The following is a 72,089-nucleotide window of genomic DNA, read 5'->3' on the forward strand; positions in this document are numbered from 1 at the left end:
GTTTCCTTTCTTTTATTTTTATAGACAGTGCTAGTGGTGCTGCCTCTAGTTAAGGTTGTCTGATACTTCCCATTGGAAGACGCTGTTTAAACTTGTGCAAAACTTTATCTACCTTTAATTATTTGGGCTATTTTCCCTGCCAGGTGTTGGAGTCTGGAGTCTCAATGTTTTTCAAAAGTTTCAGCAAAAGCGTTTTAGCCATTTCTGAGAATGAGATTAGGAAATAATACACTGTTTTGCCCAAGTAAAAATAAATAAATAAATGAAAATCGTATAGTCATTTTCTTGAGAAAGTCTAGCACTCCCATCCTTTGGACCAGACACTGTAAATTTGGCTGGGGAGGCTGCCCTAGTGTCAGGGATATATGCTTTGCCATCCCTGTAGAAGAAAAAAAAACATATTTGGCTAAATTAGAAACATTTGGAAAATCTCAGCAGAGGGGTGCAGGGAGAAGGGAGAAGAGACAGAAAGAGTAGGCCGGAACAAGAAGGGAGTAGATCGGCATAAAGACCTGAGGAAGAAGACTGGAACTGGGGAAGACTGAAATCAAATGAGGACCTAAGCCTTGCCAGTCCTCTACTGTCAGCAAATTGCTGTGAAACTCCCTAGCAAAGTTCGTGTTCCATCGCTGTCTAGTGGCTGGTCCACACAAAGGATGGTGACCTACAACTCCTATGACTTATTTCATTAGCACAAGCAGCAGAGGTCTGTGCTGTGGCTCTAAAGATTCCAGCCCTGCTGATGAGCCATGTGTGTGTCAATATGATGCTGGGTGATGGAATTTCCATTTTTTTCAGTTTGCTTTTTTAAAACCAAGAAAATTAGATTTAAAAGAAAAAATACTCTATATTAGAAGAACATTAATGTTGCCAAGTTAATCATTTAAAAGTTAGGAACTGTCACAATTAAAGTTGCCTGAGCAAACTTAATTCATCCCCCTGTTTGTATGCGTTATGCTACAGTCCTTAATTACCTGCCATGGAGGGCTGGGACTTGCAGGATCCTTACTTCATTCAGTGTACAAGATGCACTGTGCTCTGTGGATGATTCAGTATTATGTAGAGAAGGAGCCTTTTGGTTCCAGGACCCCTTTCTTATTTGTTGAAGAAGTTGGAAGTAATGTCGCCAGTACGACAGGAGCTTGAAGGAAGGAATAAAGGTGGTGTCCGGATTAAGGTAGTTGAGTGTAGCCCTGGAGAAATGGGTTCTGTCTCTGCCTCTGCCACAGAGGTCTCATGTAATATTAGGTAAATCTCTTATCCCAGATTTTCACAGGTAGCCACCAAGTGTGTGATGTTCATGTTCTGGATGACCATATTGTGTTCCTGGGGTCTGATTTGCAGAAGTGCTAAGCACTCGCAGGTGCAACTGAAGTGAATGGGGACTGTGGTTTGAACATATTAAGTTCTATAAAATGCTTACTACGCTGAAAAATCATGTCCTAGGCATCTCAAATTGGGCAACCCAAATTAATGGACACTTTTTTACCTTAATCTTTCTCTCTCTCCATTTCCATAAAAGGGGAATACTACCTCCTCTCATCAAAAGAGCATTGTAAACATAAATTTAGTTATGTTTGAGAAGCATCAGTAATGTGTAATGATGAGCACCACAGAAAAGCCCATGAGGAAATGAATAATTCTGTCTCCAGAGCAGGACTTGAACGGTTTGCTGCACACAAGGCATGGGGGCCAAAGAGTGAAGAAAATATTGACTAGCCTCTCATTCAGTGAGCACTGCGCTCCCTTTGCACTGAATGAAGCAGCAGTTCAGTGGGAAAAAAATAGCATGTAATTAAAGATGGTGTTATAAAGCATATGTAAAAAGGTTCCTAAATTTTAATGCTCAACTTTGCAACTCAAAAGTTCTTTTTACATAGTTTTGTTTGCTATTTTTATAACACATGAGAAATATTGAGAATTCCTTTAAAGATTTGCATTGTACTTTGTGGTAGTCCTTAACAGTTCTGCAGCCATAGTTCTGCAGCCATATTAGAAAATTACATATTTAGCCAACCAACAGCCATTTCATGTATGTAGCACTTTTGATTGGAGTTAGTATAGTGCATGTACAATAGCCACCATTTAAAGCACCTGGTCCTCAGTGGATGTAAATTGATGATGTCACTGAACTCAGTAGAGCTATTCTGATTTGCAGCAGCTGAGGATCTGGCCCAAAGTATGGTCCATCAGAAAATAGTGACTACTTGCATGGCCCACAGAAATATTTCATAAATCTTGCATGGGGTTCAAATTAAAATAATTGAAAAGCTCACATGCGATTTTACTCAAGCCCCATCAGAGCCCAATATTCCATGTTCTGCTATCATTTTCCCACCCTTTTATAATTTGCATTCTCTTGTGATGATTGTAAGTCATTGGCGTTAGAAGAATAGGTTGAACTTATAACAACTGCAAAGGAGAGAATACATTTGCTAGTGAAAGGTGTGTCTTTTTCAGGGGGTGACCAGTTTCTGAGTATCCAAAGCTGTCTCATGTAGCATATGTATCTGATGCAGAAAACTCTTTCTCAGGTAGCCACCAAGACATCTATGATCAAATGCATTGCTCTGCTAAACAGAGCATACTAGAGATCAGCGGTTCTCAAATTGTGGGTTGGGACCCCAAAGTGGGTGGCAACCCTGTTTTAATGGGGTTGCCAGGGCTAGTGTTAGACTGCTGACTCCAAGGGCTGAAGCCCAAGCCCAATTGTTTGGGACCAAAGCCAAAGCCCGAGCCCCACTGCCTGCAGCTGAAGCCCAAAAGCTTCAGCCCTGGGTGGTGGGGCTTAGCCTTCAGCTTCAGCCTTGGGCAGCAGGCCTGAGGCTACAGACTCTCACCCCAGGACTGAAGCCCTTGGGTTTCAGCTTTGGCCCCCGCACCCAGGGCAGCAGGGCTCAAGTAGACTCAGGCTTCAGTCCCCCCGCCTGGGATTATGTCTTAATTTTTGTTTTCAGAAGGTGGTCACGGTGCAATGAAGTTTGAGAACCCCTGCTATAGAGGTTTACCAGATTTCCTTTTTATTGGAAGGAATTACATTGTATCTAGAAACAAAATGATTCAGTTCTTGTCTACTTTATCAAAAATAATATCTACATGCTCTGTGTATAAACTTTTCTTAGTTTCAGGCAAATAAAAAAATACTAAATTGGGGAGCCTTCCTGTGAGATGCACAAGAACTGAACCTAGGAAGACTTAGATACTCGGTTTTAATGGAAATTCACTGAGAAGTTAGTGCTACTAGCAAAAGAAATGGCTTGGCTATGTGCTTCTAAATGAAAGGTGTTGTGTATTTGCTTATCGTACTAATAGAATCTTGCTGTTGCTATGGCAACTGAGTTAGATTATTAGAGATACTCCCGCCGGTTTTGGCTGATCTTTGGTTAGTTCAGTGTGTGGCAATAAATGGCTGCTTTTCAAGGTTTACAGCTTTTTGCATCTCAAGTGATTTCTTCTGAAAACTGTTGCCCCCAAGGATACAACAAAAGGAATCTGATATTCAAACATCATTGGAGGCTGGTGCATGAAGTAAGTGATGGGGCTGTTCTGCTGTCTCTTCCTAGCTCCATCCTGCAGATTGATCAGGTTTTCAAAGTGATAAATTGGAATGCTGGGGGTGTTTGGGAGTGGTGCATGTTACGGGGAGAGGTGGGCTGGGTGATAGGTGAGGTTGATGGAGAAGTGGAGGCAAAGGAGTGCCCACTTTGGTTTCTCCTTAGTGCGATTTTGAAACACAATACAATACAGAGCAAAGTGGGACAAATGATATTTAACCATCTACAACACTTTTACTGTTTTCTCATCATCATGGTGTTTTTTGCCTTTCATATCCTCCAACTCTGTCTCCTCTTCTGTCTCCCACTACTTTCTTCCTGCCACCCACATGTTGGTTTCATGCAAAATAGCAATTCACATGGACTCACACCCTCATTTAGTAATTCATCCCATTCCCACCATACTCACACAACTATTCACTCACACTCAGCTCTGTCAACCTCACCCTACCGTCTCCTGGCTTGGAACTTTCAAGGCATCTCAACTGACCTGCAGTCAACATTCACTGCTCAGAAATCCCCTTCTACCAGTTCCTTCTTTTACAAACTCAAAACTTCTCTGACTGAAAATGTCCTCAGTGTATGAGAAGAAAGTTTTTGAGCTAAAAGAGAATTCTTGCTACTCATTTCCACCCTCTACTTTTCAGACACAGAAATTTCTCCTGTCCTCCAGGGTCAGAAGACGTTTCCTCAAGCTCAGAAATAGAACTGTTCAAAACATTTTCCCTCTCTACACCTCCCCCATTCTCCCCGCCAACATAATGACTTAAAAATATGTAAAAATGTGTTGTATTCAAAATGTTTCAGTTTTCCACTGTAAACTGAAACAGGAAAAAGTTTTGTTTAAAAAAAACAGAATAAAAAAGTGTTTTCACTAACATACAAAATATTCAGCTGGAAATTTTTAAATAGGATTTTTCCCCTTTCTTTCAAAGATTTGTCCATGAAAAATACAATTTTCTGCCAAATCTACAGAGAACCTTTCCCTTTTCCATGCTATCTCCTGGCCCTCATCTCAAAAACACCCCTTATTTGTTGCTTGATTTGGAGAATAAAGATCAGCAAGCAGCAAAAAGCATGTACAGGAAATGCCACAGCTTGCCTCTGTGGCTACATCTACACTTTGAGCTAGGTGTGTGATTCCCAGCTCTCACACACACACATATATATGGAATTCAGACACAATTTTTACCACTAAAAGAATAAAACAAATCTTGCTTAAACCCTGTACAAATACTTTAACTCCTGTTATAATAGACATCAAATCTATTTCTATCCCTCACTTAAATATAAGTAGGAAAAATATTTATTTAAAAAATAAAAATAAAAACTTGCTTTACATTGCTGAAATTCTATTTATGACAAACTAATGCGATGTGTATATCATGTGGAATGTCAAAACAAATTGCACCACAATTTTGCCTTAAAAGATGCAGATTTTTTTCATGGTTATAAAAAGTAAGTTATTTAAAAAAAAACCTGGATTTTTTAAATTGCTTAAGCACTCTTTTTAGAACTTTAAAACATACCATTCAAGTTATTTACATGTCAGGATTCTTATTGATTTCTGAAAAACATTTAATGGAAAAGCTGCTCATTGCACTAGTTTTTTGATAGAAATAAATCTTAAAAAGAATTTCAAACTAAGTGATTAATAATTGTAGGTGAAGCTAAACTTGCATCTTGTTGTCCCACAAATTACCAGAGTCTTTTATTTAATTTATTGATTGATTGCCTACCCAGTCCTGTCTGTAACAAAGTACATTTTACCACCTCACACTATTACAGCAGCAGGTCCTGCGGGACCCATGGGATCCCAGTCCCACTGCAGGGCTCTATTCTAGACTCTACAGTGTGATAAAAGATAAAAACACCATATCACCTGTGGGTGAACAGTTTTCATAAAGCAATCACTCTATATCTGATCTTGCAGTCCTCATCCTCAAAGGAGACCTTTAAAAGATGACCCAAGAAAGCTTAAATTCACTACTCTGCTAGATACCAAAAATCATGGACTGAACAGAGACACTGAATTTATGGCTTATTGCAACAATCTGTAACCCACTAATGAACCCTCACCCCCAGCTGCTTTCCCCCACCACTTTCCTTTCCTCCCTGTGACTGGAAGGGTGCTATCAGGCCACTTCACCTTAAATGGTCCCTTGAAATGAGTTAACTACTTATGCTAAACAATCTATTCCACCTTGTATTTAGCAGTGACATTCTGAATTAGTTTCCCAGACCTGAAGGGCTCTGTGTAAGCTTGAAAACTTGTCTGTCTCACCAATAGAAGTTGCTCCAATAAAAGATATTACCTCACCCACCTTGTCTCTGTAGTGTGACTGACCTCTGAAGAGCTATTAATCAGACTTAGGCCCTGATAACCCAGGTTGTCCTTATGGAGCAAAGAGAACACAAACCCAGATTGCCTTTACAGTTCCATTCTTAACAAATGAATATCTTAGCTCTCAACATTTATTTTTTTAAATTATGTTTTCTACATAAATTAGAATCATGGGACTAGAAAGAAAACAATACAAAAGTTTCCAAGGTCAGAAGCAATTGTCATGAACAGAGAAAATTTCATATTAAAGTAAAATTAACATTTCTGACCATCTTTCTGCTGTGGCATTTTTAGTGCTACGAGATGTGTAGCAAGCTGTCCATTTATTGTAGATTGCAAGGACTTATATTTGCCTGCTTTAATACAATTCAGCCAAATAATAGCTTATTGTTTGTTATATATCTGAATCTTGCTTCTCATTTAAACCTCTGCATTGCTCTAGAAATGAGGCCCTTTCCTCTACTCCATTTTTTCTATTTCTGCGTGTACTTGCTTGCGTTGTTTGTTTGAAAAGCCTGTTTAAATTATTAAGATTTTCAAGGAGACAATGTTTTTTTTTTGTTTTATTACTAGTTATTTATCTAGTGCTATTAGCATGCACTGCACTTTACAACAGACAAGATACTCCATAAAACAGGTAGATGCCAATAGGCTTGCACTCTGACTCAAAAGAGGGTACAATATACTACAATACAAAATAAAACAAAATGCAGGCTGGTCCCAAAGTGGCAAGGTGTTATCATGTGCAGTGCATTAAAATAGAGCCAAAGTACTACTTCAAAAATATTATCAGAATTAAAGGTGCCTTATCAAGGGAATTGTATGCAGTTAAATATATCAAAGTGTTGTGGGACTAAAATCCACATTCAATAAAATTTGCCTAGCTTTTGCAAGGTGCTATTAGGAATATTGTGCATTCTGAGAACCAGTGCTTTTGAAATTTTCAGGACAGAACAGTACCAGCGAATTTTACAGCTTATCTAACTATTAGAAAGAAATGGTGTGTGAAGGTTCTGATGTGTTCATCATCCACAGGAGGGAGATTCAGTTTTAAAATTCAATACAATTGAATCAGATCCCATTCCAGTGCCAATACTTTGCATAATTCTTGTGCCTATATCTTCCTAGAATGATAGAAAAACAAAGCCATAAATTGCACCAGAATCTCCTAATCCTAGATCTCCAAAACCTTTTGACCATCTGACTTTTTTTTCCTCTTTCATGTTATTGACTTCCATTGAAATAAAAGTTCTTTGGATCAGATGCTACTTGAACTTTTCTTGTATGCCAATGAGCATATTGCAGTGTTGGTATGGTCCCAGGATATTAGAGAGACAAAGCCAGTGAAGTAATATCTGTTATTGGCCCAACTTCTGTTGGTGAAAGAGACAAGCTACACAGAGCTCTTGTTCAGGTCTGGGAAAGGTGAGTACCATATCCTAGACCAGTGGCTCCCCTCCCCACTGACCTTCCTGAATCAAAAAGCTCAAGTTTAATCTGAAAATGGATATTTTGACAAAATTTCATTGACAAAAAAGTTTTAAAGGTCTTGTTTCATTCCAGATTGGAATCAAACCAAATCTGAAAACCTTGGAAGTAGCCACAAAACATAAGTCATCCTTTAACCAGCTCCAGTGGCTGTACTCATCTATGATTCAGGAAAGTGTGATGAAGAGGTAGGGCACTGGCTGGGATATGGAAGATCACAGTTTAAATCTCTGTGCTGAGTGGTTCAGGGCAAAGTTTTTAAATACCAAATCATTCTCAGTCAGGCAGAATAGGGATGTGAAAGAAGGTTTCAGACATGCTAGGCCAGCCTCAGTCTCTCACCCTAAAAAAAACCCCTTCAGATGAAAACAGTCAACTTTTTCACTGAAACCACAAAATGTTTAGGCTTGGATACAATTTTTGTTTTATCCAAAACATTCCTATCAACCTTAGTATCCACTTTCTGACCCTGATCTGGCCAGGGACTCAAATGGCCACTCGCTGATTTAGAGCAGCTTTAGGTCTATATGCTCTATACCCAGATATTATGCCAACTGAGGAACTGCAGAGCACTATGAGCTTCACTCCATTCCACCCCAACTGCTAGCTTGTGGTACGTTCCCCTCATACTTTTCCCTGAACTTAAACTTGTCAATGGGTGCATAGGCATGATGTTCAAACGGCTGGCCTAAAACTGGGTATGCCAGGTACTGAATGCTTTCTTTTAAGCCAATAGACTCAATGGCATACATGAAAAGTTCAAGTAGTGTCTGATCCAAAGAACTTTGAAGTCATTATTCTGAGAGAGAAAAGAAAGTCAAATGAACATATGCTTTTGGAGATAGAGGATTAGCAGATTCTGCTACAATTTATGGTTTTGTTTTATTTTTCTACCGTAAGAAGATACATGAACAAGAATAAAGCAGATTACTGGGACTGAAATGGCATCTGATCCAACTGTGTTTAATTTTAAACCTGAATCTCCCTCCTGTGGACGATAAACACATCAGAAGCATCATACACCATTTCATTCTAATAGTTAGATATGTTAGAATCATAGAACTGTAGGGCTGGAAGGGACCTTGAGAAGTCATCAGTCCAGGCACCCTGCGCTATGGTAGGATCAAGTAAACCTAGACCATCCCTGACAGGTGTTAGTCCAGCTGGTTTTTAAATGCTTCCAATGATGGGGACTACACAACCTCCCTTGGAAGCCTAGTTCAGAGCTTAACTACCCTTAGAGTTAGAAAGTTTTTCCTAATAGCTAATTTAAATCTCCCTTGCATCTTCCTGATTTATGGTACATCGTGTATGCTGTAAAGTGCAGTGCATGCTGACAGCACTATACAAATAACTCGAACAAAAACCATTGTGTCCTTGACAACAGCCAAAATTAGACTAAAATTTTACAGCCCTCAGGAGACTAAATTACTATGTGCCACAAGCAGAGAATATGAGGAGCCAAAATGCACCAGTGCCCAAGGCCCCTGCAATGGCAAGGCATTGATTAAGTATGATTTAGAAGGACTGCTAAACAGAAATGGGGTCCACCTCTCAAGGAAGGGGAAGAGCATATTTGGCTAGATACTGGCTAATCTAGTGAGGAGGGGTTTAAACGAGGTTCGAAGGGGGGCAGGTGACCAAAGCCCACAGGTAAGTCAAAAACATGGAGACTTGGGAGAATGGTCAGAATCTGGGGGGAGCATAGGCTGTTATAGAAGAAATAAGAAAGAGACAAGACAGAACCGTGGGGGGGGGAGGAATCAAATCAGTATCTTAGATGTCTGTATACTAATGCGAGAAGTATGGGGAATAAGCAGGAATAACTCAAAATGCTAGTAAATAAAAACAACTATGACATAGTTGGCATCATGGAGACTTGGTGGGGTAATATGCATGACTGGAATATTGGTATAGAAGGATACAGCTTTCTCAGGAAGGACAGGCAGGGGAAAAAGGGAGAAGGTGTTGCTTTATATATCAAAGATATATACACTTGCACTGAGGTTGAGGTAAAAATAAGAGACAGACTTGTTGAAAGTCTCTGGGTAAGGATAAAAGGGGTAAAAACAAGGGTGATCTCATGGCTGGAGTCTACTACAGACCACCAAACCAGGAATAAGGGTGGATGAGGCTTTTTTTAAACAACTAATGAAATCATCCAAAGCACAGGACTTGGTAGTGATCAGGGACTTCCACTACCCAGACATCTGTTGGGAAAATAACTCAGCAATGCACAGATTATCCAACAAGTTCTTGGAACATATTAGAGACAGGTTTTTTTTATTTCAGAAGGTAGAGAGGCTATTCTAGATTTGATTTTGACAAATAGGGAGGAACTGGTTGAGAATTTGAAAATGGAAGGCATCTTGGGTGAAAGTGATCATGAAATGGTAGAGTTCATGATTCTAAAGAATGGTAGGAGGGAGAACAACACAATAAAGACAATGGATTTCAAGAAGCCAGACTTTAGCAAACTCAGGGAGTTGGTAGGTAAAATTCCATGGGAAGCAAGTTTAAGGGGAAAAAACAACTGAAGACAGTTGGCAGTTTTTCAAAGAGACATTATTACTACCCTGGACATGAAATCCCTAGTTATTCATTTTACTGAATGCAACCTAACCGCCTGTTTCTCTAAATCATGTTTTTGGACTATAAACTGTATTATAAACAAAGTTATAGACTTTATAGCCAGAAGGGACCATTATGATCATCTAATCTGACCTCTTGCCATAGAACTCCATCCAGTAATTTTTCCATCAAGCCCCTCATATAAGACCATGCGTACCTGATTATTTGCCATGAATATGGAATTATTTAACATAGAGCTGAGGTATGCACATGTACCATGAGTGGGCATAGGTTCCTCTATAACTGGAGGAAGAATAGTTGACTTGAAATGATAAATTTGCAAACAACTGTCTAGCTCAGGTAACGAGCTTGATAAAGAGATAAATCTATTCTTTTTTTGGTGTCAGTGGTTTTGCTGACAATGAAAAAAATGGTCCAATATTGCCAAAAAGAAGACATCCCTGAGGAAACAGATTTGTAGATGTTGACATATGATTTGAGGAATTTGATAGTGATGAGGCAGCTGGTGGACATAAGCCCACATATGGTCCTCGGTTTCAAATCAGTCCAGCCCCCGCTATAGGAATGAAAAGAAATGGAGTGGGAAGTGATAGAGATAATTCAGCGTACCATTGCTGCAAGGTCACAGTCTGCAGTTATGTGCTTAAGCAGCTGTCAGAACTGAGTGCTTCTTTTTAAGGACTCTGAAGTAATCTCCAGTGTGACACAGTCCCAGGACTTCCTTTCCAAGTTCGGTTGTATCATAATTGGTAAAGGCAGTCTTGAATCCAAAGCAGGAGTTGGGAACCGTTAGGCTGCCAGCATCATTGCTATGAGATGAGAAGAGATGCCTTTTCCACCCTGAAAAGTCTCTCCTACTATCCCTGAGCCCAAAGAATAAACAGTGTGAATGTAACTCATTCAAAGTACACTAAACACAAGTTGGGCTGATCCAACACCCATTTTGTGTGTCTGCAATACATGTTATGTAATGGCTGACAGCAACAAAGCCTGAGGAACAATTGCTTAAAAAAAAAAACACTATAAACCAAGGTGAAGACTAACCATTTAAAAAGAAATAAAAGGTAAAGGAAAATCATCCTTCAAATTGCATTCTAGCACAAGGGGAAAAAAATGATGTCTGGTTAAAGGCAAGTTGTCGAGAAATCTGCCAACAACTGGGAAAAAAATCCAAACAAACCTGAACAGAGGGAGAATGGGCCATAAGTAGAGGTGAGCTGGAGCTGGTTCCCACCGGTTTGCTAGAACCGGTTGTTAAATTTAGAAGCCCTTTTAGAACCGGTTGTTCCGCGAGGGACAACTGGTTCTAAAAGGGCTTCTAAATTTAACCGGCCAAAAGTGGCACCTTAGGCGCTGACTTTATGGGTGCTCCAGGGCTGGAGCACCCAAGGGGAAAATTTGGTGGGTGCAGAGCACCCACCGGCAGCTCCCCGCCCCACCCCACCCCCAGCTCACCTCCGCTCCGCCTCCTCCCCCGAACATGCCGCCCCGCTCTGCTTCTCCGCTCCCGCAGGCTTCCCGCAGATCAGCTGTTTGCACGGTAAGTCGGGGCAGGCTGAGAAGCAGGCGGTGGCTTCGCACTCAGGTCCAGGGAGGTGGAGGAGGGACGGGGGGCGCGAGGAGGGCCTCCCGCGCTGCAGCAGGTAACCCCGGGTGGGGGGGGGGCAGGGGAACTGCTCCTTGCCCCAGCTCATCTCCGCCACTCTCGGCCTGAGTGTGAAGCCTCCACCTGCTTCTCAGCCCTCCCAGGCTTCCCACCGAACAGCTGATTCACGGGAAGCGGGGGGTGAGGGGCGCGGAGAAGCAGAGCGGGGAGGCGCGTTCAGGGGTGGAGGTGGCGTGTTCAGTGGAGGTGAGCTGGGGCTGTGAGCGGGGCGGGGAGCTGCCAGTGGGTGCTCTGCACCCATCAAATTTTCCCCGTGGGTGCTCCAGCCCCGGAGCACCCACGGAGTCGGCGCCTAAGGTGCCACTTTTGATGTGATCAGTGGGGGGAGTGGCTGCTCCCCCTGCTTCCCCCCTAGCTATGCTACTCCACCCCTAGGAGCCAGAGGGACCTGCCAGATGCTTCCTGGGAGCTGCCCCAGGTAAGCACCGCTGGGACTCCCCACCTCGTCCCCCAGCAGGTCCCTCTGGCTCTTAGGGGTGGGGTGAGCACCCATTATGGTGGCCCATGAGACCCTCCTGCCTGGTTCTGGGGACAGTCAGGGGACAGGGGAGGGAGGTGGATGCGGCAGGGGTCCTGGGGGGGGGCATCAAGGAATGTGGGGGGTTGATGGGACAGGAGTCTCGGGGGGTGCGGGTGGGCAATGACCCCCTCGTGAAGTGAGGAGGGAACCAGTTGTTAAGATTTTGGCAGCTCATCACTGGCCATAAGCCTCTTCTTGACTCCAGTCTTCATGCCAGCATGCATGTGTGCTGAGACCCCAGTTGTAATTGCAAGACTGGTGACCTGTTGAGAGATTTTTCTGAAGGAAAACAAAAATATCTAGCAGTATTGCAAAACATAATAATAAAGAGGCTGTTTTCCCAAGTTTGGCATAAATCCAAACTTCGTACAAGTGAACACATTTTTTAGTCTCACCTTAATGCAAACGTTCACTGAGCCCTTCTAAGGAGGATAGTTCTGAAAAGTCAATTATTAATGAGTTGTAATGGATCTTATGTGCCTGAAAACTCTACATATTTAATTTAATTTTACCTTCCTAATCCATCTTGCTTCACTGGAAAAAGGATAAACTAGATGACCTACAAAGTTATTTCCATCTGTAATTTCTATAAATCTATGTTCTTCATGCTGAGGAAAACTAAAGGGATTAAGCACAAAGCAGGTCTTAAAATATACAGGACCATATGAATCAATTGAGCTAGTAGGATTATTTTTTAGAATATAAATTATTTACTTTTTTATCACGAGCTGGGAGGTCTACGAAGAAAAATAGCCACGAATTATTTTTCCTTAAGAGAAAATCATCTTTAAGATCATTTTGTAAGTTGACAAATTTACTGTTTCGAAGCAATGAAACAATTTCAGGAGGCATTCTGGGCTATGAAAATATATAAAGATCATTTGAAAGTCTTTCCAGCCTTACCCAATAAAAATACTCAAGTCTATAATTTACAGTATCTAGCTAATGTTTTTTTTTTTTCTTCAGCAAATGTCATTCTGTGGTGAAGCACATTTTTCAGCTTAGGTGTCATGTTGACTGTAAAATTGTTTTAACAACAATAGTTTTAAATCTATGACTTAATTTCCCCCATCTACAGTGAATGTATACTCCAATATTACCCAAGCAACTTAAATATTAGTCTACATTTTCTTAGGAGTCTCACTACTTCGTGGAAGAACAATGGAATGGGAACTCTAATGTCTGTCAGTCTTAGGCCCTGACTCTGCAAAAGGTCATCCCCTCAAGGAAATATCCACCTGTGCAGAGTCCAACACACAGCCTTTGGAGAGATTCCATCTGCAGCTCTTTAAGGAGGGACACGCCCCATACAAAGTGACCCTCTTTCTGACACAGCACAGTAGCCAGTCCTCGGAAAGCCTAGATATATTCAAGACGCATTTGAGAAAGAATCTCTCTCTCTCTCTCTCTCTCTCTCCTGCTTGAGGCGACAAGTGGATGAGGTTTGGCAGGCCACTGGAAAGGGCACAGCAGCTTTTCCCAAGAGTAAAAAAAATGAGTAATGTGGAATATTTAATACTCAGAGGAAGTTGCATTATAGATTAATAGATTCTTAGATATTAAGGTCAGAAGGGACCACTATGGTCACCTAGTCTGACCTCCTGCACAATACAGGCCACGGAATCTCACCCACCCATTCCTGCGATAAACCTCTCACCTATGTCTGAGCTATTGAAGTCCTCAAATCATGGTTTAAAGACTTCAAGGAGCAGAGAATCCTCCAGCAAGTGACCTGTGCCCCATGCTACAGAGGAAGGCGAAAAACCTCCAGGGCCTCTTCCAATCTGCCCTGAAGGAAAATTCCTCCATTACTAAACTGCTAAACCCATTTAAAACCAGAATTGAAGTGCATGTGTACACTACAACCCTATGTTAGGTTGACTTACAGCCACTGCAATAGTGTCCACACTGCCCTCTTTCTGTCGGTAGTGCGCGTCCTCACCAGAAGCACTTTCACCAACTGAAAAGAGGCAGTGTGAGGGGCAGAGAGCCAGGGATCTCAGCTCTGTGCAGCTTGCCACTGGGAACCTAGCTGGCCCCAGGGCTCTCTGCTCCCCACTTCCAGCTGGGAGCGGGGAAGAGGGAACAGCTGCCTGGGTTTCTCACCTTCCTGCTCCAAGTTGAGAGCCGGGGGTCAGCCACCCAGTCTTCTCAGCTCCCTGAGCAGGAAGCTTCCGGGCAGCAGCTTGGCTAGGAGTGGGGAGCCGGGGGCAGCTGGACTCTAGCTGCCCAGCTTTCTGGTCATTTTCAGGGCTCCATAGCCATGAAATTGACAAGACAGCCAACAGCTGCTGTAAGGAAGACAGTGTCTACACAGACACTGCATCACCCTAACTACACCAACATAAGCCCTACGTCTCTTGTGGAGGTAGAGTTAATATGTCCATGTTGTAGGGCACTTACGTCGGCGGGACAAGGCTGCAGTGTGCACACTGACATAATTAGGTCGACATAAGGTACCTTATATTGACCTAACTGTGTAGTATAGACAAGGCCTAAGACAGCTCTCTCAATTCTTAAACAACAGAATCTAATTTTGAGAAATCCAGCAATGAAACAATGTTATTATAGTGAAATATTGGCTTCTATAAGCTATATATCACTGGGAATCCATAAGATCTTGTCACAGCTCTTAAAAGCCTTATAAATACAAAACAATGATATCTCAAAATATTTAATACTTGCTGAAGAGAGTACCATGAGAAGAGGGTATTACATTTTCTTTTATATGATAAATCTAGGATTTCAACCACTGCTCCTCTGTTACAGTGGAGTTAAAGAGACCAGAATCTGGAAATGAGGTGTTTAGTGAAAGAATTGGAAAAAGCTTGAAAAATGTTCAGTGACAAGCTACCATACAATGTATATATTGCTTTTCCTAGCAATTTCTTTGCTTGGCAGAAGGAATAAAGAATTAAAGTTTTAATAGATACTGATAATCCTAGCATACCTTTGTAGTTAGTCAATGAACATTCAGATTTCACCACACTTTTACAAGAACTTTAAAGACACAAGATTTGCTGTATCTGAGTTTAGGACTCTGCATGAGGAGACAGGTAAAAGAAGCATGAATCTGAAAAATCACAGATAATCATGGGGGAGGGGGAATGAAAGGTTTGTCTAGTGGGTAAAGCACAGTATTGAGAGTCAGATGATCTGGGATCCACTCCTTAACCTTAAACAAGTCACTTAACTGCTCTGTTCCCATTGTAGAACAGAAACAAAAAAACCAAAAATGCTGTAGATGACACAAAGAGAGTGAGAAACTGGTTTTATATCCCAGATTATGGATTAGCCTGGTATAGAGAGTTTATGTACCTAGAGTTTATGTACCTGGTTCCAGCTCCTACAACACCCATCTTCAGCATTGTCATAGGCATTGCTTAGGGGGTATGTCAGAGGAGAGAGGGAGCAAGGCCACAATGCAATACATTCTGGTTTGGTGCATCGTTCCTTGGAGACTATTACCAGCTGGTGAAGTTTGGAGCAGCTGCCAGGCTGTTCTTAAGTCCTCAGAGGCTGGAGAACCAGTCAAAGGATCAGGGTCCCCAACAGACCTGTTGTGGCCCTTTGGATCCGGTGTGCAGTACAGCATCTGTGCTAATATCTCTTTTTAGACACATCCAGTAATTTTTGTTATTAAAAATTATTAATACAAGTACTATCAGCACTAGTGCTCATGAACTGCCCTAGAATATTTTAAAAAAACTATTTAAATACTAAAAGCTAAAAAATGTAATAAAGAAATATATTTCACTTATAAGTTTCTAAAGGTTTATTGCAAACAAAATATAATTTATTTTTTTAATTACCCCATTATAGTAACTAATGGTATATCACAAAATATTATTCTATTACTCCATACAGTATTATTCCTAAATGTTGTGCATTTATTATTCAACTGTAAAATTCTTCCTTTTGTGTTTCTATGACATTTTAATCAGGGATGGGCCCAAGCACCAGAGTTGGACTATGGATCCAGGCTCAAACTCTCTGAAAATTCAGGGTATCTGTGTCTGGCTCCAATCTGTAATAAACTAAACCAAATCCCAGATCCAAAATTTAATCCAAACCTTCTCAAATTTGAAGGTGCTGGGATCTGAGGATTTTCTGGCTCATCTCCATTTTCAACGCAGATTTTATGTTGATGTAATATACGTGAGTTCATTTATCCCTCCCCTAGAATAGCTGTAAACCAGAGATGTTAGGTATTTGATATACATTATATGCAATGAGAATATCTACATGTTCTTATGCCCTTCAGCAGTCATTCAGAACCCCAGGATTCTGGGGGTTGACAAAATCCAAGGAACATCTTAAAAAGCCCTGTTTTATATAAATTTCTATGCCATTTGTGAATAATGACTATTACTGAGCTTGGATGTGATAAAAACACATTTTGGTAGGTACTACACATCACAGTTACTGAGCAAACTGCACCTCTGCCTCTACCTGGTCTCCTCCAGTGCAACTCCCTCAGATTTTATATCTCTAGTTGTCACCTCAGTTTTTGGGTTTGACTCACATAATTTTCCCATTCCCAAACCACGCCTTGACTGTAGTGACCTATATGTCAACACTGATTACCTTAGTAGGTCTGACTTAGGCCATGGCTACAGTACAAACTTCAATCAACACAAATTATGTAGTCGTAAAGCCACACACTTTTGTATATTGCTTGGGCATTCTTGTCTGCTTGTGTCAGCATTGTGCATGTTCCCCACGAGTGCTTGTGTAGATGAAAAATGTGCTGGACTTTGGGAGGTATCCCAGTGTGCCACGCGCCACCTTCCAGTGCAATGGTTTTTGGTACTTTTTTTATGGGATAATAACAGGTCACCCAGGTATTTTGGGAAGCTAGGGATCAAGTTCCCAGCATGCAACTTTCTCCATCCCATAATATATTTTACATCCCATAATCTTTTTTTGAAAATTTCACAAATTTGTGAGGTGCTTGTCAGTCTCTGCCATCTCTGACAACAGCATGGAGCCCGCAGAGCTCAGCACTATTCTCATGAACATTGCAAATACTGGCCGCATAATTCTCCTAGACTTGCAGAACTTTAGGAACTACTGCATCAACCAGGATCACAAAGAGGAATATGTGCATATCTTCATGGCGAGTTCAGTGATTGACATATCGGGGGGGCTAATATAGGTTAATCTAAGATGTTCACAGAGCAGCTGCAGATGGTGGAGTACCACTTCTGAGTCTGAGAAGTAAGCACCAATTGGTGGGATCAAATCAGATGCAAGATTGGGATGATGAGCAATGGCTTCAGAACTTTTGGATGCAAAAGTCCACTTCCCTGGATCTGTGTTCCAAGCTTGCCCCAGCCCTACAGGGGAAAACTGAGTGGCAATCACACTGTGGAAGTTTGCAATACCAGACTGCTATGAATCCATGGAAAATTATTTTGGAATTGGAAAATCCACATTTGAGGCCATTCTCATGCAGTTAATCATCTCCTGCTACACAGGATCTGACCCTGACTCTGACTCACAGCAATATGCAAGAAATAGTGGATGGCTTTGCAGCAGTGGGGTTCCCAAACTGTGGTGGGGTGATAGAGGGCAAACATATCCTTATTTTGGCACCACCTGCCTTGATACTGAGTACAACAACTAAAAGGTTATGGTTATAGAAGTGCTAGTGGCTCACTGGGGATGTTTCATTGATATCAATGTGGGTTGGTCAGGAAAGGCGCATGATACTTGCATTTTGAAGAATACAGAACTGTTCAGAAAGTTGCAAGCAGAGATATTCTTTCCCAAACAGAGGATTACCATTGGTGAGGGGCAATGCCAGCAGTAGTTCTCAGGGACCTAGCTAACTCCTTGCTCATAAAACTGTACACTGGCCATATTGACAGCATTAAGGAAAGATTCGACTCGTGGCTCAGTAGGTGCAGAATGACTGTTGAATGTGCTTTTGGTAGATTGATTGCTGGCAGTGTTTACTCATTAGACTGGAGCTCAGTGAGAAAAACATTCCATGCTATAGCTGAATTTTGTGTACTTCACAACAGTCTGTCTGTCTGCTGAATTAACATCCAGACTTCAGGGCTATTACAAGAGCACAATGTGGACCTATATGTTTGAGGTGTTCATTTTCACAGTCAGCCACAACAGTGTTCTGGCTTGGTGTCTTGAAATAATGCTTGTCTTGTGGGGTTTTTTTTGTTGTTTTTTGCTGCTGGTTTCCATTTTGTCATGCCTGCTGCACATTATAAATACAGCTGGGCCTGACGCTATGAATTCTGTGGTGCTTGCTGTACATTTATAAATATGGCTGGATGTTTTCCTAAGGCAATGAATTCTGTGGTACTCGGCATGCATTTATAAATATTCTTTGATTTCTTGACTGTCACTCTGCATTCTGTAATATTTATTGTGAACTGATAAAGATACTTTGATTCTCTTTGCGTTTAAAAATGCAAAGTGTACAGAATCAAAATGCAAATAAACACATACAATGCCATACAAACTTCAAACATAACTTAACACGGTTAAACTTTTAAAATTCCTATTGAAAAAAGAATTCAACATTTATCTCCTATCTAACAAACAGACAGCTCAGTGTCTATTGTGGCTACACATATACAAATCTGTGGTTTTCCTTGTTGTCCCCAGCATGGTCAGTGTATGTAAATCTAGGCTTTCCTTGTTGTCCCCAGCATGGTGTGGTAGGTATAAGGATTGAGTCTGCAATGCCATGTGATATGCTGAGGGGTATAGGGAGCAGCAATCATAGAGTTCTCCAAGGAGTGCAAAGGCCAATGAGTCTGGGATTTTTGGACCTGTACCTCAACCAGGGTCTGCAACATTTTGGTTTGATGCCTCAGAAAACACCCTGGTGCATTTCCCACTCCTTGTCCTGCTGGGATTATCAGGCCTTTTACCTGATCTTTCTGTTTTTTTCCATGCTGTCAGTCATCATGGCCCTCCAAGCCTGTTGTTCACAGTCCGATGCAGCACTGGCTTGTATGCTCTTGGAAAACATGTGCTCCCTCATCCTCTTCCTCCTCCTCAGCAGGGTCAGGCATTCCATGGTGTGGAGGGAGCACCCCTTAAAGCCACCATGCCAGAAGCTGATGATAAAAACAGACACATGCCCCACTAGATTTACAGTCAGAAAGGAAAAGAAAAGAAACATTTAAAAATTTCTTTCCCTTATTCCCATAAATGCTTTTAATAAGAAATGCTTATTAACACTTCAGCTTTGGAATGCCTCAGCACAGCACCCCTCTCCAACTCCAACCATTAGTGAGTATGGCCTGGCATGTGGGGATGGGGGCAGTCAATTTTCTGTTGCGTGAAGATATAAAATTCTGGCCCCCATTCCAGAGGTATGAGTATAGGGTGATGGCAGTGAATATTGGCACTATTTTTCACTGGCAGTCGTGATTTTGGCTAACATCTCACTGACTGAGGGTAACAAAGACACAGAGAACCCAGCTTCTAAGGGAGTCCCAAAGCCACACGGGCCGGTATGTAGCTCGGCTGTTTACTATGATCTCTTCAAATGCTCTACAGGTTTGTTACCTTTTTTTAAAAAATTAGCATAGTTTTCATATAAATTTAAACTAAAGCCTCTCTTGTTTCAGCCTCCCAGTCTCACACCACTTATTTACTGTTTCAGTTTACTCTACTCATGGAAAAAAATAAATGCCGTAATGAGAGGTTTGGAGAGATTTAATAAGTGTGCATGTCCATGTAAAAATAAAATCAAAACAAAATGAAATGTCATCAAGGGAACTCTACCACTGCTAGTACAAATGGTGTGGTGAGCAAATGCCTAACAAACAGCTGAAGTTATATAAATGCATTGTGCCTGCTGCTAGGTGAAGTGAGAACATTTTAACATAAAACCTTCTTAAACAGTACTGTGATCCTCCACTGCTGTAAATCAAGGTAACTCTGTTGAACTCAGTGGACCTACACTGATTTACAGCAGCTGAGGATCCAGCCTTGCTGTTTTCCAAATCATTAATGGAATATGAAGTGTGTGTGGACTAGAGCTCTGTGAAATTCAATAGTTCCACTTACTAGGAACTCATGAGAATGCTCTTACTGATTACGGTTTGAGAGTTTTCACAGCCCCTAATTTATTCTGAAGTTTGACTTTGGACAAACCCAGCAACTCAAAGTAAAATTGAGCCTAAATTGCTGACTTCCTTCTGGTTTCACAGTGAAATCACACAGAACTGAACATTTCATAAAGAGGAAACACAAAACAATAAATTAATTCGGGTCCACTCACAAACAGGCCCAAATTTGCCCCAAAGCAAACTTTTTGATTAACCTTACGTCAAATTTCATTTTATAACTAGGAACGAGGTGAACGGATGCCAGCTGGTTCCCAGTGAACAAAGGGTTAACTCCAGCTCAGCTTCCTTTGCACAGGTGTTGAGGGGAAGGTTCTAAGAGTGGTTCTCCTCTGGGACAATGGAGGGGGAATTTAGGTGGTCACAGTTAAGGTTTATTTGAACCCCCCAGCTGGAATGCTTTTTCCCTCTTAATTTATTTTTCCTTGCTTATACTCTGTGATCATAAATGATATCCCTTCTGAAAATAATCTTTTGACTGTAAGTTTTCAACTATTTAGCTAGAATTCTCTCTATCCAGTTAGTCTTGAGGTTCAATGTTAATGGGTATTTCTCCGAAGGGCTTGGAACCCTACCTCCCTTTTCAGTACTCTGAAAATCAGATAGCTTGGGGCAGAAGAGAGAAGGTTAAAAAATCAATCCTGTGTTTTCCATACTGTGAAGCTGAGCTCACTGAACTCTTTGTGTATATGTTGGTGTACATACATACATTTCTTAATCTTCTGAATTTAGATTCCCCACCACCACCACCACCCACATTCTGCTATTTTCTAGGACCTGAGCTTATCCTGAGACTGATTAGGGCAGATAATATGGTCATCAAGCAGCAAAATTCTATTTGTGGTTATTATTGCTACTATGACTATTGCCCCTCCCCGTGATAAACACAAAATATTTGACTATAATCATAATTTCACTTATTACACTTCAGAAGGGACAGCTACTATCTATATTTTAATGAGCAGAGCTGGTAACTATACTTCTGAGGTCATGTGGAGACTGGGATGGCAAGAGTTCCTTCCACCAGCAGTTTAAGTAAAATTAATCCAAAGATGGTTATGAAAAGTCATGCTGTAAAGGAGGAATGCATTAGGGTGTATGCTTCAAGACACTGAGCAAGTCTAGCATCTTCTCATGCTACTGAAATCAATAATTGTCTAGAATTGCAAGGAAAACTTTCAGCTAAAGAAATACAAATTTCTCTCATCCAACAAAGCTATAATTGATTAAATTATATTAAGGAGCCTGAATCTGCTATATTATCTGAGAGAGGGCAAAGGGAAGGGTCTGGTTTGCTTTGTCATCCCTTAAAGCAGTGGTCCCCAAACTGTGGGGCGTGTCCTCATAGTGGAGTGTGGAGGAACATTCAGGTGGGCACATAGCGGGGCCCAGGTCAGCCCCCACAGGGGGCAGGGAGGCAGCACCTTGCCCCAAGCCCCACTCTTCCCCCAACCCCAGGTCCACTCTGCCCCCTGTTCCACTCCCAACCCAGCTCTTCCACTAGCCCCAGCTCCTCCCCGCATGCCAAGTTTCACCCCCAGCTCCACCTTTAGTCCAAGCTCTGCTGCTCAGGAAGCCTTGGCTATTCAGTAATGGGAGGGAGAGAGTCGCAGACAGATTCTGTTAATGGGGGGCGGGGGCGATTGGAAAAGTTTGTGCACTCCTGCCTTAAAAGGCTCTTTTGTTTCTGCTAGTGTTTTTCACAACTGTCATATTTGTCAGTAAAAATACAGTACAAAAAATGTTCAACCATTTTTCAAAAGTAATACCATTTCTATTAGAACAATCATTGATAATAAGTGTGCTGAGAATATCAGCTAGACACAGCATTAAACTAGTTTGGAGAGATATTAGGGAGATGTCAAAAAGAATACAGGAAAGATAAGGCTTCCAGAGCAATACAGTAATAAATCACTGAGAAGAAATAAAAGCAGGGAGAAAAAAAATCAGTCTTACAAAATGCATTTTAACAGGGGAGAAAATAAGAGGAAGAGATTGAAAACCTTTCGCAATTCAGTAAATCCTATCAAATTTGTTGCGGGTGAAATTCACCCATCAGTATAAGAAGCCCGCAAAACAGTAGAACAATCTTCATTCCTCTACACAAGGTGAGTGGATATGGTGTGGGCAAGTAAAGAGAATCCATACTTAGTTAATACTGTTGAACTGGGTTCTAACCTGTCACTCTGAAGAAGGAATTTTGTGGGAAGTACAAGTCTATGGCCAATAGGAGTGCATGAAAGCATGCCCTGAATTTCAGGCCCCAGGTGTTGAAAGAGAGTCCATGAAGGGGCTGACAGTCTTCCTGCAAATCATAGGGTAGACTCTGCACAGAGCCTCTGTATTCAGGCTTTACATGTGGATTGTATATGATGCCTCACTATGTCTAAAATCAAATTTCATATTTTTCAGTATGGAGAAATAAGATTCTTCCCTCTGTCCCCCAATGCTGAAAGATAATGGAACAGCAATGCCGAGGCTTGAAGGAAGTAACACACAGGCAATAGCCCCAGGAGAGCTGTGCATGTGTCAGCAAGTGCATATTCCATGAGTGAAATTATATTTTCTGCTACGCCAAAGTCCTAGAATTTCTGCATTGCTTGCAGGCATTTCTTGCTCTTGAGGACTGCTATGCCTGAAGTTGTTTACATTGCCTTTTCACTGGTGGGGTGGGGGGAAGAGGCGTGTTGAGCAGGAGGAATTGAGACTATTAATAAGCCATTATAAAATATGTACCTTTGTTAGTCTTTTGCCACAAATCATTCCCTGATAGGACATAAGAAGGCATCCATGCTTTAAAAAACAAAAACATAGAAATCCTTCCACACCTTTTAAAAATTAAATGTAAAAGGAATCTAAATTTACAGGAAGTTTTTCTGTCACTTTGATTAGTACTGTTTGTGCTTGCATGTACCACCACATCATTTACTGAGGTTATAGTGTCTGAGGATCATATTGTTACATACAAAAATCATTTGCTTTAAGGCATGCTGATGTTTAGAAAATATCTGTAATGATTTATTCCCCAATGACCTCTGCAGTTAACTCTTTGAGGACATCACACTAAGCATTAGAAAGTCCAGACAGATAGAACCAAAAGGAGTTTGGAAGTAACTAACATCCTCCTTCATGTAATTTTACTACATTGCTAGTACAATAACAAACCCTAGGCTATTCCAGGCTTTCCCTAGAGAAACAGATACTATTGAAACTTCAAACTTATAACCCCAAAGTATTATTTTTGTCAGCATTATTACTTCAAGATAAGGGTCCAGTTAAGAGGGCAATGTACTATATTGTATCATTTGGGGTTTTTGCACAAAGAACACAGTATTATTTGAAGAAATCTGATCTTTTAAACATGTTTTATTAATATTTTCATTGTTTGAGATCTTGTATAAAATAAGGTACAAAGGGATATACATATACAACATCAGAGTATGTACAGCCGGATTTTGCCACATTTGCTCACATTGCGTAGTAAATTATTACTCAAACAGTTGGACTGAAATCAAGAGTAATGTACTACTCAGTGTGAGTAAGGGTATCTGAACTTGGCCCTTAATGAAAAAGATCCTGGAGGAGATTGGTGTCTTCTGTCACAAGGAGATAAAACAAGTGAGGGCAAAAAACCGATTTCAAGACTGAGCTTGATAAGTTTATGGAGAGGATGGTATGATGAGATGGCCTCATGCCATTGTAGCCACATCTGTGACTATTAGTAGCAAATATCCTCAATGGCAAGAGATGGGACACTAGATGTGGAGGGCTCTGAGTTACTACAGAGAATTATTTCCCTGGCTGGTGGGTCTTGCTGATGTGTTCAGGGTCTAAATGATCACCATATTTGGGATCCGGAAGGAATTTTCCCTAGAGTCAGTTTGGCAGAGACCCTGGGTTTTTTTTTTTCACCTTTCTCTGCAACATGAGGTATGGTCACTTGCTGGTTTAAACTAGAGTAAATGGTGAATTCTCTTACTTGAAAACTTTAAATCATGATTTGAGAACTTCAGTAACTTAGCCAGAGTTTGTGGGTCTATTACAGCAGAGAGTGGGTGAGGCTCTGTGGCCTGCGATGTGCAGGAGGGCAGACTAGAGGATTATGATGGTCCCTTCAGGCCTTAAACTCTATGGGTTTGAGTCTAAAAAAGGAAAAAATACAATAATCTCAGTAAAAGGCTGTGTTAGTTCTCCTCCATGGAGTCTATCTTTACAAGAACATAAGTGAACAGGGGAATAAGCAAACCAATATCTCCAAACCCAGACACACAGGTCTTACTGAATGACCATTTAGGGAGGCCAGTAGCAAGACTAAATAGAATTTAATCTTATAAATCCAGCAAGAAAGTATTAAAACCGGACCATGCCAGGTGCTGAGCTTCTCCTGTGAGTTGCTGTGCACCTTTAGTGGTTATTGAAATCAGAGGCAATTGAGGATGCTCGTCACAGGAAGCACAATGAGCCACTGGCAGGATCAGACCTATCCTTGTATAATGTATATAGTTTCCATCTGAATGTGAACAAACTAAATAATTAGCATTTAATTTAAAAATGTTTCCAGTACTTTAAAATGAATTCTAGAATAATTTTGGTGGTGTAAAAAAATTAACAAACTAGCCAACACTGAATCCAATATTCATGAATAATACAGGATTACCCATGAGATTTCCAGTACGTTAAGACAACAGAGGAGCAGGAAATACTATGAGAATACACTTCCCCATTTTATTCCTCAGCTTCCTTTTCTATTCTGGCCATAACCCAGAAGTGACACCAAACACCCCTTCCCACTCTAATGAAAAATAATTAGAAAATTACCTGTGTTATTTTAACCTCATAAAAGATTTGGTCAAGATTTTGAGCTTGGGAAGCCGGAGTGCTATTTTTTTCTCGTTAAAATTGGTTCAATATTGAGAAAATCCATGGATTTTACAGGTTTTGGCTTGAAAGTAGGACTATTTTTTAAGGGAAATTGATATTCACTGATAACTGAAGGTCCCGTTGTGAAATATATGGAACTTATCCTTACATTGGACCTAGAAATACAAGAAGAACAATATTTTTATGTCTGCATCTGTAACTTTCACTCCATGCATCTGAAGAAGTGAGGTTTTTACCCATGAAAGCTTATGCTCAAATAAATCTGTTTGTCTTTAAGGTGCCAGCGGACTCCTTGTTGTTTTTTGTGGATACAGACTAACACGGCTGCCCCCTGATACTTGATAATATTTTTCATGTTACTTCATGACTACCTTTTCTAGTCCTGACCTGTTTACACTTATGGTCATGTTGTAAAGGAAGAACACATGCCCCCATGGATTTTTGCAATTTCTTCCTATAAATCTGATAGCTAATCCTGGTCATTAATAGTCATCATACATACTAAACATGCGTACATAGTACCCCAGCTTAAAGTATGTTTTGATCTTGAGTTTAGTTTCACTCATTATGAAAATGGAGACCATTTGAAAACAAAAATCAGATCTAGATTTGGATTTTGAGTTTGAGAGTGTTCCAGTCTGGGTTTTGGTTGAGTCCATTCTTAATCACTACCACCCATACATTTCATCTTCATCATAATTTGGGCAAGTTCAAAGTAAAATTTCATTTTATAAAGTGATGCAATAGTTATAAAAAGTTGATGTTCAATCAACCTACATATTATTTCCCCATATCACCTTGTTGACAATGTCATGATTAGAACTGGTCCAAAAGCTTCCAGCTAAACATTTGTTCATCTAAATACAGTAGAACCTCAGAGTTACGGATACCTTGGGAGTAGGTTGTCTCCAAAACTCTGAATGTTTATAACACTGAACAAAGCAAAGTTTGGGCTCCAGATCCAGCAACTGATACTCCAGGCCAGTATTCAGCAGCAGCTGAGCTCCCTACTCAGCCCTGGCATGAGTTTGCAAGCTTGTCCCTCTCTGCAGGGTGTGTGAAAACAGCACATCCCCCTCCCGGGTGGGGGGTAGGGAGGAGTGAAAGCTGTGCAGACCCCAATGCTGCTCCTGCTCAGCTGGCTCTGGCTGCCTTGGGTGGGCAGCCCCAGCGTCTTGCTGTCAGTGGCTGTCCGGCGAGTGGGCATGGGGACAGGCAGCCCAGATGTGCCTTTAAGATGCAATACAGTACTTGCTTCTTCTTTTTTGTCTCTGCTGCTGCCTGATTGGTTACTTCCAGTTTCACATGGTGTCCAGTTGATCAATCAGTCCGTAACTCTGATGTTTGTATATTTGAGGCTCTGTTGTATGCTGCTTTGTTGATGCCAAAATATTTAACAGAAATGTATCTATTTTTGAAGTTTTGAAGGCAAAGTTTCTCAGGTCCAGGGTGGATTCTCCAGTCACAGAGCAAGCAGGAGATTGAAAAATGATCTTTTGACACAATTGTATTTTACAAAAATGTTTGAAAGGTTTTGTTTTCTTTCCAGTGCACAAAGGAAACAAATTTTGAAACCTCAAAAGTTGCTGCACACTAGAATAGTCATTCTCCTGCCAGCTGTAGTCATAAAGTACTACAGGTGATAAAGAATATAATTAAACTTCTTAAAGCGCTCTTGTAACCTAAGCTTTGTTATATACTGTAAGTGGAGAAAAGAGCTGAGTGCTGCTGTGAAGGGAGTAATTAAGAATAGTTTAAATCTGCAGGGGCGCTCTTTCTAATAACCACTTAAACCTCAAGAGGTTGGAAAACTTCATTCATTATGCCTAAAAATTATTGATTGAGACCAATGATCTTTGCTATCATATTATTTATATGCTTCAGTATATGCTACACACCTCCATGTTTCTCTTTATTGTGTACCACTTTACAGATGCCCCCTATTCTACGCCTCATCTTACTATATACATAATACTTATATACCTAATACTTAGTCTTGCCATGAGTGCAGGGGACTGGACTAGCTGTCCTCTCAAGGTTCCTTCCAGTCCTATGATTCTATGATTCTACGTCATATCTATTTGATACCATAAGATACAATACTTCTACACAGAGAGATTAGCTGTACTACAGAGTAAGAATTTAATGTAATTGCTTTTATCCACATCTTAAATATCCCATCTGAGAAAAAGGTATGTGGCTTGAAAAACCCCCACCACATTACATTTTGGCAGGTATTGTTTTGGTTACACAACAAAAAAGAAGGACTTATCAAAGTATTTCTGCAAAAGGTTTCAGAGTAGCAGCCGTGTTAGTCTGTATCCGCAAAAAGAACAGGAATACTTGTGGCACCTTAGAGACTAACAAATTTATTAGAGCATAAGCTTTCGTGGGCTACAATCCACTTCATCGGATGCATAGAATGGAACATATAGTAAGAATATCTATATCTATATCTATCTATCTCTCTCTCTATATATATACACACACATACAGAGAAGGTGGAAGTTGCCATACAAACTGTAAGAGGCTAATTAATTAAGATGAGCTATTATCAGTAGGAGAAAAAAACTAGCCAATGGGAACTGGGGGGAGGGGCAGTGCTTGCAGGCCAGAGTCATGCGGAGCTGCTTGCGTGCCTCCGCCTAGGAGCTAGACCTGCTGCTGGCTGCTTCCGGGGCACAGTGCAGTCCACAGTGCACCCTGGCTGTGCCGCTGACCAGGAGCCACTAGAGGTAAATCTGCACCCTAACCCTGCACCCCAATCCCCTGCCCCAGCCCTGATCCCCCCAAACCTGGAACCCTTTCCTGCACCCCAAACCCCTCAGCCCCAGCCCCAGCCCAGAGCCCTGACCTCCTCCCACACTAGGTGTGGTCTAGTGACCTGATTAAGCGACCGGGAGCCTGGAACCCCTGAGTTCAAATCATAGCTCTGATGGAGATACCATCAGTAAGTTACAGTTTGGGCATCCAACTTGCAATATACTGAGCCTGATTTGCAGAAGCACATTAAAATGAAGTTGCAGGTACTCAGCACCTCTGCAAATCAGTCACAAGGTGTCTCAAGATAGGCAAGTAAACACAAATGCACCCAAAATAAGATGCCACCTCTGAACATTTTCCATTTGAACCTCTCTGCTTGTTTTTTCATCAGTAAGGTAAGAATAAAAATATTTATTGCACTGGAGTGTTTAGAGGATTAATTTGTTAATGCATATGATGCGCTTTGAAGATAAAAAGTACTACATAGAGATGTTATATAGTATACATTCTCAATGTTTATTATTATGATACATAATGTATATGCTGTTCCACTCTTAATCACTTATAATTTGATGCTTACTGTGAGCAAAACAATTCTAGTTACATTAAATTACTGCCTAAAGTTGAAACTCCTGGAATTTTCCTAGTTAGCAAGGTTCTCTGTTTCTAGTTCAATGGTCATATTATGGTTCTCAGAACCTCCTTAGATTTCCTTCTTAGTCGAGAACATTTTCAAAATTTCATTTGTATAAGAACTAGCAATATTTACTAGGCTAGGGTGTAAGGCATCATCAGCAGACGTCAAGGGGTTTGGAAGCTCAATTCAGAAAAGCCCCTGAAATGTGAATGCTTAAAATAATTTATCCAAGCCTTTTGAGATTTTCTCTCTACTCAGCTTCTCTGCATCCCATCCCTCTGTGCAACAGTCAAATCAAATCCTCGGGGGGCCTGGATCAGTGTTCATGTCATGCTCCCTGTCAGTACCTGGCCTAGACCGGGGAAGCTAATGATCCAACCAATGGACCAAATTCGGTGATGAATCCTGGTCACATTCCACCTGAAGCATGTTGCACATACGCTAAGAAGACCAAGACCTCCCCTCTTTTTTTTTCCTGATCCAGTCTCCAACCTAGCCTCATGAATAGGGTGACCAGTTGTCCCGATTTTATAGGGACAGTCCTGATTTTAGGAGCTTTTTCTTATATAGGCACCTATTACTCCCCATCCCCTGTCCCGATTTTTTTATGCTTGCTATCTGGTCACCCTATTCATGATTCATCTCTTCAGCCAATGCTAACTTCTTGAACCAATTATAACTCCACATCTTTCATTTTTTTCCCAGTTCATTTATCTGTAAGGATTGCAGAGTAAATAAAACATAGTAAAAAAAGAAGAAAAGAAAAACTTCTTGAACCAATTATAACTCCACATCTTTCATTTTTTTCCCAGTTCATTTATCTGTAAGGATTGCAGAGTAAATAAAACATAGTAAAAAAAGAAGAAAAGAAAAAAAAGAAAAGAAGAACCAAACAATAAGGTTGCTTTTATCATTTGAAATTAAGTTCACCTATACTTTCTTCTTTTCAAATTAAAATAATGAAAGCTATTTAGTTTCCATATTTTCTATTCCTCTGTCAATGATAAATGCTCCTGCTGGATGCATTGCTGGGTCCTTGACCTTGTTTTAATTGGTAAAGTACAAGATCATCTATCCTGCTAACTTGCCACTGGCACTGCATGTTATTTTTGAACTTTAGCAATTTCCAGTAGTCCTATTTCATTATTAACACCAATGCATGTCATCCAACAGAACCCTATAGTCTTTACAAGCATGTTTATATTTTTTAGACCTAGTTAAGAAAAAAAAACTTGTCGTGTACTGAGCAGGACTTGAAATGTAAACATTTGATACCTTCCTATAGTTATTAAAATGTGTTTTCTATTACCTCCTCTCTTTTAGCCCATGCTCTGAGATACATATACTGTAATCAGGACATCTTTTGTAAGCAGTTTTGACTTCAGATTATAATAGCACAAAGGAAGCTGAAGAGCTGTCTGAACTGTGCATGAGGCTAATTCCCACAGAGGTGAGCAGGAGTTTATAAGTACATTATGAAGGATATTGCATTCACGGTACAAGCACAGAATGAGTAGTAGCAGAGCAAATTCACCCAAGTTCTCCCCATTTAGTGTGGATCAGACCTGGCCTTGTTGGACCCTCTAATATGGACAGAATAATTCAGTTTCCCTTCTGACTCTGTAACTGGCAGCATCTGAAGCCACAAGAGTGCCAGTGAGTGATAAGTGTGATTGTGTTTTTTGTGACGTGTGTACCCTTTTACTAGCTGAGACTTGATCTTTCTCCACGTATGACTTTTTTCTCAAATGCTGATCATCAGAGGCATGGAAACAGTAGCAATTGGCCTCAGTAGATTGACATTTGCCATGTGACAGTAATATAGCTATTTGTAACCCTGATGGGGGTCAGAATAAAAGACCTGTCTCTTAGCAGCCCTCCTGCGCATCATTCCCTTGCTGCAGGTATACTGGTAATATTTAGGCCACTGGCAACTTCTCAAAAGCAACCAACTGCTGAGATAATAATGATTTTTCAGTTGCTGTCAACCTAGGCCACATTTGATCTAATGGGTGAAAAATGAAAACTTTTTAATCTCATTACCTGAAAGCCATTCACTTCCCTACCACATACTTTTTTTCTTATTTATTAGAGAGTTAATCATACAAAACAGTGACTTTATGGGCTGACCACTATTTGGTGCTTTATAATTAAAATAACTGAAAAGCTAAACCAGGCATCCTTTTTTCTTTCAGTTTAGCATTTAGTTGTACTGCACCATTAACATGTTTCAGTCCTATTGCTAACGAAAGACTGGAAGTGGAAGCTGAAAGTTAATTTTAAAGATGCCTTTTTTGGGGGGTAAGGAGAACACTCCATTCCCTCACATTACAGAGATGTTTCACTTATTCATTCATCTTCTCCCTATTCTATCCTCATTGTCTCTGCAGGTGAAATCTAGCCAGCTCTGACAAGATACTGAAATGTGGTGAAGGCAGGAGCAAGGAGCACATACAGGCATCTGTGACTGAGTTAAATGCTACATTAATAGTAATTTGGAAGTAACACAGATGTAGTATTATTTGTATTGGGGTATTACCTAGGAGGCCTAGTCATAGACTGGTGCCCCATTATGCTAGGCACTGTACAATCACAAAACAAAAAGATGGTCACTGCCTCAGAGACAGTTGGCACTACTTCTAGATATAGCAAGACTGGAAGTATTAGGTTTAAGTGACTTCAAGGACCAAGCAGGCCCTGTGATGCCAGTCTCAAATTTGTAGAGCCCTGCGCGGATATAAAATTTATATCCACGGATGGGGATATCCGCGGATATAAATCAGTATCCGTGGAGCTGCAGGGCTCTACCGGGAACCACAGTGGTGAAAGCAGCCGCTCCCAGGAGCCAGTGCCCCATGCCAGCAGCTCCTCTGGCATGGCTGTACCACCCCCAGTCCCAATCACTGCACTACCATAACCAGGGACAGCTGCTGGTGAGCCTGGTGCCCACCCCAGTGGGTGGGGCTGGGGGTGGAACAGTGACACCAGGGGAGCTGATTGTGCGGGGCATTGGCTCCTGGGAGCTGCAGCTGCTGCTTTCACCACTGTTCCCGGTAGAGTCCTGCAGCTCCGCTGACACTGATTTATATCCATCCACATCCGCAGATATAAATTTTGTATCTGTGCAGGGCTCTACAAATTTTCTATTTACTAATCCAAAAACTTGCTTATGACAAAATCTACAAAAGAATCTCTCCCTCCATTTTCATAGAATATCAGGATTGGAAGGGACCTCAGGAGGTCATCTAGTCCAACCCCCTGCTCAAAAGCAGGACCAATTGCCAATTTTTGCCCCAAATGGCCCCCTCAGGGATTGAGCTCACAACCCTGGGTTTAGCAGGCTAATGCTCAAACCACTAAGCTATCCCTTCCCCCAGGGAAACTAGATTTTCACTAGTTTCATTTTACTTGCATGCTACTGGGTAGCCATGTTTTTGTACCTTTCTGTATAATGAAGTTAGTTATTATTAAAGTCCCATTATCACAGAGATTTGACTTTACTGCTAGTATTTCCAGCTTAGCGGAACAAACTGGAAAGACATGTTAGAAGATAACTTCTGAGAAAGCAGCTTGAAGAGTTCAATCTTTGAACCAACACAGAATCATTTTGTAATTTGTTACCTCTTCATCAGACAGAAAATGGCTTTTTGGGAAAACATATTTAAGCTACATTTTCTTTTCAGAATGAATTAAATCCCTTTAACTACTTCAATATTATTCTATTGGGGTATGCTGAGAATCTGCCTACAAAGGTACAATCCATTGTGAACATGGAATATTAAAGATATTGACCAGAGCATATTGTGTTCATAGAAAGTAAGCTCTATATGATGCCTTCTCTCCAATCAACCTGACTCCCGAGTCACAAAGTTATACCAGTAACCAGACTTCTCAGGTTCAGGGGAATCCAGATCTAGAGTTTTGGATCTGAGAAAAATGGGTAGTACACACATATTTTGCACCTCTCTATGTTTAAAGTTACCCATCTCTCAAATGGGGTTAATTCCTTACATGCCACAGAGGAATATTGTGAGGATTAATAGATACTGTTTTGTACTGTGATTTGAAGATGCAACATGGTGACATAAATGCTTAGTAATATTAGTTAATATTATTTTGCAGCGCTATATGGCTGAAGTTAGGAGCAGGTAAAAATGGATGGGGGACACTATGAATTTAGGGCCAGATTCTGATTGGCCTCTGCATGGGTTAATGAGACATAAGGGGCCACTTTTCCCTTTATATGCGCCACACAAGGGACTATCACAGTTGCAGTCCCAGAACTTAGGGGTAGCATGAAGACTGCTTTCTCCATCTGCCCATGGGCTACATGTTACCCCAAAGGAGGGATAGGAGAGAGTGAAGGCTATGGCCTTACCCCTCCCTCTATATTAGTCCATGAAGAGACCCTCTGAGGCAAAATCCCTCACTTATTTCCCTTGAGGCAGTGCCCTTATGCTGAGGACTAAATGGCACAAGTTAACCCCTAAGATATATCCATTAAGAAGCAGAAGATCTATTTTCCCCTCAGTAGTATTATTTGCCTACATGTACTCTCTATATTCACTTGATCAAGGATCAGGAACCGCATCTTTTAGTGTGTAACATTTAAAAAAAGTATATTTGGAGAGTTGTTAGCATCTGTTCTCCCTAATTTATTACTCTGGGTGGCGAACATTTTAAAAGACCACAGGCAACCCCAAGGCTATGTTTCCACTGGTAATTCTGCATATTTTTTTTCTTATCAGTGTGTAATAATGTCCAGGTTTAAAGCAAATGGAACTTTGATTTTTTTACTATTTCAAATATAAACCAATTATGCCAGTAAAAATGTTAGCTGTGCAATTATAATTTATTTCAAAAAGTATATGTGAGAAAGATAGAGTCATGAAATGCCCCATGAAATCCAAATGTACATGCACACAAGACACATCTGAATTTTAAACCCTGGCCTATGTCTGGATGTAACTCTGATTCCTATAATAAACTGTCAGTACTATCATACATGTTTAACCTTGAACAACCATCAATGAGTTTAACAAACTTAGGGTCCAAGCCCTATAACCAACATTATAAAATAGGGTTTATTATTTTATGAAACTATGGGCTTTCTAAAGGGCCCTGCTTCCTCAAAAGATGTCTTGTATTTGAGTTTCTATTTTTCTCCCAATGAATGTGTGTTAGTATAGGGCTTAAAAGAAATGAGAGGTAGTAATTTTCTTCTAAGTGAAATATATTGCTGCATTCATTGAAATCCAAGCCTGTGTATTGTGCCTACACTACACAGTCACAGAAAAGTATTTGTGGGTACTTTGTGAAACCACAACCTCAGTGGTATACGGTAATTGTTTCCACATGAATAATCTGTGTGGAAAGTGCTTTAATGAACAAATTTAGGTTAGATTTTTAAAAAAATCTACATAAAATGTTGTAAGCTTGAAAAACAGATTATCCTGTTTCAGAATACCAAATCTTTAGCTACAGATAGTACTTGTATATAGGACAAATGGATGGTCTGCATTGCCAATTTGATTTGGCCACAGAGGAAGATAAGGGCTCTGGTATATAGTGTCACAGATAATGAAGTGGTTCCAAGGTTGTGGAAGGTCTAATATGTTGCTTAGCTAAAATGGACTTCTGGGATCTTGGGCAGGGTCTCTGCTGCTCTAAATCCATGGAGCTACGCTGATTTACCACAGCTGATCATCTGAGCCCTTGTCTTTCTACTTGTTTGGTTGCATTAGCATTATTTTAAGCTAGGGGACTGTTGTGCTAATTAAAGTGGGAGGAAAGGCTCAAAGTGTTAAAAATGTTAACATGACCCTATCGCTGTCTAACATTAAACAAGGTTTGTTATACAGAGAACTCAGGCTGCTTAGTGTTGTGGTAAACATAGTTAAAAATTCCTTTTATTAAAGGTATAGACAAGGAAAAACACTTTACATTTGAAATTGTTTAAGTAAGGCTTTCATTCTAAAAAAAAAACACCCCTTGTTCCCTTCTCTCCACCTAGAGACAGTTTTTATAAAAAGGAAAAACAAATTGTCTGACAGGTTTTTTGATGGTATTAAAGATGGTAATAACTGTCCTTTTGGGGAACAGTTGAGATGGGCAGGATCTGTTCAAGTTGGATCCCATTTTCTAGAAGACACAAACACAAAAAGGGAAAGAAAAGAACGGCAGAGATAGAAAATGCAGCTTCTGTCTTTACTGTTGACTCTGACTTGCAATCTCATTGCAGGAGAAACTCAGGCACAGCATATAGTCCTATCAGCCTGTAGGGGCAAGGTTGCGGAAGATTGGTGAGGAGCTAAGTGGTGTACTGAGTACATGACCGGATGTAAGCGCGGGACGCAGGCAATTTCAATGAACTTTGTCCGACAGACCCTGCCAAAAGATATTGTAGCATAGCTCAGCATATTTTTGCCTGTAAACAAGTTAGTTTATTTAATAAGCATAAATCATACATATAAGAATGTAACCAGCTATTGACCCCATGTAACTCCAAGATAAGCACAGAGAATATAGCGCTGCAGAGGACTCCCCCCCGGCGGAGTCCTGCCTGGTTAGCTGTCCCGAATGACCAGAGTCCCCTGCAGCCCCTCCGCGCGTCCTAGGGGCTTCCTGTGCAGATTGGAGAGTAAGTCCTTCCTTCCTTCCTTCTTCCTTCCTTCCTTCCTTCAATAAAGCATAGTTTACTATTCTTAGGCCTGAAAGTCCTCCTTTCACTGGTATCTCCCCCCCAGCCCTTGTGGGCTGGGGAAAAATAAAACGTTTTGGCTGGCTAACCCAGATTCTTAGTAGACCAAAGGAAATAGGAAGAGGACACACTGGGAATGAGGAAACAGGGGAAGGAGAGACAGTCTCACATCCCAGGTGGTGTTCAGGATCTAGCCAATGGAGGTGTCATCTGATTCTCTCTCTCTGGCCCCATCTGGTCAGGACATCTCTCAGGATTATGACAAAGAAGGTCCGGGGTCCCAAGAGATGATGGGGGTAGCATGACGGTGAAGCTCATTTCTTCTCCTTCTTTAAGGGAGCCATGTCATGGTAGCCAAAGTCTTTCTTTTAAGGACCCCAAAAGGGAGTGATGGGCAGAATATCCCATCCCTTCATTATTTTGTCCAATAATTAGGCCTAATTTCTGATGAACTAATTCTGATACATTGATTTCCAGTCCCACAATTTTCTTGTTCATGATCTTAACACAGTCCTTGAATTATATCATTAGGTCTTTTTGTTTGTATTAATTCAGTCGTTTCCCAAATCAACATTTGTGACACTTAATGAACTTTCATTCACTTTTCACAGTTGAGCTCACAATGATGGTAAATGTATAGGCCCAGTTGTCATAATAGGAGCTACTGTTTTGGTCTGGTCTCCTTGTTTCCAAAGCAAGGCTCAGTACTGAGATTCCCAAAACGAAAGCTGCACAGTCCTTCCAATACTTGTAGTTTATTATTTGTAGTGACACTGATCTTGATCTACTAGTTTACTTGATTCACTGCTTCCAGCATCATCTTCTCTGCACAAAATTTAAGTTAAAGGTTACTGTATGAGACTTCTAGATTCACATTAATAAGAATAAAATAATCAGTATTATATGGATATGAAAGGAGTAATACTCTTTTTGGACACACTGTCCCTCAGCAGCACTCAATAGCATGAAACATACTCTGAGTACAAATCTGAAGGCAGACAATAGCCTGGTCTATAATCTACAGATTATGGTTACAGACATTCTCGCATATGCCAGTATAGTATGATGTCTTTCCTGGGACCTCTGTATGGGTTATTTGGGAAGCATTCTTCCAGCATAATGAGCTTCTCTATAAGCTTTTGTCAAAATCCACATGCTGTCATCCATATGCTCTATACTGCCCATAAAAATGTGGATTGTACACTAATGGGTTCCTGGAAGAATTATCAGAGTAGCAGCCATGTTAGTCTGTATCCGCAAAAAGAAAAGGAGTACTTGTGGCACCTTAGAGACTAACAAATTTATTTGAGCATAAGCTTTCCTGAGCTACAGCTCACTTCATCAGATGCATTCAGTGGAAAATAGAGTGGGGAGATTTATATACACAGAGAACATGAAACAATGGGTGTTACCATACACACTGTAACCAGAGTGATCACTTAAGTTAAGCTATTACCAGCAGGAGAGTGGGGGGGTGGGGGGGAGGGATCCTTTTGTAGTGATAATCAAGGTGGTCCATTTCCAGCAGTTGACAAGAATGTCTGAGGAACAGTGTGGGGTAGGGGGGATAAACATGGGGAAATAGTTTTACTTTGTGTAATGACCCATCCATTCCCAGTCTCTATTCAAGCCTAAATTAATTGTATCCAGTTTGCAAATTAATTCCAATTCAGCAGTCTTTTGTTGGAGTCTGTTTTTGAAGTTTTTTTGTTGAAGTATTGCCACTTTTAGGTCTGTAATTGAGTGACCAGAGAGATTGAAGTGTTCTCCAACTGGTTTTTGAATGTTATAATTCTTGACGTCTGATTTGTGTCCATTTATTCTTTTACATAGAGACGGTCCAGTTTGACCAATGTACATGGCAGAGGGGCATTGCTGGCACATGATGGCATATATCACATTAGTAGATGTGCAGGTGAACAAGCCTCTCATATTGTGGCTGAGTTATGTTTTGGGTTTTATGCTTATTACTTGTGATGTACTATTTGGCCTGGATACAGAATTTTCGGAAGAAGAGAAGGAAGTAAAGGAGAATCCAAGGATTAAATTCTACTTCCATTTACGCACATGTATATCCAGAGTAACTCAATTGACTTCAGTTGGGTTATTATAGATTTATACAGGTAGAAGAGAAGAATGTCACCCTTAACAGTTACAACTGAAAAAATAATTGCTAAATCATTTAATCCATTCCATTGCTAATGCAGGACTCACTCCTAGGGTGAAATACTGACCAACCCCTTTCAAGTCAATGGAAATTTTACCATTTACTATAATGGGGCTAGAACGTCATTTCTAAGATACCATGATTACTGATCTAGTCTTAAGAGTCCAAAGCAGTGGAGCTTAACACTGCTGCTCTTGAGAGCTAAATTCCCTAGCCTGAAAAATCTCATTATCAGAAAGATTTTTCTGATATTCAGATCCTATTTTCCTTTTCTTGATATTATTCCTTTACTCCTATCCCCTTGTTTGTCCCTAAACAATGTTTTCCCTTTTAGGTTGTTTACACCTTATTCAGAGATTTGTAGACTTTTATCTTGTCCTCCTGTAATCATTACTCAGCCTAGCTACACCTATTTTACTCTATTAATCTTTCCTAATACCTTCCTCCAAGTTAACAATATCTTTACAGTAACAAGATATCCAGGATGAAAGATAATACTACACTGTTTTTGAACTAGACCTATATTACCACCATGTTCTATGATATGGTGCAGTCCAAGATTGCACTGGCTTTTTTTGCTGTCAAATCACATTGCAAAGTCAATTTTTTTATCAGCTTATTTGCCCTACATTTCTTGCAACATTACTGCTTTCCCCTGCTTTCCACTGGATAATTCTATTTTGGATTATCTTTCCTCAGCTAGCATAGCTTCCATTTTTCAAGGTGAATCTCATTACATTTCCTATCCATGTTTGCAATCACGGTTTGCATCACTTATCTGTCTTCACTAGTCTTTCTTACCTTTCCCTAACTTGGTATCATCTATGATTTTTGTTAAATGTACTACTTACTCCTTCATCTAGATAATTAATGAAGTTTCTGTAAGACCAGATCAAATCTTGATCCTTGTTATATATCACTAGACACTTACCCAAAATTCAGTCCATTGCCTTTTATTATCACCTTTTCTTTTTTGTCCTTCAACCAGTTTTTAATCCACATGGCAGTATTCAGATCAAAGAAAAAATTGATCTGAAATTGGGTTGCATGCACTGCAGCACTTGATCTATCCACAAATCCTTCTAATGCTGTGGCTCCAAGTCTAGTTTGAGTATTATAATGATTTTCTTGAACAATGCAATAAGTAGGATTGTAAACAATTGCTGTAGTCTTTAAAGGGTTGCTGTTCCTGAAATGTGAAAAGAGTCTGAAATCTATAACAGTTGGATTAAAGAAATAGATACTAATTTACCCACATTTACAGTTTGCTAAATTATTTGTTGAAAGTTGATTGTTGTGAATTTTGTCAGTTTTTTCTTTACAAATTATTCCCAAATGTTCCCAATGTATGTGAATATGCGCACTATTGGTAAACATTCAATTCACTGTTTACACATATGTGCATCCACTCCCAATTTGTTTCTTTGCAAATTGCTCATTATTTATTATTTGTGGTGTATAACTAATCATCTAAAATAGATGAGGTTTCTGTTCTGTGATTGGACGATAAACCTTTAAAATAGGAGAATAAAAATAGCAAGTTACTCACATATGGCACGAATCTTCATAGAAATAATTATTATTGCAAAAAATTGGGACACTTACCTAATGATTTTTCATTAACAATAAGTAATATCCAAGCTTTTTAAAAATTGATGCCTAAAGTTAAGTTCCTAAATCCTTTACCTGTTCTGAAAATATTGGCCAGGATGACCACACGAATTGCAAGCTGAACTAGTCAGCATCATTTTTTCCTGCATGAACATTAATCACTTTCTATATTAGTCAAGTTTCAGAGTAACAGCCGTGTTAGTCTGTATTCGCAAAAAGAAAAGGAGTACTTGTGGCACCTTAGAGACTAACCAATTTATTTGAGCATGAGCTTTCGTGAGCTACAGCTCACTACATCGGATGCATGCATCGGATGCATCCGATGAAGTGAGCTGTAGCTCACGAAAGCTCATGCTCAAATAAATTGGTTAGTCTCTAAGGTGCCACAAGTACTCCTTTTCTTTTTGTATTAGTCAACCAATTCCACTCGCTACAATCTAATGCTATCCTGTGAAAAACGAATGCCTTTCGCAGCAAGTCAGCAATTGTAGTGAGTATGAAATAGTATCACTTATACATGAATAATTCATCCAGCTCTAATCAATGTTTCAGAAATGTACTTAATCAGGTTGTCTTTACATAAGCATTGCCAGACTGGACCAGAACAGCAGTCTGTTTAGTCTAGTACCCTATCTGTGACAGTAGCTCGTGGCAACTGCTTTCAGATGTAAGTGTAGGAAACTCTATAGTGGACAATTATTAAATAACCTTCCCAGTGTCACTCAGTAGTTAGTTTATGCCTAGAATCTTGAGGGTTTACTGCCAGTATTAAATATATTGCCTTTGAATATCATTGAATGTCTCCTTGTTCTTGTGCTAAGAGGAAGGTTAACTAGAAGCCCCAAGTCTACCTCTCCTGTACCATTAAGTGCTTTGCATACCTTTGGTTTAGAGAGAAAATGATAAACTATCCCCCAGTCTTTTCAATTGCACAGGGGTTGCCATTCTCTCCAGCCTTTTTTTTTTAATTATAAAGATTATGGTTTAAATCCTCAAGTTCAGTGTAAAAGGTTCAAATGAAATGGAGATGAAATTTCCATGCCGTCAACACTCCCCATACTCACTTCGCAGTGCCTCTCACTCTGGCACTTGAGATTAGTATTTTTGCCTGTCATTTAGCTATTAGCCAGAGTCATTTAAAATACTGTGTGGTTTCCTCTAAATAAAATACACAGATGATATGCTGATTAACTGTTTATTTTTATTTCAGAAACAGAATATCCTATGATTTGAATCCATCTGAAACTTCAAGAGTCTCTTGTTAACGTGCAATTCAAATTTCAATAAGTTTTTCCTTTGCATGCACAATGTATCTTCCTGTGAAACTCAGGCCAAGAGGAATAAATTATTTAGAGGTCAAATATCCACCAGATATTGTTTCTATTAATTTGTCCAACATAGTGTTAAGCTCATGATCCTGCAACAAGTTCTGCATTGACTCAGGGATCTCCTCACACTGAGCACTTTGTAGGAGTGAGGCCTTAAAGGCAGTTGTTGAATCTAATATGATTTGTCGGAATGCATTTAAAAAGTGAAAATAATTAGCATACCTCTAATGATACTGTTCTGTCTTTGCCAAGCAGTAGCATATTTCTGAGCCTTGAAGATCAGTTTTCCATTTGAGCAGAAATCAGTAACTCGTTGAGAACATTTTCCAGAGTAACTTGTTTATGTACAGAATGGACATGAGTCGATTTCCAAGAACTGAGATATTATTGTGACATGTCTGGTGGCAGCATGTGTGGGACATATGACAGTGTGAATTGCCATAAGTGCTAACAGCACTGGAAGCTTACCAGGGGTCACCCCCAACTCCACCATAGGACGCCAGTAAGTGTCGGTCCTTCACATGCCAGAGTTGGGTTTTCCTTCTGGCTACAAGTTCATATTGCTCTTTAGATCAGGAACCAGAATGAAGGCCCCGCATCAGTTTAAGCTTGGACTATTTATCCAAAAGTCCTTTCTTTGGATGATAGTCTCTGAAGAATATAGTTTGAACCAGAATACGCAAGCCTCCCCGGGAGATGGTACATCTCTGGAGTTGTTATAACTCGAGTGATTTGCCTTAATCTTCTGCACCTGTTTTCACTATCCCTCCCTGCTGGGAAATGCATACAAACCCTGGCCCACACAGATATATAAACCAATCATATACTTAATATAAAATGGTCTCCGAAAGATATAATAGAAAGTTGCTCTATCTGTCACAGTTATCAAATACACATAGATAATTCTGTCTTTCCGAAATCTCAGCTAAAGCACCATTTACTTAATCACAAAGAAGCAGCTGCCTTTGTCTCTCCATCTATCTTGGCCTCTCACTCAAATTTAACTGTTAAAACACACTGACCCATCTTGGTTTCTCAGGCCCTGAGTTTTCTGTCGGAGAATCCCCTGTGTCCTAGCTGTTCATCTAGGATTGCATGCTTTGGAAAGATGGCCGTGCCATTAGCATTCCTTTTGTGCAGACGCAGAGAAGGTTGTACCTCTCTGAGGGTACTTTATTTCATACAGGCTGTGTCTACACTACAGACTTTAGAGCAGCACAGCTGTACCCTGCAGCCGCATCACTGTAAGATCTCCTGTGTAGTTGCTCTATGCAAACAGGAAAGAGCTCTCCCATTGGCATAATTAAACCATCCCCAATGAGCAGCGGTAGTTATATCAGCAGGAGAGCGTCTCCCACCAACATAGGGCTGTCCCCACTGGCGCTTTTGTCTTTGAAACTTATGTCAATCAGGGGGTAGTTTTTTCACACCCCTGACCAAAAAAAGTTTCACCAACAAAAGTGCTAGTGTAGACATAGCCACAATTCCCTTAACAGTTGGATGTGGTGAGAGTTTCATCCTGGCTGTTTATAAATCAATGACCTGTAATGTACCTGACAGTAACGCTTGTTGCCATAAACACCAAGCAAGCTTCAGTTCTCTTTTTATATACAATATACAGCCAAATAACTGGATTCCTGAGGCAATATTTATGGAATTACATTTTAATGATTGTTTTTCAGGGAAAAACTCCTGCTCCCAGAATGTATCAGTTGAGTTAATCTAAAATGCAATAGTAAGAAAGTTCTCATTCTTTATACTATGCGAGATATGAAATAATTTGATAACTAAAAAGGATATGCAATCCCCTTCTTGGCTGTCTATGCATTTATAGTGCATACTTACCATTGAATTGGGACACTAACTAAAATAATGATTATTTCTCCATTGTGCCTAAAGAACTATAGTCTCTGTGCCACTCTCCATGAGGGTTATATTCTCTAAATCCTTATACTTCAGGAAAAGGCAGCTTGTTAGTCTAAAGGTGGCTGTCTTTAGTATGGGAAGCCCTTTGCAAACAGACGGTCTTGCTTGGTGCGCTAGCAAAGAAAGCACATTATTTAGATTTTAAGGTCCTCAGAGCAGGGTCTTTTTGTTCTGTGTTTGTATAGTGCTTGGCATGGTGAGGTCCAAGTGTATGATTAGTTGCCAAGCTCTACCTACACACTACAAAGAATAATGAACTCATCCTTATCTGCAGTAAAAGGTCCTACAGTGAAGAGCCTTTCAGTAAGAACACACTTTTAAGCGTATATAATGCAAGCATGATATTACTTCTCTTTCCAGGCACTGGGAGTTCTGATAGAGATGCCATCACTAAAACTACTGGCAGTTTAGCTCATAATGTTTCCAAGCTATACAACCTGAGACAAATCTCACACCTAAAAATCACATGCCAGCATGCCCCAGGTACAGAATACAAATGTAATGTCTGACATTTTCCTAAAAGACGAGAGGCTCGGTCCCGCTCCCATTGAAAGCAATGGCAAAACTTCCATTGACTTTCTGGAGCAGCCTAGGAGAAGGTCTTGATTAATATGTTACAAGGATTGATCAATTTCAGCCACTCTGTCCTAAATGTAGCTGTATATCAACACAGTTGTTATCTATCAGTCAATGAATACTTTGACTAGTGGCATTTGACAAGTTATAAAGCTGGTTTAATACTAAAAGGAGGTATTAATTTATTAAAATTTTGCCCAAACCCACTAAAACTCATTTAATATTATATTTGTCAAATAGATTTCAATCAGTTCTACTCAGACCTCGTTTTTCTTCTAAAGAGTGCTGGGCACCTGCTAAATTGCACAAATCCTATGACCTTGACCCTCACCAGTGCATGCCATATTGGACAAATATAAGTGCATTTAAAAGGTATGCCCAGAATGACAAAAATTATATCAATTATGTACAGATATTCAAAATCATAATCCAGACTGAGACTTAATCTAACAGTTAGCATTTAAATCTTTAGTATTACCAAATGCTGCTGAGTGACGTATCAAAAGATTACCTGATAAACTTAACATCTGTGGAAGCCAATTATCCTTAACAGGAAGGATAATACTGAACTCATTAAAACAGCTGGACTAATCTCTATACATTGCAAAAATATGCTGAAAAGAATAATTTTAACCAAATGCATTTGTTTTAAACATTGAAAATGCTGGACTTGTCAATAAACAAAAATAAACACCTCAAATGACATTACACATTTATTCCTGATAACATATGAATAAAGTTGCTAGTTTCCAATCATAGAAAGAGACAGAGGGACAGATTCTGAACTTTCTGGCATGAAAGCAAGATACACTCCATTCATATGGTGCTATACTGGATTGATATCAGTGTAAACTGATCAGAATTTAGACCAAAAGCTTTATTTTATGACAAACGTTGACATAAAGGTTTATGTTACACATTTTTTCTTCTTGTTTCCTATCAGCTCTGTAAGTTTGCTTTTGTAAAATGTTGTTGGTTTGTGTATTTTATAGGTTATTTTGGTATTGTGTTATATTGTATACATCACGGTATTGAGCTCTAATCAGAAATATAAATACATATGATATTGAGCAGAAATGTTGGTAAGAGAAAACTACACAAAAATCCTGCCGCTTTAAAGACAGATTGAAGTTCAATACTTCAGGCAATATCAACAGAGCATTTGAAAAGTTAGGTTTCAAAACAAGGAAATTGAAACATACCTTCCCAGCTGGTCAGAATAGTAGGAGTTGTTACAGGCTATCTATTCTCAAAGAATTCATTGGCATCCATATTTAAACTACAGACAAAATAGATGTGTGTTACACCCATACTTCAAAGTACAATCTTACTAAAACTGGATATTTTTAGCTGAATGCCTTTCCACCCCCAAAACTTTAGTGGAGTGGATAAAATGGAAACCAGAGCCAGAACCTGTGAATCTGAATTTTCAAAAATCGAACCACCCTGGTTTTCCCATATTAGAGATGATTTTATACCTTAATTTTATATTGTACATACTTCTTTTGTACAGACAGCTGAGTTTTTTTGAGATAGGGTCTTGCTGATTCATTGAAGGGCTGCAGCCTAAATATAACTTTTAAAAATTGCCTACTCTGCAGCCACACATGGGAACTTTTTCTCTGGCTCACAAATATTATATCTGATGTAACACATATACAGCTTTCTTCAGATATATTCTGGTCATGCAACACGTGTTTTCAGAGAGTCATGCAGCTGTGGAATAGCACTTGTGTACAAGACCTATGGCACTGGCTTGCAGAATTTATGAATTTATAGAAGGACATTCTCAAAATTGTTAAGTAGGGTGACATACAGCCTACAGATTAATCCTCTTCTAGAAGCAGAGCTGGGTGAAAAGGGCAAACAATAAAATGAATAGTGGTTTGAATTTTTAAATTGATATAATTTGGGTGTGTTCCTATCCTTGGTTAGGAAACGTTCTTTCTGTATATGGAATCAGGTCAGCTGCCTCCTGAGTGCCCCCTTATGGCCTGGCATGGCTGTTCAGCATTAGGACTCAGTTACCCATTCTATTCAGGGCACTCAAATCACATTGTTTAAATAATAAAACATTCCCCCTTAGGGTCCAATTTATCAAAGCTTTCAGAGCCTTTAAAAATAGAGCTCAGAGTCTTCACCCCAGTCACCTGCTCTGGGCAGGTCTGTCATCCTACTCTCCTAGCAGTAACTCCTAGGACGTTTCCCCTGGAGTCTGGAACCCAAGGCCTTGTTTGTCTTCTCCACAGGGCATCCTTCATTACTGGTGTCTTCCCCCACTGAATCAGGACCTTATAGGAACCTTTTTACTCTCTACAGTGTCTGCAGGCATCTACCATAGCCCTGATTCAGCCACCTGACTCATCTGTCACATGACGTCCCTCATTATTATTCATCATTCCTACTTGAAGTGGGAGGAAGCTTGTAACAGGTGGGGCTGGGAACCATTTCCTGTTAAGGGGCCCAGCCACAGTGTGAGAGCGTAATTTAAACTTTTCATTGCAAGGTGTAGAATTTGCACGTTACAAGAAGAGATCTGTTGTTAAGGTCACACAATCAATTGGGTAGGGATCTTGTACAACCTTTTCTTAATAATATTTCACTCAAATTAATGTTTTTTGCATCACAATATATTGGCTTTCTAAAATAGCCTTCTGAAGTGATAGGGACACATTTTAATAATCACAAATTAAAGATCTGCACTTTACCTAAGTTAAAGCCAACATGACTTGCTGCTTGCTATTCATTAACATTTGAGATGGCTGTTTGGCATTTTGCATCAAGAACTAAATTTGCGAACACCTAGAATGTGTGTGACAGGAAATGATATTAACCTTTAAAAAAAAAACATACACTGTGTATCCCAGTTTCAGTGCTCATCCTTCAAAGGAGTCTGCTCCGGAATGGCAGTCACATAACTGAACACACGTTCCTGGATGCCACTTTATGCTGTAAAAACACAATATTAGCATTTAAAGGAAGCACAGTACAAATCTTTCAGCATAATAAAGTAAAACACAAAACACAGAAATAAAATAGTAGTCACTAGAAACTAGGCTCTATGGTCCAAACATTTGGTGCCTAGCACAGATGAAGAGGTCGCCTTTACGAGTCTCTGGCAGGTTCAGTCTTAACAAACAAATTAGGGTGAACCAAAGAGCAAATGTGAAAAAACGGGACGGGGGTAGGGGATAAGAGGAGCCTATATAAGAAAAAGACCCCAAAATCAGGACTGTCCCTATAAAATTGGGACATCTGGTCACCCTAAAACAAATTAGAGCAACCTTCTGGGAGCTTTAAATTCTGCTGGCTACATCAGACTCCAAGTTGCCATTCTGTTAGCCAGAGAGGCAGTAACCTGGCCATGTGCCCTTTTGCCCCGCCATATCCCCTACACCAGTGTGGTGAAAGAAGCTGGCAAGGGCTGCATCATTGTCTCTATACCTTGTGGCTATAAGGGGAAATCCCCAGACAATTGAGCCAACTCTACAGGTTCTGTAAAGAGGACTGTGATAGGAGGCTGGGTTCATGGTGGCGTTGCCTAGTAGTGAGGTAGCTGGGCCTCCACTTTCCCCCTTCTCCAGTGTTTCTCACCAGCAACTACTCTCCAGTACTGTGAAGTCCTACCTTTTGGTGGGTGATGACTTGACCCTTTGGCTGGGTCACCAATTTAGTTCACTTCCTTCCAGGATAGCAGAATTCAGAGAAATATATAGAGTTGCACTCCCTCACAACAGGAAGGGCCTTCAACCCACCTTCTATCCCCTACAGATGGCTCACTCCAAGGCTCTCAGAGTCTTTATCCTCTCCTTACTTGCAAGAGAAGTTGTGGAAGGGAGTGTTATGCCCCTGCTGCCACAAGGGTGGTTGGTGTAGTAGGAAGAGGGCCTGAAAAATAAGCCCTTGTATCAGAGGCCTGGTCTGAGGCATGAAATCTGGGCTAAAGTAGTGACGAAAACTTGCTAATAAAAAGCAAAGTTAAGTTGTGAGCAAGAGGCAGGCCCTGCTCACAGAATCTGGCAAGAACAGGGCTAATATTGCAGAAGCACACATCCTAAGTAGTGCTAGGTTTAACAATATATATGCAAATACATTCCAGAAAGGTGGTACCAAAACACCTTGCTACCAGCACATTCCCCAAAGATAACAGGAACACACTGACCCGTCCTAAAGATAAGGTCAGGATGAAAGCATGATTGATATAGATGTTTTGATCGAACCAACATGTACGAGGTAATGGGTGGCACCCAAATACGTCAGAGGGGGCACCAAAATTCGCCAGAGGGGCAATACATAACTTGTTTGTATCTGTGTATAAAGATGTATCTCAGAGGGAATATCTTTGGCTGGCCTAGGGGATAATGGAAAGTCCCGCCATTAACAGGGATACATAAGTTAGTGTACCTGTAACCATAGAGTCAGGACATTATGAACTGAGTCTGTGGATTTATTGGGCAGTTTGATTGGAGCCTTCTGTACGGGCTATTGGGCCAGAGTCAGTACAGCATGCAGAAAGAACACACACATGCAGCCAAACATCTGACCACAGTTGGTAGGGGAGCCCATTCCACCTCGGGGCCCTATGAGAGGCAACAATATTGAGTGCCCCTAAACTGCATCCGTGGGCCATTTCATGCGATTTGCCTTCCCCCAAAGTCTCAGAGCATAGCATAAACTAGCAAACAAGACCAAAAAACAATAAAATCCTACACACAAACCACCACCACCACCAAAAAAAAAAAAATCCATATACCCATCACCCCCCTGAAACTTCAGCTCATCCAGGATCAGCTGATAGGCTTTCTGTGAGGGCTTCCATGAAACCCCTGTTCAGGATCTCTTTGTGTAGGGGTATCCTCCTGCCCCATCTGCCCCCTTCTGAGCTGAGAGGGGTGAGAGAGAGGGTAGGTAGAAAAGGGAGGATGGACTGACTTTGTGTTCTTATGATGGGGTGTGTAAACCCCATACTAGAATGAAGGGGTTAAGGAGCAAAGTATCAAGGTCATCTGGTGCAGGTCCTGTGCTGAACTCTCAGAATAAATTTTTGCAAGGCATATTCATGTACGTCATGACAGGAACTGTTAAACTGGACACGCTGCCAATTGTGTACCAGGAAGCAAATCGTTACCAAACCTTTCATGCTACACTGTGCATTGTGCACCAACTCTCACACACCCAAGGTTTCTCTCTCTCCTGCCTCTCGTGTGTTTCACTGTTCCACACCAGGATATCTTCCCACATCTCCTTTCTACATTCTCCAGACCTAGTGTTGCATTTTGCTGCTACATGAATTCAAGGAGAACACTTACACCACCATTGTTGTCAGTTCCTGAGGGGTCTGCATGGGAAATGTGACTGTTCAGTATTGCTTGTGTCCTGATTTCACAAGTGGAACTTCTGGTCCATCTACATCACTGAGGGAAAGCTGGCCAATGGCAAATCCTCCTGATACTCAGGTATCAGAACAGGAGAATATCACCATCCTGGAATATCACGATCAGCCCCTCCAGATGACAGCAATAGTCCCACCCTAAATATCATCATCACCTGCTTTATCAGAGGGATCAAGAATTCTCATTTTAGTCACCTTCTTATTCCCTTGCCTCATCAGTCTAGATCTGTATTTGCACTGCCCTCATCAGCATAACATCTGATCATCATCAACCCAGTCATCTAATCTGAATAAATCTATGCCAGGAGGAAAGAGATCCCCCACAAAGCCAACCAGAGCCCAGACTGTGCTTCAACACAATTCCCAACAGCCAATTCCCACTGGCACACACAAGACAAGATGCCTCTTGGTGAGTTTATGGAGAGGATGGCTCATGGAGCTTTACGGGGCCATTAGCAGTCTTCAGAGAGACTGAGAGATGATTACTCAAAGTATATTCAAGAAAATACATCATGTTCCTGGTCTTATCTGGCACTGGCTCATGCTTGGCTTGCTAAGCAGTGGGGGACCCATATTGTGACAGATAAGACAATTTCCTGCAATATCCTTGAAAACCTTATTGAATTAAATTTAATTATCTTTAGGGTCCATTATACTAAGTGCAAAGTGTAAGAATTTTTTTGGGCTAGGAGCAAATGCAAGCTTTCTAGCAGGAGGATGTGATGTGTGATCTGGAAAATCCAAGGGCTATATTGAACAATGTGCCAGACAAGAATGGACTTTTGGGACAATACGCGTCAAATGGATTTCCTAGGAAATACCTAAGGAGAGATTAATGCAACTTCCCCATCTCTGGTTCTGCAAAACCTCAGCCTTTTGAAGTTATGTGCTGAGGAGAGCGTCTTTGTCTTCTGATGACCTGTTTCTGGGGACTGGACATGAAAGGACCAATCTATATAAAAACCTGGATGAACTGCACAGCTGGTTCTGATTCTGAATCCGAGAGTTATATGAACTTGTAACCAGGGGAAAACCCAGTTGTGGGTTTTGACAGACTGACACCTATCAGAGTTAGAGGCTGGAGTTGGAGTGACCTCTGGTAAGCTTTCTAGCATGTGGATAGTTTCTTTTTTGTTTGTTTGTTTGTTTTTCATATATTGTTCTCTGTCAGGCTTTCACTTTAAGTTTAAATGTACTTGCATGGTAACTTGTGACTACTGACAATTACAGCTGTTCATATCCCTCAAAAAGAAAGCAAAGCACAGATGCTGTCCTCTTTAGGCAGTCTGGCTTGTTGGGGATATCACACTGTGTAGAAATGGAGCTGTATAATCTAAAAAAATCCCCAAACCCTGGGGTCAGGAGGGATAGAGACAAGTTTCTGCCCAACAGGGCTGACAGGTGAGGACCTGGAAGCCTATACTGGGTGCCCTTGGTGAACCAAGAGGGAGAAAAAACATGTTCAACTGCCCTGAACTGTGACATGTGACCCTACAAAGGATGTGCCATGCTCTGTTTCTCATGGTAACGCTCACAAGATAATAGAATCTACAGCATTTTTATGAAACACAGTCAAGCATTCGCTAGCACAGACAATGAAGCAATCCCTGCTTCCCATCACGTCCCTTCGCCTCCCCCCTCTCCCTCCAAAATGCTGTGGTCGTTGATATGGGGACACAAACTCATGAGTCATTTCCCCTCCCTCGCCAAGTCTTTCCTCCACCACAGCCACACAAGTGACACCAAAACTTATTTCTTCTTCTTACTCACTGCATCCCCAATAAAGTAGTCAGGAATGACCTTACTTCTGCCCCTTTTATTGACTTTCCTATTCTGTTCATAGTCGTTTAGTTAATTGGGGTGCAAAATATCCAAATTACTAATACCTGGTTTGAGCTCTTAGGTGGCTACTTAAAAATTGTTTCAGAGATTTAACATAGACATTTTTTTTATTAAATCCCAGATTAATATAAGCACAATCAGAACACTTTTAAGGCACAAAAAGTATGAAAGAATAACCTGCATTATGTATAATCACAAACTTTATGGGGTACACCTGCAATGAGGATTGAAGAGGGAGTCCATCTTCTCTAGGCTTGGTGATAAGGTTTCCACTATCCAACCATCCCAAATTCCCAATTAAGGGCTCGGTGTACACCTCTTTCCCTTATACCCACACATGTCTGGGACTATATCTGATTAAGTCTCAGACACCTGCCCATGTTTGGTATCCCAGGGGACCAGTCTTAGGGTTTCAGATGTTTGTGTGGTCAAATTGGGTCAATGAATTTCATAATGGTTTTGACACATCAGAACAGTTTCAAATATGCTATTTTACATCCAGACTGTTTATTACAAGATACATATTGCTAAATCTTATAATCACTCATGCTAACTATTCAAACCTTTTGCTAACTAGTAAGCCTCAACCTTATTATCAAACCTGTTTTAAGACAAACCTTCACTTTGTGTTCTCCTCCTTGCATTACAGCTATAATGGTGATTTATTATTGATTTCTTGAGCATCTTAACTTTTCCTAGAGGAATAGGCTATTACCTAAACCCTGATTATAAACTGCCTAATCTTAGGCCAGTTAGTAGGTTGAAGATCAGGTGAAGGATCAACAGTCCTGAAGGCTAACTTTCCTATACCAACATACTCCAGCACTTCCACCTGTGTTCTTCCCTTTTTAATGTTTTGTTGAGCTTCTGGAATCTCAGGCACATCAGCTTTTCTATCCCATCAAAGAGAAAAACAAAACGTTGTATTTATAACAGAAGGGTGAACAATAATGGCATTTATTTATTCTTATTTATTCTTATTATTATTCATGTATTTATTTAAGTGTCAGCAGTGTGCTTAGAGCTGTACAAGACCCAAAGGAAGATAGTTCCTCCCCAGAGCAGTCTTAAATCTAAAGCTCAAGTAAACAAAATTGTGATTTTTCGGGCAGGGGGAAGAGCAAGATTCTGAGCTGTCATGTTACTAGGGGCTAGTCTAACCCGGAAAGTTGTGCCATTTTAACCATATCTGTGTAGTATTCTGATATACCAGTACAGTTAAAGAAATGCAACCCCCATAATGTGGACATAGTTATATCAGGATTGGTTTTGAGCCTAAAAAACAGAGAGCTAGGACAGTGCAACATTCAGGTTTATTCCTTCCTCCACAGACACTATATGGTCTCATCAAGCAACACCTGAATGTAGAGGTCTTCAAGTCCTATAGCGTTTATAGGAATGTTTTATTACCCCCAGACTTAAAACTTAACTGAGGTTTGATCAAAATGCCCCAGACTGCCATATAACAGAAATAAAAATGAGGTCTGGGACATTCAGCCATTTCCCCTTGCTCACCAACAGATGCCAGCAGAGAGCTCCCTCCCCTATGGAGCTTCTGTCCATCTGGAGTACTCAAGCAGCTCAGGGTGCTCATCTCACTGTTCACAACCAGTATCAATAGCAAGCTCCCTACTTTCTAGGGGCTTCAGGCCACAGAGTTTCCAGGTGTTATCCACTAGTTGTGTCTTGTCATAAATCTAGATTATGAACCCTCTGAAACAGGATCTCTTATTTCTTGTTTCTGGAGACCTAGTCCAATAAACTTTGATCCTAGATTAGGGTCCCTCGGATGCTACTGCAACAACACCAACAATAATAGTCCGAAGGGGCAAAGGGATTTATGATTTCTATAAATAACTTGGAACTTTGTGAGTTGGAAATTTTTGAAAAATTTGGAACCTTCAGATAAAACTGAAACATTTTTTTTTTAAAAAGAAAATAAAAGGTTTTAGCTAATGAGTCATTTCTCTTGGGATGGAGTTGTGGAAACAAGGATCATAACAAGAAAACTGATTGTACACTAGGGGATGTGGTGCAATAGCCAAGAAACCACACAAAAGAGGCAATAAATTAACCGGGTTCGTGAGGAAACAGTAGTTCTGCCATACAAAAACTAAACCATGTTAGCATGCAAGCCAAGATACAGTGCTCTAGATATGATGACACATGGTTACCGCATCACAAACAATGATGAAAAATAGTGCAAACAGATCCAGCCGTATGTCTCTTCCCCACTCTGTGAAGCCTCAAAACTCTCCTGTCTGAGGGGTGGGTGAAGAGGAGAATCAGACAGAAGAATCTCCTCCCCCAAACTAACTTTTGTTCACTGGGAGGGGACCACTGTGGCTCTGACCCTATTAATGACCTTTTCTCCTTTCACACGGCTGCATCTTTCCAGTCTCCCCAAGCAGCAGCTATTCCACTAGACTGTTTGTATTCTTACATACTGTTAATTTCAGTCCCCCGTTTTACTCACCTACAACTTCATAGCCTGCTTTCCTTTTCAGGGCTTTATCGTTTGTGCATCCATATACTGCAAATAAGGGAGCACACAGCTATTCCATTATTTTCATCACAACATTATTTTAAAGTAGAAAACAATGTGCTCTTTCGCTCAACAACAGTACTTATTTTATTCCCCTCTCCCCATATGAGATATATAGAGAAAATAAACAAACAGGGAAGCATGGATGCCGTTTCCAGGCACAGGAGCTAGCCTTTCTGTGCTTGTTTACAGAAATACCAGATGACCTACACCCCTGCAAACAAATATAATCAGCAGTTTCAATAGAACTCACTTGTTAAAATGTTTCATATTTTTGAATAGTATAATGACTTTATTCCAATGCTTTAGTGAAGAACACAAGATAGTAAGGCAGGCTTTATCTTGAATTTTTTAAACAATGGTGTGATTTGTCAACTGAGTTTGATGATAGAAACAGCAAAGTCAGCTACAACATGACTTAACATGAACAATAAAAACTCCCAGAATGTTTCATTTGATGCCAAGAGATAACAATCATGTTTTTGAACCAAGGGATGGAGGGTTACCATCAGCTGCAGTAGTGGGCTCCAAAATACATATTTAATGCCAATCAGTCTTTGTTGGTATTTAATTAATTCCAGATAATGAATAATAAATTTGTGTAAAAAAAAAAGGTACCAGACTGATAAGTAAGAAAATGAGCTTCTCTTGGTGTGAGGAACTGGGATACCAGGTGAAGCCAAGATGTAAATTATTAAATTTGACTGGAAACTCTCCAGAAATGTTATTGTTTTTGTGTAGGAGAGGACATCAGTGTCAAAAAATAACACTATCTGATTAATTAACTATAATGATGTAAAACTGAGTTACTATTTTAAAGGCATTTAATCATGCACATTTAACCTTCTCCTGAGTTCCAGATCTTGAAATTAAATCAATTCACTACCCACAGGATTATTCAAAATGTAACAGATTCCAAGTAAAAGTAAACCAGAGTTTCTTACACATTTCTACAATTAAAAATCTCATAAAATAGCTCAATGAACAATAGCTCAACTTATTTTTCCCCTTTTTAATGTCAGTTTGTTCTTCATAAATATCGGAATATGCACTCCTGAAATTAAAAATATATCTCTCACACGAGGGGCCAGACCCACTTCCTACTGGAGTTCATGGCATAACTCCCATTGATTTTGATGGTTTTATAAAATTGTTGGACTGAACCATGATTAGCAACCTCGTTGGCAGTACTGTGGCTCCAGACTAAATGGGCCTAGAGACTGAACTGCCTTTTATCACTCAGCAGTTTGTCCCTTAGTTATAATGATAGATGATCACTAAGGAATAGGCGTGAAGTACATGGATCTGGCAAGGTAGGGAAGCGTGCAGTGCTGGCACACAGCCAATGGCTATATTTGTGGACTAATAAAGGTTTTCATGTTTTAGTATTGTCAATTTGTCACTTTTCTGAAGTACTAAATTCACTTAATACAGGGAAGAACTCAACTAAGCCCTCATTAGCCGCTCCCATATACAATTGGAAGAACAGATTCCCAGATGCACAGCAGCCATTTTGTGTTAGATCAATAGTTCTCAAACTTTTGTACTGGTGACCCCTTTCACATATCAAGCCTCTGAGTGCGACCCCATTAAAAATTAAAAACACTTTTTTATATATTTAACCCCATTATAAATTCTGGATTCAAAGCAGGGTTTGGGGTGGAGGCTGACAGCTCGTGACCCCCCATGTAATAATCTCGCAACCCCCTGAGGGGTCCTGACCCCCAGTTTGAGAACCCCTGTGTTAGATGGACACAAAAGTCTACCAATACTATCTTACCAGGATGATCAGCCCCATGTAGAGGGACTGAGATGGTGTAATCTTTCATTTGTCACACACATTTGCATTACTAGATGCAAGCTGTGAGTGGGGCAAAGAAGGATGGCTGGGCATCTCTGTGGTTACTTTCAGCCCCTTTGAGTAACTGACAGCAAGAATAATGTAGAAAAGCTTTGGGGCTGTTCTAACTTACATCAGGAGACCACCCCCAGAACTAGGAGAATTAAAAGGCAAACTTTGTGCTGCCTTTGCACCACCACCAACCTCCGTCGCCCCACTATTCCTTGGCTCTGTGCTTCTCAGCTGATGAACTGACCCAGAATATTTACTTAGGAAGAGTTGTCAAGACCCATGTTTTACTATAGAATTATATGCTTGTCAAATGCAAAAATAATCAGAGGTAGAAAGTAAGTATTTTCCCCTCAAACAGCTGAGTCACTTAGAAGTTGCTATTTGTGACTTTGCAATAGATAATGGAGGTGAATTTCTGTGTTGTGCAAGGATTTAGTAACTTTGAAAATGTACTCAAAATGATTTATAAAACACCGATGTCTCTTTTAAAAGATAAATGAACAGAAATGAAAACCCAAGCATTTCTTCTATCATTGTGTAACCATACAGATACAAAAGAACTAGAAAATGCTAACATCTTTATTCCCAAAAGACAGTCCACCTCGTGTTACTTCATTAGATATCAGTAGAAGGCCATTTACCTGTATGTTTGGAATGGATCGGATTCTTTAAACAAAATGTCAGCAGGGTGCTTTTAAATATCATCTCAATAGAGAAAAAACAGAGAATCAGAGGGGAAGAAATATCCCCAATTTTCCAAGATGGACAAGAATAACATTACTAATTTACTAGTGTATGTAACTGACTTTTAAGATAAGCCCCAGATAATAGATGCAGGGATGGTTTTAGACACACTGGAGCCCAGGGCAAAAACTAAGGAGTGGGCTCCCAGCCCGCCTCCCTTACCTGCTCACCCATTGAATTTCTGCAACGTTTCTGAAGCCGAAGCCTGAGCCCTACCGGGTGGTGCTCCCTGTGTTGTGGGGCCTTGGGCAACTTGCCCTGCTTGCCAACACCATCCCTGAATAGATGGTGCCTAAAATGGAAATATTCCCATTGTCCATGTACAGCAGCCCAGTAATGTGCAGGAAGGTTAGCTAGGAAATTTTTGATTGACATTCTAAGTGCTGGTAATTCTGTTTTGCTTTTTCTCCATTCATTATCTCCCTATCTTCATCCTACTGTGCACAATAGGGTTACCAGCAGCCACTGCCTCACTGTTTACACTGTGATTTCTAATATCATCCAGACCTAAGATAATCTTTCATCTATTTAATATTTGTTTGTTATGCTGTGGTTAGTGGTGCCCAGAATTATGTTATTACTCTTGTTAGTTTATAGATTAAAACAAGTAGCAGAGGGTTTAATTCATTCCTACTGTTACCCTTAATAATGCAGAGGTAATGGATCTTTTTAGACCATATTGTCCAATCCCTTATCAATACAAGATTTTCTCCAAGAATATATTTTCTGGTGCTTTGCCCAGTCTGGTTTTAAATGACCCAAACAGCAGGCTTCCCTTTATTTACCATTGAAGACTATCCAATGGACTAACAGAACTTAATGACAATTTATCTTGATCTTCAGGTTTTTTTCTTCTTGGTTTATATGATGCCATTATTTCTAGTTATTAAGCAAATAAAATATACAAGAGATTTCTAAGGCACGACAGTCAAATCACTGGTATATTATAATCAATTATTTAACTAAAGAGTATGTTCTGTGACAAGGAAAGTGGTAAATATTGTAGAATAAAAGCTATTAAGTATAATTAGGCTATATAGAGGTAAAATATAGATAAATATAGGTGTATATATAATTAGGCTATATAGAGGTAAGTATGTATTAATGTTGTAACACAGGGTCTACAGGCCTCATGCCTCTAAGATATTCAGCTTAGCTACAAAAGGCCTGAAACAGGTTGGCATGTTTAGCTGACCAAAAGATAACCCTGTACCAGTGAAGTGCAAGATTACAGTAAAAGTTGAATTATGTGTTGGTGTTCTGGAAATTATGCAGCAATAGACTTGAAAATATGTACAATCTTGCAGTTAATACTGCAAGATATTAGTAACTTTTGGGGGGATCCTGTAATATCCTCAGGTTACTATAGCAAGCATTGATGTAGATGTTAATGAGAATAAGGGGAACTAAGGGGATAGCCAATGAGAAATGGGGCACCCCTAAATTAGTGGGATGTGGAAGTTTGGATAAGGAAAAAGGGGTTGGAACCCTTATGCATAGGTATGAGCCTTAGTAGGCTTAAGCATAACTCAGGGTAAAAAGATGGTGCCCAGCCTGTGTGCTGTGTAGGAGGGGAAATTTGGAGGGAGATGCCAGGATGACAGCCACAGGGAAAGAGGAGGAGGAGGAGGAGGAAGAAGATAATGATTGACATTCTAGTATCTCCCAGCAGGAGATGTGAAAGGCGTCAGTCATAGGGCTAAACACTTTGCACTATCCCTTTATCTGCTATGGTATTTCAGTGCTTGTGGGATTGTTTATCTGCTTGGTGGATTTGTTAATAAAGGGACTTGTGATAAATTGCAATTGTTTCCTTGTGTTTGTAGGGTCTCTCATTCTAATGATATTGATAATATTCCTGATGCTGTAACACTCAGGAGAGTGAAACTTTAGCGATCACTGTGATCTAAGGTATTAATCAATATTAATTAATCAATCACCAATCCATCAATAGGGTTACAATGTTATGTCAGCTCAGAACAGTGGTTTAGCCACAGATTGAAACAATGAACCTCCTCCTTATACTTTTTGTTTTATAGCAACATATTTTGGAAAAACTTGCCTGCCTGCCTGCAATGTGCAATCTTTTTATCAAATCACCTAGGGTGAGATCATGCTCACATTAGTCCCCGTGGGAATTAGTCACATGAGTCATGCAAGCAAGATGTGTCCGCTGATAAAAAATTTCATGGAAAAGAGAACTGACATCAGTGAGAATTTTTCCTGTGTAGAATTACTGCAGTAGACCCAAGGGGTATATAATGCCACTGATGCATGCTCAGAGCTCCTATTACCATTAACGGAAAGACACACATGAATCAAACAGAGAATATATCTCATAAACCTTCTGTAATTCCCATACAGGAAATGTCTTGCTGGAATTTACTTTGACATTTATATGATACTATCGTATGTTATTTTGGAGGATATAAAGAAATCCTTTTACACAGTTAATGATGATGGTTTATATGCTGAATAAGTTCCAAGAAGATTGTATGTCATCCAAAGTTGTTACTTGCATCAGATCATATCTATCACACCAACAGCAGACATTTGCTTGGGGGAACACTGAATTACCACTTCTCAGAATATTTAGTACTGTTGCTTCCTTGGATCCAGTCCTGTGTATCTTCTACCAAATGTATGCATCAAACTAAGGTTTTCTGTAAGCAAGCAGGGTTGGAACATCCCTACACGTATTCTAAAATGGACCCTGGTCAAGCTGTATAGAATAGAGCTAGCTAAGATCTATTGTTGACCCTGCCACAATACCTCAGTTACTCTTTATGATTTACATGAGTTACTTCTTTAGACCAAGGTGTTTTTTTTCTTTATCATTTTTCTGTGTAAATTCACTCAAGATCATAGGTTTCAGAGTGGAAGCCATGTTAGTCTGTATCAGCAAAAACAACATGGAGTCCTTGTGGCACCTTAGAGACTAACAAATTTATTTGGGCATAAGCTTTTGTGGGCTAGAACCCACTTCATCAATGCATGGAGTGGAAAATACAGGAGCCGGTATAAATACATAAAAAGATGTGATTTGCCTTACCAAGTGTGAGGTCAGTCTAACAAGACAATTCAACTGACAGCAGGATACCAAGGGAGGAAAAATAACTTTTGAAGTAGTAATGAGAGTGGCTCATTCCAGACAGTCGACAAGAAGGTGTGAGTAACAGTAGGGGGAAATTAGTATTGGGAAAATTAGGTTTAGGTTTTGTAATGACCCAACCACTCCCAGTCTTTAGTCAGACCTAATCTGATGGTGTCCAGTTTGCAAATTAATTCCAGTTCTGCAGTTTCACGTTGGAGTCTGTTTTTGAAGATTTTTGTTGAAGAATTGCCACTTTCAGGTCTGTTATTGAGTGACCAGGGAGACTGAAGTGTTCTCCTACTGGTTTTTGAATGTTATGATGCCTGATGTCAGATTTGTGTCCATTTATTCTTTTGCGTAGAGACTGTCCAGTTTGGCCAATGTACATGGCAGAGGGACATTGCTGGAAAATGATGGCATATATCACATTGGTAGATGTGCAGGTGAATGAGCCCCTGATGATGTGGTTATGTCCTTTGATGGTGTCCCTTGAATAGATATGTGGACAGAGTTGGCACCGGGGTTTGTTGCAGGGTTTGGTTCCTGGGTTGGTGTTTTCATTGTGTGGTGTGTGGTTGCTGGTGAGTATTTGCTTCAGGTTGGGGGGCTGTCTGTAAGTGAGGACTGCCCTGTCCCCCAAGGTCTGTGAGAGTGAGGGATTGTCCTTCAGGATAGGTTGTAGATCCTTGATGATGAGCTGGAGAGGTTATAGTTGGGGGGTTGTAGGTGATGGCTAGTGGCGTTCTGTTACTTTCTTTACTGGGCCTGTCTTGTAGTAGGTGACTTCTGGGTCCCCTTCTGGCTCTGTCAACCTATTTCTTCACTTCACCAAGTGGGTATTGTAGTTTTAAGAACACTTGATAGAGATCCTGTAGGTGTTTGTCTCTGTCTGAAGGATCGGAGCAAATGCAGTTGTATCTTAGAGCTTGGCTGTAGGCAATGGATTGTGTGATGTGGTCTGGATGAAAGCTGGAGGCATGTAGGTAAGTATAGCGGTCAGTAGGTTTCCAGTATAGGGTGGTGTTTATGTTACCATGGCCCACCTTGATTATCATACACATTGTAAGGAGAGTGATCACTTTAGATAAGCTATTACCAGCAGGAGAGTGGGGTCGGGGGAGAGAAAACCTTTTGTAGTGATAAACACCCATTTTTTTCACGGTCTGTGTGTATAAAAACATCTTCTGTATTTTCCACAGTATGCATCTGATGAAGTGAGCTGTAGCTCACCAAAGCTTATGCTCAAATAAATTGGTTAGTCTCTAAGGTTCCACAAGTACTCCTTTTCTTTTTGCGAATACAGACTAACATGACTGCTACTCTGAAACCTGTCAATTATAATTGTCGCTTGAAGGAAATCTAATCCTTGAATGCTGCTGCATGATTATTAAATAGATAAATCAAATATTTCCTTGCTCTTAATTGTTTTTTTTTTCACTCCTAAAAGAGTTTAATATAATTTAAAGGAAAAAGTAAAAAATACATTGTTTCCATGTATTCATTTAAATTTCTTTTAATAATCAAAGGCAAATTAACACAAAAATTAACATCTGATCACCTTGATTTAAGTGCTGACACTAACAATGCATAACACTAGAAAATGGGGGACGGATTCTGAAGATATTTACATGCAGGAATCACTCAAATCAGTAGGAGTATCCATGTGTATAAGTGTTTGAAGGACTGGGGCACTATTATAGAAAATTGTCATGGAATTCAATAACCTCTATCTCTAACTTTGTATTCTACATTTAAGGCCATTCATTTTTCTTTTTACTGATTTTTACTGAAAAATTTCCTAGTTTCACAAAACCTATTTTTTTTAGTGATTTTCACCTGAATGTTAGACCACTAAAATACATGAAAATATTGATTACGTTAAGAAAATCCAATTCACTATATTAGGTTGATATGATTATGTTAATAATAAATTAGTTTAAGTGCAAATGTGAGGCTTTTTTTAAGATAAAGCAATGTAGTAGAAGGTATATACACACTCATGAGAATGAATATGTGTATATAATGTTAATGCATGGTTCATTAAACAAACCACAGCATTAAACTGCTTTTACTTGAATAATCTTAATTTTACTCTATTTGTTGGGTTTTTCTGTCCTCCTCATGTCCCACTATTAACATTTACCCAGAAAACTGTGATGTAAATTTTGCACCAATTTTCACCAATTTTTAAAAAATCACTAATAAATTCCTGGAAATTTTAAACAAAATAAAAAACAAAACCAAAGGGCCTTTCATATAGTATAGCAGTGACATAGTGGTAAACTTTCACATGAATGTAATCTGGATCAGTGGAGAAACTAACACTAGGTAACAGTTAAAACCTTTAATGTCCACAAGTGAGTGAAAACTATCTTATGATTTGCATAGTATTACCAAACTGTTTACCGCTGATGGAAATTATGAAGGTACAAAGGAATAGAATAAGGTGAAGAGACTTGGTGCATTATATAATTAATTTTGATTATTAGTAATCATAATTGTGTATAAACCCCCTCTAGTCCTTCCCACAAAGGTACTTTGCTACACAAACAAGTTTAAGAAAAATGTTTCATGTACGTTTTGTGATCAATAAAGGTCCCATCCTTGATTCCTGCACTGGGCATGCTGCCATGGAATAGACCATGTTGAACATTTTCTACTGAAATAAAGAATCCTGTGTGAAAATGTGATTTTTGTCAAAAGACACATTACCCAAGGGAAGCTGTCAACTTAGATGATTTATTTTATTTGCTAAATGGGAATCTTAAAACTGTATTTGGAACAAAATAGTTTTTTCAGGATGAGGGTGGGATGTAAAAAAGAGGAAAAATAAAAGGAAAAACAATCTAAAAATACCCATTCTGAAAAGGAAAACTTTTTTGTTTCCAATAACCCAAAATGACATTTTTAAAACAAAACATTTTTTGTTTCATTTTAAATTGAGGTTTTAGAACAAAAAACATCCCACAAACAAACAACTTTTTTGACAGAAATATTTTTAAAGGAGACCTTTCCTGTGGAAAATTCTGTTGGGAAAAGTCAATCAACTCTACTGTGTTGATTTAAATTCTCCGTTCAACCACAGAACATGTACAAGCTTCCCCACACTGAGCCATAAAAGGAGCACCTCCTGGTGTCTGAGGGTAATTTAAGCTGTGTTTCCATTCATTATTTTTTTCTGTTTTGACTGCCAACAAGGGTGCCAACTGAGATAGCAGCTTTAGACAGAAAACCACTGGGCACTAGAATTAGAGCAAACTCATTTCACACATGCCTCTGTACAAAAAGATAAAACACAGCATAATGAAAAGCATCCAATAAATATTGTAATATAAAAACTGAATAAGATGTAATAAAGCCAGACAAAGTGGCATCATTTAAAAGTATGTGATGTGGAAAGAGTCCTTTATTTGGGCCAGCAATGATGAAAATCAAAATAAGCCTCAGAAAAAAGTAAAGTTTTCAGAATGTTCTTAAGTGAAGAAGGATAGGCTGATGTTCATGAGAAGAGATTTCCACTGCCTTAGGGTTGCCACAGCAAAAAGTGTGATAGACCTCTGCAGGGCCGGCTCAAGGCACCAGCTAAGGAAGGAAATAGGGCCAGGTTGTGCCCTGCTGCCATGTGCAAGGAAGGAAGATGTAAATCAGTCAGGCACAGTTACAGTTTCTGTATTCTCCCAAATGCAGAGACTGTTCCTCCCTAATATCCCTGCAGGTCTTAGCTACTCCAAAGGAGACAAGGAAGGGAGAGTGTCCCTGTTTCCACCTTTCCATACAGGCCAGTAGAGTTGGCCAGATTGCATCCTCATGGGTGGAACAATACTGGGATGGAGTAGCTATGTATCTCCCATTTCTCAGAACTGTGACTCTTAGGCACAACAGAACTTATACAAAAGTGTTACTGCAGAATAAGGATTCCCATGTTGACTGCTGAATGGTGCTCTCCCTAAATGTTTTGATTTCTGTAAGTCTGCAAAAGTATTTACAGGAGATATAGTAAATGTCTACACATTCTCATTTTCTAAGGAAATAATCTTAATGAAGAGTCACATAAAAATTCACACGTATATATGTATGATCTTTTAGACAATAGAGATAGGTCTTTACAATTATTAATCTTCACATATATTTATTGATTTGTTTGCTTAAATTTATTTTAGATACACAGGCCATTCAAAGTTTGAAAATATCTGTCAAAGGAAACTGATTTTGAATGCAACTTTATTTTTAGATTGTGTCTTCCATACAAACACTATAGAAGCATAAGAATTAAAAAAAAAAAAGACTACGGTAAAGGAAAACAAAAAGGAAAGTGCCTGCAGTTCTTCTGATCTGAAACCATATTAAAATTGCAATTCTACATATTACACCTGGTATCCACAGTGGAACCACAGTCCATCTGCAATTATTTGCAATACACAGTGGTTCTATAACTGCAGATGTTCTGTGCTAAAAATTGTATTCAAGCTGAATTTATTCTGAACTCAAAATGGCTTCCAACTGTAGTTTGGTGCTGAATCCACATGTAAAGTGCAATCACTGTGAATGCAAGATTATCTGTATGTGGAGGGCTGCTGTGGTGAAGTGATGACTGGTACACATTACGTTACTGGAGGAAGTTTAAAGAAAAAAATAGTCCAACTACAGGCTTTGTGTTTTTTAAAAGTCTTTTTCTACCTTCTTTGTGCAATACAAATTTTAAAAGTGACTTTATTTTTGGAGTTACAAATGGATATTTCACACAAAAGCACTCCAGTATCAATGATGGTTGCGATGAAATGCATCCGAATGTACCAGTATGCATGTGAAATATTAAATTTTATCAAAAGTTAAAATGAAGGAACAAAATATAAAAGTTATAACTATATTTTTTCTGTATTGAAATTATGAGCCAAATTCTCTGCTAATGTAACTCCTTTGACTTGAATGGGAATGGTTGGTTGCTTATACTTTTTAAAATCAGGCAGGAGCCTAAATATGGATTTAAGAACCTAACTTTAGGCTTCTATGTTTTGAAAAAGTTGGCCTAAAAGTCTATTTGAGAATGCACAGCATCCAGATCCTGCAGTCCTTGTTTGGGTCCAAGTCTATCCCAAAAGAGGAAGAAAGATTGAGAATGGATGGTAGTAGAAGGAAAGATGGAACACAGACTGCAGTCTCAATGGAAAAAGTTTTTCCACACACAAAAATTCTAACTTTTGTTTCCATTTTTCATCACAGTTCTATTTCAATGGATATGTTTCCACCAGCTCTACAAATAGACATTAAAAGATGGAAGGAAAAACATGCAGGAAAAACATGCAAGAAAGGGAAAGAATGGGTTCAGTGAAGCAAGGGAAAGAAGGCAGAACAGAAACCCTGGAAGCAATAATTTCACTGCCAAATAAAGTTATGTTTTTATAGACAGATACCTAACACATATTACTTATTTCAATGTAAAATGATAGTGGACACAGGGTTCTGTAGTTTTCACAGTGAAACATAGGGCCTGATCTAAAGTCCATTGAAATCAATTAGAGTCTTACCATCAACTTTAAAGGGCTTTGGGTGAATTTTGTTTTAATTTAGGGAGGACCCAGGTGTCACAAGACAAAATTAAAAAAATGTTGTCTATCTGTTGTATTCACACACAATGCTATAAACCATCCGTCTTGAGGATAATCTTGGAAATACCTCTGAAGACCATTTTCCCTGTACTTTGGAATGTATCAAATAGCACACATTAAAACTCATTACCCAAATGTGACAATATATGACCAAAGGTGTCTGTATTAATTATATATTTTTATCTGTATCCAAAATGTGATTAATGTGCTTGATATTGAAGATTGTAGGTTAAATTAACAAAGAGGCTTGGGGCAGAAGAGGCCTACTTGGATAGTTTCAGTGGCTATGCTCCTGCCATGTCTAGAGGGCAGACACAGCCATCAGACCAATAATTACAATCCATTAAGAATGATTTAGTCTAACCCTTCAAACAATAGAGCAGCCATGATAGGACAGCACCCTCTTTGATAGACCCTACTGGATGCTCTAGCTGATTGGAAAAAATCAAACTGAGGTACCAAGGGAGGCCATTCATCCAATTTTAAACTTTTGGGGTGGTTTGTCCCCTGTACGGTACTGAGAAAAAAATGGATGTGGTTTTGTCCTGTATAAGGAGGGGGGGGGCGGGGGGAGGGATTCACCATTTTGAAGAACTTGCCTCTCTGGTCTCAACAGCATCACCATGCATATAATGTGCATATGAGGTCACGCTAGGGGAGACGGAGTGGTATGCTCCTCATAATGGCATCCTCCATATGGTGTGACCTCACAGATAGCCCGCTGGCAGGAGTGGGCCTATGCCACTCCCGGAAGTCCCAGAATGTCCAGTATTCTGGGAATGCATGAGTGGCTACCCTAGCACTAAGAGATTTTGCATGTTGGCCTTGAAACAAAGCAAGTGACTGCGCCATATGGCAATGGATTTAGTCTGTGTTTTATATTGAAAATTATGTTAAAATTACAAGCTATCACATCACATTTTAAGGGGTATCCTGGTCTTGCTTGCAGACTAGGGGCTCTGAAGGGAAATGTGTGATCTGGCTCTTTGTGCACTCAGTCTGCAAGCAAGGACTCGGGCCCAATGTGCAGTGAGTTGTGCCTCTCTGCCTTAGGTAGCAGCCTGCTCTCTCTCTCTCTTTTATTTGACTGTTTGTTAGAGTTCTGGATTCTTAGAAAAAAAGTAGTTTGATGGTGTAACTTTTCAGGAAGTTTTGTTGGGTTGGATGGTTGTTGTCTAGCTCTCTCTGTCTGTGTCATGAATATAACACTTTGGAATGGGAAGATCTCTTATATTGAAGAGAGGCTCTCACAGTCAAGAAATGTGAAAGGGACAGTAGGTCATGCTGTTAGTTGTGACCAGGGTGGGTCACAGGAGGACCTTTTCTTTCAAAGAGAATGTGAGCTTGTTTAGTTTTGTTCCTATAAGTTAAGAGGTAAGTTTATCTAATTTTGCAGATAGTGAAGTGAAAGGCTAGATGAGACTAAATACATGTGCAGTCTGCTTATTATTTTTCACCTGATGATTTAGTCAAACTGCTAAATAAAAATATTTTGTTTTAAGAAGGCTGTTGGTCAATATCACTGGTCACAGGTTTCTGAAGGGAGGAAATGCAGGTCCAAAAACCTAGGCAGGCCTGCAAAATGATAAGTACTTAGTATACACATGGAAGTGTATCTGGGTCCTGGTCTAAAAGTGGAAGAATTGCAAGATTCCACCCTGAAACAGGTAAGGGGTGGAGACATAGCACCCGATAGAGGTGTACTCGGAGAGATCAGAGAGGGGAACACAGGTGCAGCTAGCCCTGTAACTGAGACATCAGGTAAAGATGTTTGTAGATTACCTAAATGGGTTTCACAAGCATTCTGCCCATGAATGATTATGTGTGTGGTGCGCAGGTCAGAAGATCTTGCTAGGTCACCTTCCACCACCTTGAGGAGCAATGAGAAAGAATGGACCTATTCACTGACATGAAATCTTCAGCCCCATAATTCAAATGAAGGCCAGATACTTAGAAAGAAAGGGGAATCCAATTAGGATAGAAGAATAATGCACTATTTAAGTTTTCAGCATCATTCAGCACCTGGGAAAGGATGAGATAAGGGAAAGAGGAAAAAATAAGCAAAGCCTTAGTTCACAAAGATGAACCTGCAACATGCTACTGTAATTCTCACATCCTAGATTACTAATAGTCTGCCACAAAGTCAGTTGTTTAGAGATAAAGAGAATTATCAACAAAGACCAAGAAGAATGTGTGTGGAAAGACTGGAGCCACATTTCTTTTAAGGGGTTGGGATTCTAAAAAAGTTTAAAAAGAACAGATACAGGTAATCATTGCTGCCAAGATTCAAGAGTTTCCCACAAAGAACAGAATGTTCAGTGTTTGTTTTTTATTATAGCTAAACCTCTGAACAGAGAAGTGAAACAGGTTATCTGGAAGGACAAGCATGTAGCAGTCACATAAACTGATGAGGTATTTTAATCAACACAAAGGAGCCTTGCTCTTTTGGTACTTTATATTAGACAAAATGAAAGCAGAGAGAAATCCGCATAATTCCTGGAGATCATAGACTACCAGGGTAGGAAGGGACCTCAGGAGGTCATCTAGTCCAACCCCCTGCTCAAAGCAGGACCAATCCCCAATTTTTGCCCCAGATCCCTAAATGGCCCCCTCATGGATTGAACTCACAACCCTGGGTTTAGCAGGCCAATGCTCAAACCACTGAGCTCTCCCTCCTCCCTTGGTCTGAACTGTTTCAAATGCAGCATTACACCTTTTAGAAGCATGTGAGAATCCAAATAAATAAATACAAGGTGACTTGTATCATAGGAATTGCCTTGCTGGAGCAGACCACCGTCCATGGAGTCTGAATCCATGGAGCTGTCTCTGGAAGTGGCCAAACTTGGATACCGTGGAGGAAAATGCAAAACATAAGGATCTTACTCTGGAAACACTCATGCACATGAATAACTTTATGCAGTGAACAGCCCTGCTAAATTCAATGGGACTATTTATGTTTGTGTTTGCAGGATGGGAGTCTAACCATATAGGGGAGGTGAGATTTCTTACAGTTTCCCTGAAGTGTGAGGATTGATCACTCTGGTACTTTATTCACCTACCTGTAGGGTAACTGAAAATGCTCTTTTTGTCATAAATGTCTACTCTATTTTAAGCAAATTAAGATCTATGCTTAATGCCCTGTAACAGGAAGTTCTTGCAGGTTTCAGGAGCCAAGATTGTTCTGTATTTTACGCTCTGTGAAGTAGACATGCAGCTGATCTGCCACTTTAGTTGTCTTTTGGCCTAATTTTTCTCCTTACATTTTCACATATCCTCCCACTCCTCAGAAAAACCTGATAGTCTCTGGATTAAGTTTAGAAGTGTGAGCAAAAAGGGTGATGTCGTGGTGGGAGTCTGCTATAGACTACCGGACCAGGGGGATGAGGTGGACGAGGCTTTCTTCTGCCAACTCTCAGAAGCCACTAGATCTCACGCCCTGGTTCTCACGGGAGACTTCAATCACCCTGATATCTGCTGGGAGAGCAATACAGCGGTGCACAGACAATCCAGGAAGTTTTTGGAAAATGTAGGGGACAATTTCCTGGTGCAAGTGTTGGAGGAATCAACTAGGGGCAGAGCTCTTCTTGACCTGCTGCTCACAAAGCGGGAAGAATTAGTAGGGGAAGCAAAAGTGGATGGGAACCTGGGAGGCAGTGACCATGAGATGGTCGAGTTCAGGATCCTGACACAAGGAGGAAAGGAAAGCAGCAGAATACGGACCCTGGACTTCAGAAAAGCAGACTTTGACTCCCTCAGGGAACTGATGGGCATGATCCCCTGGGAGAATAACATGAGGGGGAAAGGAGTCCAGGAGAGCTGGCTTTATTTTAAAGAATCCTTATTGAGGTTACAGGGACAAACCATCCCGATGTGTAGAAAGAATAGTAACTATGGCAGGCGACCAGCTTGGCTTAACAGTGAAATCCTTGCTGATCTTAAACACAAAAAAGAAGCTTACAAGAAGTGGAAGACTGGACAAATAACCAGGGATGAGTATAAAAATATTGCTCAGGCATGCAGGAGTGAAATCAGGAAGGCCAAATCACATCTGGAGTTGCAGCTAGCAAGAGATGTTAAGAGTAACAAGAAGTGTTTCTTCAGGTATGTTGGCAACAAGAAGAAAGTCAAGGAAAGTGTGGGCCCCTTACTGAATGAGGGAGGCAAACTAGTGACAGAGGATGTTGAAAAAGCTAATGTACTCAATACTTTTTCTGCCTCTGTCTTCACGAACAAGGTCAGCTCCCAGACTACTGCACTGGGCAGCACAACATGGGGAGGAGGTGCCCAGCCCTCTGTGGAGAAAGAAGTGGTTTGGGACTATTTAGAAAAGCTGGATGTGCACAAGTCCATGGGGCCAGATGCATTGCATCCGAGAGTGCTAAAGGAGTTGGCGGATGTGATTGCAGAGCTATTGGCCATTATCTTTGAAAACTCATGGCGAACGGGGGAAGTCCCGGATGACTGGAAAAAGGCTAATGTAGTGCCCATCTTTAAAAAAGGGAAGAAGGAGGATCCTGGGAACTACAGGCCAGTCAGCCTCACCTCAGTCCCCGGAAAAATCATGGAGCAGGTCCTCAAGGAATCAATCCTGAAGCACTTACACGAGAGGAAAGTAATCAGGAACAGTCAGCATGGATTCACCAAGGGAAGGTCATGCCTGACTAATCTAATTGCCTTCTGTGATGAGATAACTGGTTCTGTGGATGAAGGGAAAGCAGTGGTCGTGTTGTTCCTTGACTTTAGCAAAGCTTTTGACACTGTCTCCCACAGTATTCTTATCAGCTATTTAAAGAAGTATGGGCTGGATGAATGCACTATAAGGTGGGTAGAAAGTTGGCTAGATTGTTGGGCTCAACGGGTAGTGATCAATGGCTCCATGTCTAGTTGGCAGCCAGTATCAAGCGGAGTGCCCCAAGGGTCGGTCCTGGGGCCGGTTTTGTTCAATATCTTCATAAATGATCTGGAGGATGGTGTGGATTGCACCCTCAGCAGGTTTGCAGATGACACTAAACTGGGAGGAGTGATAGATACGCTGGAGGGTAGGGATAGGATACAGAGGGACCTAGACAAATTGGAGGATTGGACCAAAAGAAATCTGATGAGGTTCAACAAGGACAAGTGCAGAGTCCTGCACTTAGGACGGAAGAATCCAATGCACCGCTACAGACTAGGGACCGAATGGCTGGGCAGCAGTTCTGCAGAAAAGGACGTAGGGGTTACAGTGGACGAGAAGCTGGATATGAGTCAACAGTGTGCCCTTGTTGCCAAGAAGGCCAATGGCATTTTGGGATGTATAAGTAGGGGCATTGCCAGCAGATCGAGGGACGTGATCGTTCCCCTCTATTCGACACTGGTGAGGCCTCATCTGGAGTACTGTGTCCAGTTTTGGGCCCTACACTACAAGAAGGCTGTGGAAAAATTGGAGAGAGTCCAGCGGAGGGCAACAAAAATGATTAGGGGACTGGAACACATGACTTATGAGGAGAGGCTGAGGGAACTGGGATTGTTTAGTCTGCAGAAGAGAAGAATGAGGGGGGATTTGATAGCTGCTTTCAACTACCTGAAAGGGGGTTCCAAAGAGGATGGATCTAGACTATTCTCAGTGGTAGCAGATGACAGGACAAGGAGTAATGGTCTCAAGTTGCAGTGGGGGAGATTTAGGTTGGATATTAGGAAAAACTTTTTCACTAGAAGGGTGGTGAAACACTGGAATGCGTTACGTAGGGAGGTGGTGGAATCTCCTTCCTTAGAAGTTTTTAAGGTCAGGCTTGATAAAGCCCTGGCTGGGATGATTTAATTGGGGATCGGTCCTGCTTTGAGCAGAGGGTTGGACTAGATGACCTCCTGAGGTCCCTTCCAACCCTGATATTCTATGATTGATTGATTGATTGATTCACTCTTCACTTTTACTCTCCATGAGTATCAGTGAGCGAGTGCATAGCCTGTAAGGCCAGAATCTGACAGGCCTCTCTGAGTGGTGTGAATATCTTTGCTCCAGTGGCACTGAGGTGGTGGTGTGGCCACAAGGTGTGTTATTAGTGTGCAAGGAGGTCCAATGGTGGTGAACGCTTCATCTTTTCCTAGTGTAGAAAATGGGTAAAATTTTCCAATGTGCTATATCACTTTCCACAGTATGCATCCAATGAAGTGAGCTGTAGCTCACGAAAGCTCATGCTCAAATAAATTGGTTAGTCTCTAAGGTGCCACAAGTACTCCTTTTCTATATCACTTAGAAGCCTAAGTCCCATTGAAAGTGAATGGGACTTAGGCTTCTAAGTGACCAAGTTGCTTTGGAAAAGTTTACTTAAGGGCACACAGACATTTGGTAAGTATGGACTTTAAGCGGCAAACAGATCTCTTATGAAACCTCATGCCTTACAAAACAAGTGCTCACAATGGAGAGTAGTGCAATTCTTTTTCATAGTTTGCCATAGTACCAAGGCATTGCTCAGAGTACAGTACGGCACTGTAATGTAACAAAGGAAGCAGCAGTTTCCATCCACATACAGAACATACTGGCTAGGGGGAGCGTGACAGTTATGTCCCCTCAGTGTGCTGATCTGTCCCCTTCGGGTGGTGGCTTAGACCACCTGGAAATTGATGATCCTATGAAAGCCTTGGCTAAGAGATCTAGGGCTTTTATCTCAGGAAGGAGAGGCTCATATATTAAGATTCAAAGGTTTCAGGTTCTACTGCCAATGACTAATCCCGAGGGTGTTACATTAATATATGTAGAAGCAATTTAAACTTATTGTGTTTGCATATGTATAAATGGAGGCCAAATATGGTCCTTTGTGAAGCACTCAAGTTGAACTTTATAAACGTAATAGCCTCCTTTATGAGACACAGGGGATACATCCTGTACAGAGAAGACTAACACAGGGACCATACTGTAGTACATCTCAGAAGGAAATCTTAAATCTAATGCAACTCCTTAACTTCAATAATGTTCTAATTTTACAGCAGGATGGATTGAAGCACAAAGTTATGTGATCTATCTAAAAATCCAAATAAATGTGCCAAAGTTTGTGATGGGGTATGCAGATGTTCCATCTGGTAGAGGAATGAAAATACAGAGAAACAATTCATGTGGGGGCAGACTTGCAGCCCACAGCTCCAGCAGCCCAGGGCAGAAGTAAGGCTGAAGTCTCCGACACAACTGCCCCAAAGGGGCCTTCCCGAGGAAAGGGAGGACCCACCCCAGAAACAATCAGAGAGGGAAGTATTCCCCTCTGTCCGACATGTAGATCCTGGACATTGGTAGTCCCCTCTTATTTTCTTGATTTGGTCTCTCCCAGCAGGGGAAAGCCTTGGACTAAGATGACCTGGGGAAGGCAGGGAAGATAGGAAGTGGCCCAGGGATGACAGCCTTCTCAGTTGCCAGACCACTGGTAGTCCAAAGGGTCCTGGGGCAGAGCCCAGTGGAGTGGGGAGGGCCCAGGCTTCCCTACCAACAACCCCCATGCCTGCCACTGATTGGGCCTTAGCCACTAGGCAATGCTTCCCAACCAAACCCCAAGGGAAGACGATTACATGGTTATAATAACACAATACCCTACTGTCTTCTAGTGGAGAGACTTAAAGAGGAGAGTGATGTAGGTAGAGCAATGAGTCAGGAAGAGATCTAAGCAGCCCACTTTGAATAGACTTGAGGGGATGAGGTTGCAGCATAGTAAGTAGAGAAGGAGTTTATAGTACTCAAAGTGTGAGATGATCAGGACTTGGAGAGCAGGACTTGGCAGTGTGTGCAGAGAGGAAAGACCATATCTTAGAGATGTCAGGGAGAAGCAGCAAGAATTAGACATGGCCTGGAAGTGTGGATCTAAATAGAAATGATTCTTGCTATCACAAGTTAAAGTACTCATATATATGGAAGAGACAGAAATTAAAACAAAAATGCCTTTTGTGTCACCACAATAATTACTATACACCTAGCAAAACTTTGACTGACTGTATTTTACCACGGAATTTAGTGTATGTGACATACAGTAACATGAAAGAGCCAGAATTCACTCTCAGCTGTCTGCATTCACCATCTTGAAAATCTTCCTTTGGAACAGAATTAGAATATTTAGCTCTGCCATACAATATGTTTGTTAAGAAGTTATTTGAGCACCACAGGTTGGCTGTAGATGCCACCTGCCAAGATAGCC

The 72,089-nt window shown here is 40.4% G+C and overlaps 1 long non-coding RNA gene across 1 annotated transcript; it reads left to right on the forward strand.

The window, feature by feature from the left end:
* The first annotated feature begins 3,446 nt into the window (after nt 1–3,446).
* Nucleotides 3,447–30,001, forward strand: LOC141985904 (uncharacterized). The gene is made up of 3 exons (XR_012639058.1): nt 3,447–3,528; nt 29,366–29,453; nt 29,877–30,001. It is a non-coding gene; the product is annotated as an uncharacterized LOC141985904 (long non-coding RNA).
* Nucleotides 30,002–72,089: the final 42,088 nt, after the last annotated feature.

This window comes from Natator depressus, chromosome 4 (assembly GCF_965152275.1).
Source record: "Natator depressus isolate rNatDep1 chromosome 4, rNatDep2.hap1, whole genome shotgun sequence".
NCBI lineage: Eukaryota > Metazoa > Chordata > Testudines > Cheloniidae > Natator > Natator depressus.